The following is a 54,533-nucleotide window of genomic DNA, read 5'->3' on the forward strand; positions in this document are numbered from 1 at the left end:
CCCTTCTATACCAAGCCTGATAATCAGGCGACACTTCTCCTTTGGCTCGATCTCGAACACAAGTATTTGCCGCCAAATATTGACATTCGCTCCAGACTTGGCGGACCATTGCTTCAGGAAACTGGCCATCAGGGCCAATCTCAACCACTTGCAAACTAAGATCATCATCCTTGGGTACTATCTGGCATCTCCCTAGCTGCCTCAACACTCGATACGGGGCGTAAGGCTGAATGCTTCTAAGCCCCATCAGAAGGAAATGTGGTCGGGCTGCCGGCATATATACGATTTCATCAACGGGTAACCATCCCAGTGTCCACTCTATTTGGCTAGCGGTGAGGGACCGAAAATATGTTGTCCAACCTGTGACTCCTTCTGGCAATTTGACCCCTTTAATCCTTGTGTAAAACTCTTCTATGCATGTTTTGTCTGGAGACCCGTAGCTCAAAAACTGAGGACGATGACATAGATGCTCGATCATCCACATTTGTAACAATAGACTGCACCCCTCGAAGAAAGCTTCCCCGACCTTGCAGGCTGTAAGAGCACGGAAGATGTCGGCCAATATCATAGGTGCAAGAGTACTTTTGGCTTGAGTAATTAACGTGCTGACGACCCCAGCTATTTTTATGTCAATGTTCCCATCCTTCCTTGGAAATACTAAAAGCCCCAGGAGAGCTACCATAAAAGCGAAACGTCGATGCTCCTCCCACTTCTGGCGGTTTCCTTTGCTACATATCTTGCTTTCTGGGTTGTTAAACCCCCCGATATGGCCATATCGATGATATATGAAGTTCAGAGTACAAAAGCCATTTGCCAGATCTGTGTTATGGACGGTTCTGACTATCTTCAAAGAGTCTAGAAATCTGTGCACGGCTTCAACTCTGGGGGCAACCAAATATTTGTGCCTCAACGGAACCTCATCTTTCCCAATGTAGCCAGCTATTTCCTCTAATGTCGGGGTAAGCTCAAAGTCCGAAAAATGGAACACGTTATGTGCTGGGTCCCAACATGTAACCAATGCTCTGATAATATCTCCCTGAGGCACAATATCTAGCAAACCGGGAAGCCCTTTCAAATGTTTCTTGACTGCATCTTGCCCTTCTCCGCCTAAATCGTTCCACCACAGACGTAACTCCAAAGGAATTTTACGCATGATTGAAAATAGTTCATTTTGAGTCGTGCTCATCCTGCACATTTATTAAGGTGATTTAATCACTTATTTTGACCCAAAAGAAAAAAATGACACAATTTCTGTTTAAATTTCCAATTTAAACGAACAGCCGTTTTTCCGGATACGGCCTTTCAGCACTTCATAAAGAAGATTTTAAGGCTGTGCCTGCTAACCGTTTAAAAATGACTCAGGGTGGTTGTTCTTGCAAAAACAGCCTTCCGGCGTCCTTTTGAGGGACATTCGGCTTATTTTAAACAAGAATGACATCACCCGACTTATTTATAACAAAAATTAAAATTTGACATTTTTTGGCTATTTTTTGCGAAGGGGAGGTTGGACCCGATGAGGGTTGCCTACATATCTCACATCCGGTGAGAATCAAACCAGCGTAGTTCGGGCAAATAAAACTAACTATTTTCGAAAACAAGGCTCTTTTGTTTTTGTTTTGTTGGCAAATACACTATTTCTGAAAGCAAGACTCTTTTTATATTTCCTTTTTCAGTGGCAAATAGACAAACTAATTTGAAAATAAAACTCATTTTTTTTCTTTTGTTTTTCTCAAAAATCCGGCAGCATTTCAGCACTACTTGGACATTGATTTTTCTAATATAGGTAATTAACTCTCTACACTGCTATTTTCTCTTTTTCTCTTTTTTTTTTCTTGTTTGTTCAATATTGCCCAGATATTCAAAGCCGGTCAGCATGCGAGTCCAAAACAGATAAATGCACAAATAGGATGCATCAGGATGGTCCGTTATTCCGGGTACACCTGTCCTAGACGGACCCAACCCCTGTGTTGAGTCCCCTAAGTCAAAATGCACATGATGCAAATAAGCGTTCCTACTAGGGATCCGGCATGGAGTCAAGTTATTCTAGGTTCAAAACCTGGGTATGTGTTCTAGACTGTGTACCCGAGCGGACAACTCGAGTCGAGGAGGGGGCTACGTACCGGGAACCAAAAGGCCATCCGGCTTAGTAACTTGTCCGGCCTCTTTCTTATCGTAAGGTATGACACTAACAGAATAGGGAGTCTCCACCAGTGAGCACATCCCCGGAGGTGAGAAGAGAAGGGTTTCGGCACAGTTTATATACAGTTCAGATAATATCAAAGCGGTAAAAAGCAACATTTTGCACATTTAGCATGAAACATGTAGGAAAATCATATAAAGCCAACTACAACAATATATCTAAGCTCGAATTCTGAACCCAGAACCAAAGTTTTGGGTTCTTATCCCCAGCAGAGTCGCCAGAGCTGTCACACCTCCTTTTTCCTACACCCCGAAAGGCGTAAAGGAGTTTTTTCACTTAAAGGACAATCGGAACGGGATTTATTATTAAGATTTCAGAGTCGCCACTTGGGAGATTAATGGTATCCCAAGTCACCGATTGAATCCCGAACCGAGGAAATTATGACTCTGTCAACAGTCCGCGAACCAGAAATCCGAGTAAGGAATTCTGTTAATCCGGGAGAAGGTGTTAGGCATTCCCGGATTCCGTGGTTCTAGCACGGTCGCTCAACTGTTGTATTTGCTTTTATCCGATTTTAAAACATGTTCTGACCTATGTGCCCTTTTATTAATAACCCACTTTTATTTTTATTTTTTATAGGAATTGCAACGTCGTGAAAATGCATCTCGAACCACGTCGCACCAGTGCACCCGTGGTTGTCAACACATTTCGACTCCGTTGAGATTTGGATTTGGGTCACATAAATGTGCACCCACATTTCAGAAGGTAATATTATTAAAATACGCGCCTAAAGCAACTACGCGTTTATTATCTTTGGGGAAGACCGTGAAATTCGCTAAACGGTCCACCCGAATTCTAAGTATTTTTTTATAACATTTATTGAGGGCCCCGCAAACTAGAATTTTCTATTTATTTGTCTCTGAAGGCTAATTAATTCACAAATATAAATACGGGCTTCGAATTCGAGTCCGAATTCAAGCAAAAGGGAAGACCCTTCTAGCTTGAACCCACTACCTAATTCGAAATCCAATTTTAGTATTTGAATCAATTACCCATATTCCTAATTGATTAACATTGTTTGGAAACCATTATATTTCAGCCAGTTCAGGCCCATTAAACAAAAGGACAGGCCAATTGTAGATTCGGGCCCAGGTCCAAACGCATTCATGATTGAAATGAGACCTGGACCGTTTGTTAAAGTCCAGACACTCTACTATTGAGATGGCTGTTTAGCCCTACCCGTTAAAATCAAATTCCAACCCGTTCAGCTTAAGAAATTTCACTGAAATTAAAATCAAATTCCTGCCTATTCACGTTAATTAATGAACATTGATCACTGAAAATAAAATTCAGATTATTTCATTTGTTTACTGCATAGAATTCTTAGACACTACTAAGTGAAAGACAATTGAAACAATGACAATACTACACAAATGGACTAATCATATTTGAATTAACTCAGCAGACTATTCACTTGCAAAGATGTGAAATTACTAATATCATCTATTGCAACACAAGATTATTTAAGACGTTTCTTCAGTTTGAACTCATAATTAACATTGGATATCATGTGCTAATCTCGCAATCAATTACGGATTCAAGCTAATTCTGATTTACTTGTCCACAACATGAAACTAGATCTAACATCAAATCATACTAACATTGATCATGTCCACAAACAGATTCAACAGTCCAAAGTCCAAATTATACAATCAAGTATCCAGTCTACAGTCTCATTATTACAGCCGAGATATGGTTCAAATGAATTGATCAAACCAAATTTCTAACTAAGCAATAAAAGCAACACGTCCAGATGTAAACATGCATTGATTCCATCATTTAAACTTCAACATAGTTTTCTACAGATGAATATGATCTTCAGCATCATTGGAGCATGAGAATATACCTGGAAATTGCGATACAATGAGAAAAGTAAGGTCAGCAGCAGCAGACAAACAGGCACAGCTAGTTTAACCCAGAAGCAATCTCAAGTGAACTCAGTAAACAAATGAACACCAAAGCAAGCAGGAAACCAATCCAAACAACTTGACCAACACTAAATTGACTCGGAAATGCACCCAAATATCTTCTGAACTTTCACAGACCAACACTCAACCAAAACCAGCTTATCTAAACCCAAACTCACTCGAAATCAACCAAAAACTCCTCTGAAACTGCAAATTACCAGGAACGGAACTAGGAAATGCAAATCAGCTACTAAAACTAGAGATTAGCTAGGAAATTGAATAAAATAGTATATTTTTTTTGGACTTATCTACTGGATTTGTTTGTTTTTGGTTTTTTTTTTAGGAACTAAGATCTAGAAGAAGGTTTTGAACTTCTATTGACTTGAAATTCAAATTTTAGGTTCAGATCTGCAGAGAAGGTTTTTTGGGGGTAATTTTGGGGGCAGAAAAACTTCTTATGCAAGGCAAATGAATGCCTATTTATAGGTAAACTTAGGGTACAATTTTAGGTTTTCACTTTACTCATTAGTCCCTATCTTAATTCTATTTTCTACCCCTTGTTTCTTAACTTGTTACACAAGTAACTACCACTATTTTTGTGAATTTCAGTTTAAAACCCCTTCTAGAAAGTCCTAGGGGGTTCTATTCTGATTTTTCTACCCTTAGAATCCCTAAACTATCCTTGTATTAATTCTGAAATTACTATTTCTAATAAAACTACCCTTTTCCATACCCAAGCTACCCCTGAAACCCTTTTGGAATTACTGACCAACCCAAACCCAATTCCAACCACACCAAACCCTTCAGCTTGATCAAAGGCTAACTATGAGTAATTTCAAGGATCTGAATTTATTCAGTAACAATCAAAGTTGTCAAATACAACTCGACCCCAAAGATTTATCACAAATCCAAACAATCCTAAATTATGGCTTCAATTAACTACTGAAAAGTAGAAACAACAACTACTATCGGCCATTTTAACAGTCGACAACAAACAGAAATTAATCACCAAACAAATTATGAATTAAAACTGACTTAATACCAACAAACCTAAAGCACCGGCAGATTTAAACAAAAGACATCTAAACTGATGCAAAATTACAGTCTACACACTTTAGGCTAATTTTAAGAACAAGAGATTCAAATAATAAAAGCAAAAGGAATAGGAAAACTTACTTATGTAAGATTGAACGAAGGCCAAACTTCAATTCGAGTCTCGAAATGATGTTAAACGTTTGTTCTTTGTCAAGAACAAACGAAAACATAATTTTGTGGCTCAAATTCAATGCCGGACTCAAGAATTGGAAAAGATTCGAGTGGTTCGACATTCTAGGGTTCTGCCGCGCTTTTGATTTGAGATTCGAGAACTTCACGAAACATTTGAAGGAGACCAGTTAGGGATTTTGGAAGAAGGAGGTGAAGAGGGTTTAGAATGTGAATTTCATTAAGTTTGGGAGGTGGCGCCGCAGTGTGAGGCGGCGGCGGCGCCTAGGGTTTGGCGGATTTGGGATGTTTGGTTGGGTTTTGGAAGAAAATAGTGACGGATTTGGAACGAGGAGGGGACAGGGATTCTGGGGTGAAATTTTGGGGTCGATGGGGTTGCGCCGCCGGCGGCGACGATTTCCGGCCGGCGGAGATAGGAGAAGGACGGTGGGGTAACGCCGGCGTTACAGGGAGTACGAGGAGGGTGAGGGATGTTTTAGGGTTTTGGGCATAATTTCGGACACTTTTATTTGAATTGAAGGATCAATCCAAGCCGTTGAATTTGAGGGGATGGACGGTCATGATTAAACGACGTCAAAACGACGTCGTTTTGAGTATGGGGCAATTGGACCGGGCAGGGCGTTTGGGCCAGTGGTTTGGTCCGGTTTTGAATGACTTTTGGGCTTAAAATTGAATTTTGGCCCAAATTTTGGTCTTTCATCAAGACCATTCTTTTATTTTATTTTTTGCTCTTTTCTTTTGTTAGCCCTTTGTATTTACTTATTATTTTTTTCTGATTTTATAAAATGATAAAACAAAACAAAGACCTAATTAATCTATTTTACTCCTAAAATTATTTAAAATTCTATTTGAAGATAAATGCAACAATTAACAATTAAACGTGCAAAGAACTATTTTTTGCAATTTTCTTTAACTTTGTTCTAAAACTAACTAATACTAAAATTGTGACATTAAATCCCTAAATGCAAATGCATATTTGTATTTTCATATGAATAAAATGCAACCAATTAATACAAAAATGTAGCAAAAAAAAATTCACAAAAATTGTAAAATAATAGAGAAATCAATTATTTGAGACTTTTGGAAATAGTTTGCTTAGGGCAAAAATCACGTGCTCACAACCATCAATTGACTGTGCCTATTTAGTGTGTACTGCTCGAGAGAGAGAGTATATATTTAGGTAGTTGTTGAATAACATCACTCCTAACATATGTGAGAGATCAATACGGAGGGTTTAAAGGCGGGATTAGAGATAACGAAACCTTGGTACGATCATAGTGAGCAGCGAATTAGTGCTAGCTAGTGTAGTTCGAGAGAATACATCTAGTAAATTGTGGTAGTTGCTCGAGAGAGAGCTATGACACTCAGAGTACTCACGATCGGTAGAGAGTACTTAGGCGAAATTATAGAGGACGTAGCGGGAAGGATTCCGATAATTGGGGAAATCATAACTCTAGACCTCCTAATCTTTTCTCCAACCCTTAGTATCCCTAGTTTTTAATTTACTTCTTTAATTTGTTAGTTAATTAGTTAGACATAATAATCTTAATATTATAACTTAGGAATTGTCAAGCTTGTCTTCCAAGTGATATTGAACAGTTATAGTGAAACCTTAGTTCTCTGTGGGATTCGACTCTAGACTTTTAGACCGGATTTTATTTGCAGCGACCGCTTATCCTTTTTAGGACTAGAGTTGGGTGTGATCAGTAAATCAGCCAACATCATCTGATCGAGGGTCGTAGAACAGCTCGGCCTAGAAGATCAAATCGTGCCTGCAGTACGAGTTCCAAACGGATTCAACATGGCATGTGAAATCACTAAGGGAGAGAGAACATTACCAGTGAATGCCGCTGGCACTGCCCAGGAAACCAAGTTTTATGTGATCGAAGGAGACATGAGGTACAATGCTCTATTCAGGAGGGCATGGATCCACAACATGAGGGAAGTGCCCTTGACTTTTCACCAAGTGTTAAAATTCCCAACGCTAGGGGGGGTTAAAACAATCTACGGAGAACAACCAGCCGCAAAGGAAATGTTTGCAGCCAAAGAGGTGATTCCAGCATCAACACTCGCAACATCAAATGAACCAAGTTCGGGTACCAAGCAAGAGGCTAAATAGCAATTACCGACACCGGCCACGACCCAATCGGATAAACAGGGGACTGATATGAAGACGATGATTACGGGGTTCCCAGATCTTTTATAGTCCCCGATGATTCTGACGCCACTAAATCAACGGTCGAGGAGCTGGAATAGGTCACATTGATCGAACATCTACCCAATCGGAAGTTATACCTGGGTACGGGGTTAACTCTCGAGCTCAGGAAAAAACTCATTCAATTTCTTATAGCTAACTTAGATTGTTTCTCTTGGTCCCATCTTGATATGACAGGGATTCCACCGGAGATAACCACTCACAAGCTGAGCCTGGACCCGAAATTCCACCCGGTCAAGCAGAAGAGGAGACCCCAATCTGAGGTCAAACATGTTTTCATCAAGGACAAGGTATCTAAACTTCTTAAAATATGGTCCATTTGGGAGGTTAACTACCCTGAGTGGTTAGCAAACATAGTGGTAGTCCCTATAAAAGGGAATAAATTAAGAATGTGTGTAGACTATAAAAGTTGAATAAGGCGTGTCCCAAGGAATCTTTCCCTTTGCCCAACACTGATCGCATGATTGATGCCACGGCCGGCCACAAGATCCTCAGTTTTCTCGACGCCTATTCGGGGTACAACCAAATAAGGATGAACCCGGATGATCAGGAAAAACCTCCTTCATCACTAAATACGGCACATATTGTTATAACATGATGCCATTCGGACTAAAAAACATTGGCGCCACTTATCAACGCTTAGTAAACCGGATGTTCGAGAAACAAATAGGAAAATCAATGGAGGTTTACATTAACGATATGTTGGTTAAGTCCCTGTGAGCAGAGGACCATTTAAAACATTTGCAGGAAAACTTCAGCATATTGAAGAAATATAATATGAAGTTGTACCCGGAGAAGTGTGCGTTTGGAGTCGGATCAGGTAAATTTCTCAGATTCATGGTATCCAACCGGGGAATCGAGATCAACCCCGACAAGATAAAAGCCATCGAAGATATCACAGTGGTGGACAACGTAAAGGTCGTGCAATGGTTAACTGGGCGCATAGCCACCCTAGGGCGATTCATCTCGAGGTCCTCCGGTAAGAGCCACTGATTCTTCTCACTATTGAAAAAGAAGAATAACTTCTCATGGACCCCGGAGTGCCAACGGGCCTTGGAGGAGCTCAAACAGTATCTATCGAGCCCACTGCTTCACATGCCGAAGACAGGCCAAAAACTATACCTATACTTGGCAGTATTGGAGATAGCGATAAGTGGAGTCCTGGTCCGGGAAGAGCAAGGTACGAATTTCCAATTTACTATGTTAGCAGGACTCTAGGTGAGGCCGAAACTAGGTACCCTCACCTAGAAAAACCGGCACTCGCTTTACTAAGTGCCTCTAGGAAACTGAAACCATATTTTAAGTATCATCCTATATGTGTTGTGACTACTTACCCATTGCGAAATATAATGCATAAACTCGAGCTCTCGGGGTGTTTGTCCAAATGGGCCTTGGAAATCAGCGGGTACGATATTGAATATCGGCCCCGAACAGCCATTAAATCTCATATTTTGGCAGACTTCATGGCCAACTTTACACTGGCCCTAATCCCGAGGTCGAAAAAAAGTTGTTGGTAAAATTAGGGACCTCTTCGGGGATCTGGACCCTATTTACGTACGACGCCTCGAACGCAAAAGGGTCCGGACTTGGCATCGTATTGAAGCCACCAAAAGGCAATATGGTTAGACAATCCATTAAAACTGTGAAATTGACTAACAACGAGGCCGAATATGAGGCTATGATTGCAGGTCTCGAACTAGCAAAACTTTGGGGGCGGAGGTGATCGAAGCTAAGTGCGACTCCCTCCTCGTGGTGAACCAAGTTAATGGAACATTCGAGCTCATAGAAGAATGAATACAAAGGTACTTGAACAAGTTGCAAGTGACATTACATCGGTTCAAGGAATGGACTTTGCAACACGTACTTCGGGATCAAAATAGTGAAGTATGCGCTTGCTAACTTAGGATCGTCGGTTGAGGACGACAAGCTCAACTCGGGGGCAGTCGTACAACTCATGAGATCGGTAGTGGAAGAAGGCCATGCCGAGATAAACTCAACAAGCTTAACTTGGGATTGGAGAAACAAATATATAGAATATTTAAAGGCCGGAAAACTGCCCTCATATCCAAAAGATTCGAGGGCTTTGCGTACTAAGGCAACCCATTTTAGCTTGTCCGAAGACAGAACCCTGCTCAGAAGAACGTTCGATGGCCCACTAGCAATATGTCTAGGACCAAGAGATACCGAGTACATTCTAAGGGAAGTTCACGAGGGCACCTGCAGAAATCATTCAGGCGCCGAATCATTGGTTCAAAAGGTGATCAGAGCCGGCTACTACTGGATTGACATGGAAAAGGACGCGAAGGAGTTCGTACGAAAATGTGATGAATGCCAAAGAAATGCTCCGATGATTCACCAACCCAGGGAGCTGCTGCATTCGGTTTTGTCACCATGGCCGTTCATGAAGTGGGGAATGGACATCGTTGGCCCCCTTTCATGGGCACCCAGTAAGGCTCAATTATATTATTTATGACTGTTTTTTCTAAGTACTGGAAGCCCAGGCATATGAGAAGGTCAGGGAGAAGGAAGTCATTAATTTCATTTGGGACCATATCATATGCCGGTTCGGCATGCCGGCCGAGATCGTGTGCGACAACGGGAAACAGTTCATCGGCAACAAAGTGACCAAGTTTCTCGAAGACCATAAGATCAAACGGATCCTATCAACACCTTATCACCCTAGTGGGAATGGACAAGCTGAATTGACTAACAAACCATACTCCAAAACCTCAAAAAGAGGTTAACCGACGCCAAAAGAAAGTGGAAGGAAATCCTACCCGAAGTCCTATGGGTGTACCGTACAACTTCGAATTCCAGTACCAGGGCCACCCTGTTCTCTTTGGTTTATGGCACCGAAGCTCTAATACTGGTCAAAGTCAGAGAACCAAGTATTAGATTCCGATATGCAACAAAGGAATCGAATGACAAGGCCATGAGTACGAGCCTGGAGCTATTAGATGAAAGGCGCAAAGCCTTTGTCCGGTTGGCCGCCCAAAAATGGCAACTCAAGAGATATTACAATCAAAGGGTCAACCTTCGACACTTCAAGACTGGGAACTTAGTACTAAGGAAGGTCACATTGAGCACCCGGAACCCGAATGAAGGGAAGTTGGGGCCAAACTGGGAAAGGTCATATCAAATTCTCGAGATTACTGGAAAAGAATGGTACAAACTCGGGGCAATGAACGGTGAACGGCTACCGAATAACTAGAACATAGCTTACTGAAAGCGATACTACTGCTAAGGTACGACCCCATTCATTCTTTTTTACTTATTTTTTAACTAACACTTGCAGGTAACCAACAAGGAACGGTGCAATTTTTAGGTCGGAAAGCACGCGTTGCACTCTTTTTCCCTTGAACCGATTTTGTCCCAAATGGATTTTTCGGCAAGGTTTTTAACGAGGCAACAGTGGATCGTGCTAACTTAGAAATGAAGGCTGATCATGAGTCAGTGTCAAAGCTCACATCAACAGTATTCGAGGCTTCTCTACTATCAACCTCGGACACTGGGGCATTACCCTCGGATAATGACTTTAGCAAGGACATAGACTTATTGATTAAATGGTCTCGGCTTGATCGATAGGATTTACTGTAAGGGTCAAACAGTCAAATGAACCGTGCCCGCATAGACTACTCGAGCCTTAGCACAAAACATGTACACATGTATAACCACTATGCACAAGAATAAAAAGAAATCTCTTCCTTGCGGATAAATATCTTGTCCTTTAAAAATTTTCTTGCATTTCTTAAGGAATTTCCTACATTCGATCCCCTAAAGGTATCGAGCCCAAGTGCCATCTTAATCCGAGATCGAACAATCACTCTCACTCGGGGACTTCCGTCCGAAAACAAACTCGAACCATCCGAGCTATCGGTGCTCGGAGGCACAAGACCTATTAGGCAATGCCCGAATTTTAAAAGCTACGGCCATCCCCACTCGGGGACTATTATTTTAGGAAAGCCCGGATAATTTGGGATAATAAGCCCACTGGGAAACACCCGAACTAAACCCATATTAAAATGGCTCGGAGACGTCCGAGACCCGTAATAAAAACAACAAGGCCTTAAAATTTCTTAACCGGTTCTAAAAGGCTACCCTCGGCAAACTATAATCTGAAAAACTATAAGTACTTTGGGGAAAATTTTGGTCACACCAAACCCCCACGATGCCTTAAAACAAAATAATGTTGAAAGTAAGGCTTGTTCGAACCTCCGAACGTAACCTAACTATTTCATGCTAAGGCATTTTAATCTTTGCAAATATAAATGACAAAGCAAAGGGAAAAAAACTCAAAAATTGCTGAAGGGAAGAAAACTTTATATATATATCAAAAGATTTTTACAAGGGCCAAAACGGCCTCGATACAAATTTTTACAAAGGCCAAACGACCTCAATCAAAAAGCAAAAAACAAAAATATCTGAAAAGAGCCTAAGTGGCCTAGTCTTCGCCGGGGGCTGCATCATTACTTTCGGGGTCTCCTACACCCTCGGACTCGCCCAGATCTTCAGAGTCTTCATCGTCTTCGGGATAGGCCAATTTTTGGCCTCGAATTCGAGCTCCTTGGCACTCTCAATCTCAGCTGATAAGCTAAAACCCCGAGCATGAATTTCCAGGGCCTCCCTTCGAGATTGCCGCTTCGCGTACTCGATGATATCTTTTGCCCGAACCTGAGCCACCTCGGCATCATCCTTATAAACAACCACCATCTCATCGGCATCGACATTAATCGCCTTGGCCTCCAACTTGGCCGTCTCAAGTTCCTTGGCCAGATTTTCTCAATCGGAGATGACCGCATTTAGCTGAGACTGGAGCTCCTCGATCTTTTTGGCTTGCACCAAGGCCTTCTTCTTTAGAGCTCGAAGCTAGACCTCAGCCGAAGCCAATTGTGCCCGGGGTCCTTTTCCGAGGCGAAGCGATCCATGTTTCTTTTCCATTCTTCGGCCTCGGCCTTTACCGCATCCACCTCTGCGCTGGAGCTGCACGATCTGATCAAGTTTCTTTTGGACCTGGGGGTTCAGACCGTTAGTCACCGTGTCCAACTCATCATCACTAACCTCAAATACTCTTCTTACCTCCTAAACTAGGTCATCATCCTCCTTCCGAGCCACCTCTAGCTCAGCCCGGAGGCTCTTAGCCTCCCCTTCACTTTGCTCGCTGAGAAGTTTGTAAGCATCCCTCTTCTCAGTGAGCCCTCGAATCTCGGCCTCATATTGGTTTAACTCTTCCCGAAACCAGAGAAAAGTCTCATGGTGAAGCACCGAGGCCTACAAACACAAAGAGAAAGGTTAAGATCATCTATAAATTAATCTAAGTACAAACTAGAAATCAACAAGAGGTATCTGAAGTTACTCGGTTTAGCGCATGTTGAGCTTCATTGAACAGGTAGGGCGCTTCCACCTCGTTCATCTTGTCTTGGTCCTCCTCAGTAACCAAGCACCGAAGGTAACTTGCCACCCCTACAGGGGAAGAAAGGACACGGGCATCCTCCGGAATAGAGATAATAATCGATCGCTTCCGGTCAGGATCCACGCTTGGAGCTGGGAATCGATTTACTAATTTCGGGCTTGATGAAGGCCCGCTTGTTCCCGAAGATGGACTCTTCCTTGGCACCTCTAAGTCACCCAATCTGTTGACTTCCTCCGTGGCGGTAGAATTCACGCCATCAAAAAAGCCGTGAAAGAGGTCGTCCACTCCATGGCGCCCCTCGTTAGGGCGAGGTTTCACTGCCTGAACCTCGTTGATCATAGACTTAGTGAACAAAGGCGACTCTGTGATGTCTATCACACCGAGTACATCCTTTGGGGCACTAACCTCATCCCCGGAAGCCTCGACCATGGCCTCCGCATTGGCCTCGACCACGGTCTCCACACTGGCCCCGACATCGACCTCTTCATCGGCCTCCCTAGATCGAGGCAGATCAGCCTCACCTCTCTCAGATTCGGAGGCCCCTCGTCCCTCGAACTACGACCGCACGCGGGCCGGGCTCAAGCACCGGTACCTTCTTTAGGCTTGCGCACCAGCTTTCTTTTCATTATTTTCTTCTCTGAGCTTGGAGAAGTCGGAGCCCTCTTTCTTTTCTTCTCATCGCCTTGTCTCGGAGCAATGGACTGGGCTGGGCCATCCTCGTCGCCGGATGGAGGCCTCATTACGACATCCTTTTAAAGACCTACAAGAGAAACAAAACGAGTAAGAACTCAGTAGCATGAAAGAAACCAAAGTGTTGTCTACTCAAAGAAAGGAATCTCACAGTGAGAACGGGCCTCCCACCGGCCTTTTGAAAGTTCGCGCCATGTGCGTTCGGAATATGGCTTTTGAGAGACAATGCCCTCAACCCACTCCTTGAGTTGAGGGACTGCGTTCGGGACCCGAGCAACAACTACATCGCCACCAAACACTGATAAGAAAAAAGGAAAAAAGAGTGAAAATAAAATTTTGGGAAAAGCAAAACTTTACTTATGTTTTGTGTTCCACTTCTCGGGAACGGCATGTACTCTACTGGAATTAGGTCCGAGGTCCTCACTCGGACGAATCGGCCTAGCCAACCTCGATCCCGATCTTCATCGATGCTCGCAAACGGGACTTTACTATCCCGTCGTGCAAGTTTAATTAGTCCTCCCCCCCCCCTCCCGAAAGAGTCGAGGACTGTATAGGCGCATAAGGTGGTTGACGGTGAACGAGAATCCGTCGATCTTTCTCACAAAGAACCAGAGAAGGATTACGATTCTCCAGAACGAAGGGTGAACCTGGCCGAGGCACACCTCATACCTTTTGCATAAATGGATAATTATCGGGTCCAACAGGCCCAGCATAAAGAGATAAGTGTAAGCATTTAAGTATCCCTCGACGTGGGTAGTAATATCTTTATCGGGCCTGGGAACCACCACGTCTTTGCCGACCCAGTTGCAATCCGTTTTAACCGTGGGGAGAATTTCTTCAGTGATCGAGCAGATGTACCTCGAACCTTCTCACCCGGCCCGGTGCGGGTGAAGGTTTTTCAACCTTAAAATCGGCGGATACCGAGCACCCGCCTGGAATGAACGTGCTCTGAGGAAGTTCCGCCACTGGTTCCTCGCTGGCCAACCGTGATAAAGAAGTAGTTTCTTTTTTGGGAACTGTTTTCGGAGTTTTCGCCATTTCTTTTAAATGGTTGGAAAGAGATGAAAAAAAGGAATTTAATGGGATACACTTGATGGTTTGAGATGAAGACAAGTGAAAGTTCTTACAAAGATCTCAAGAAATCAGATACAAGTGCTAGAAGATCTGGAGATTTCTAAGGAACAAAGAGTAGAGAAGGTTTGGATGTAAAGTTTGAATGAATGAAGAAGGGATATTTATAGTTTTCAAATGACGGTTCAAATCCAGGAGTGGCTGACCAGCAACTGACAAGCATTTAGTGCCATTAAGACGTGACTGACGAGACGTTTCATCCATTCTATCGTTTCTGATGCGGAGTATCGAGGTGAGAATTAGAAGCTCATATTGTTTCTCGTCGTTTACTCTCCAAAAAACGAGGGGACTATCTGTATACTGTCGAAATCGGGCTCATCCACTACATGACAGATCGGGCTCGGAACGTGAGGGATTGAATATCGACCCTGAGTCCCATCGAACCAGAACACGAGGTCAGAATGTCCGTCCTCGAGAACATCGAGTCCATGATCCCCGAATCGACCTTGACCCCCAACGAGCTCGAGGAAACATTGCCAGTATAACCAACAGAAGACCGAAATAACAGAAGGCCGAAGTATCCGTGACCGGCCGGGTGTGACTGCGGGAATCTCGACACGTATCAAGGAACCGACAAATCAGCAAATCAGGAGATTTTTACCTTTTATAGAATTGTACCTAAAGTAGGACTCCCCTACTATATAAATGGGGTCTAATTACTTGTAAAGACGCATTGTGACACGCATACAGAAGCAATATACTGTTATTTTCTCTTTAAAGTTCTTATTCAATTGTGTCTTGACATTGATCGAAGTGCATTCTGTTCAAGGGTGGATCACCTCCCAAGGCTGTAATTGTTCAATTCGTGTGGTATGAGTTTACTTTATTGTACTTTATTTCAATTGCAATTTAATTTACCACTTTGTATCAATTTAATCCACATTTCCTTAAAATCACTTACAAATTCAATTGTTATCCGATTTTGAGGGTAAACACTACTGTTATGAGTGAGAAGGGATAATTTAAGCAATGTTTTTCAAGGTCCATCTCATCCTTACTATTTAAAGCAGCGTATCTAATGCCTCTAAGACAAAGCTCGTGACACCATACGAGTTTTCTACTCTTTTTGTTTTTTCAACTTGTGTATGTCTGATTGGGATTGCATGCGGTCTTGAGTGCCATGATCAGGCATTTGGAGAAATTAAAACCTATGAATTACAACGTGTTTTTAAATGTTTAGTAAGTACAATTCGATATATACTCACTGCCAATCTTAATGGAAACAGCAAAAGTTTCTTCCTGAGAAAACAAAGGTTCACACAACATAATATCACAATGAGAATGAATTGAAAGCTCAAACACGTGGAGAATGAACAACCAGCTATTTATTGTCGCTAACTACAAACTAGAACAACTTTACAGCAATTTCAACAGGCTACCTGTTCTTTACCCAAGGTTATAATCATCGGTCCAACTTGAAATTGGCTTGCTATTTTGTAATTCAGAATATCTAAAGGGATAATTCGAGTCAGCTTGATGAGTGTGTACACAATTGATGACTTGTATATCTTGTGTTTGATATGGTAAAATCAACCTCAAATTTAAAATTATTGAATCGTGACTCTGTTTATTAACTTGATAGGTTGAATACGGAATGAATCATTATGCCATTGAATTAAAAACCGATCCAAATATTGTGATATTCCGATATTTTGGATGACAGGTTGCTTATAGCAATATTTTTGATAAGTTAGTTTCTTATTTTTAAACAGCATTGGAAATAAACAACTATGAAAAAGAAAAACAAAAGAAGTTTGATAATCTATCTTCAAAATTTCTAGAACATCTGAAAATTGTCCTTTATGGTATTATTTATTGGGTGTTAAGTTCCATGTCTTTCTTATTTCTAAGCAGCATTGAAAATAGACAATTATACAAGAAAAACAACAGAAATTTTATAATCTGGAAACTCTCAAACTTTTAAGGCATAAATAACATTTCCATAACCTAAGGGGCCCAAGTTAATACTCTGTATGCTAGTAGGCCTAAAACCTCCTCTCCCCAACCTTCGTACTTCCCCAGACCCCTTAAACCCATATTTGGGTCGCCGCCGTAATCACCGTCTCCGGCACCCTTACAAAGTCCAAACAATTCTCTAAATAGCTCTTATGCAATATTAACGCTCTGTAATCATGAGGTGCTTCAATGGATTTATCTCTCATTCTCTATCTCGCCGTTCCAGAACCATTTCCACATTTCATCAAACACGTAATGTGCATTCTCTCTATAGACGACTCCCTCAGTCCAAGATTCAAAATTTCTACAAAACCCATTTCTATAGTTCAAATTTCACAACGTCAGCTCAGGAATCAAAGCCGGCCCCACCAGAGAGAGTATCAGCGATAGTTGATGAGATTTCGGGTCTAACTTTGCTGGAAGTATCGGATTTAGGTGAGGTTTTGAGGACGAAAATGGGTATTGAAGAGATGCCTGTAATGGCAATGATGATGCCCGGAATGGGATTTAGTGCTGGAGGGATGAAAGGAAAGGGCGGGGCAGCTGCGGGAAAGGCAGAGGAGAAGGTGGAGAAGACTGTGTTTGAATTGAAACTTGAAGGGGGATTTGATGCCGGATCAAAAATCAAGATTATTAAGGAAGTAAGATCTTTTACTGATCTGGGACTCAAAGAGGCTAAGGATTTGGTGGAAAAGGCTCCGACTGTGTTGAAGAAAGGTGTTACGAAAGAGGAGGCTGAGAAAATCATTGAGAAGATGAAAGGGGTTGGAGCTAAAGTCACTATGGAGTGAGGTAATTGTTCATGTCATTCTAAATTAAAAAGCTGCTTATGAATTTGAATCAGTGGAATGCAATTCTTAATAATAGAGAATGAGCCAAGCTGGATAGATGCACAATATTTCTCACTGTTTTGTGTTGCTGTGATATAAAGACTATGAAATCAAAGATTTTCGGTTATTCTACAATTATAGGAACCCATGATAATTGTTTTGCAGAACGTATGATATTGTTGTATTTCCTGCTTTCATATGCTACATAACTCTGCTTTCTCACTATTTGGTCAGTTGATGCATTTTCTTTTTTTCAACTAACAATTTTGAAGCATGTCTATTCAATATCTTAATATCGGCCCATGAGCAAAATATAGTGAGCAGGTGAGCGCACTGAGTGGATTGCGTGTACTTTTAGCAATCTTTAGAATTTAATGAATTAGTTTAAACTTCTGGCTAAAACCTGTGTGGAAGCATAAGTTGGTAATCTTTGTTTACGATATGATACCTCGGTTTAGGTACAATATTTATTGTTATCAGGGTGGGAGAAAGTTGAGTTTACTAGAGTTGTGATCTTCTTTTCTTTTTAGTACGTTATGCATGAAGTGTGGATCGCCCTTGGCATGATATGCTGCCGGATGGAGGATTGTTGGATTTTCTGTGGTGTCTCTCAAAGTCTAAAAGGCTGATTAGAAAGCTTGGGTGGTCTGAAGCTCTTTTTAAATAAAAGTGCAGTTTGGTGCACTAAACTCCTGCAATGCATCTATTGCATCTGGTGAAGGACAGGAGCACATTGGGTTTATTTTAGGCTTCCTTTAACTTGCATTTCTACAATTTTATGTTTCCGCAGCTTGTACCCTTGACCTCCTTCTCACACGGCAACAACTCTTACCATTGCGCCAGTGCTCCCCTTTGGTCTAAAGCTCTGTTGCATGTCCCGCAAGCCTATTGTGAAGGCTAGGGATTCTTTAAATAGTTTTAGGGGAAAATAGTTGAATGGGACTGGCAGAACAAAAGTGGATGGGGGAAATATTCTCAGAGTTCCAAGTGGAAGAATTTAAGTGGGTAATCACTTCACTGTGCATCTTCCGTTGTTTGATATTTTGGAACCAAAGGAAATTCTACTTCCCATTCGATTAGTTTTACTCAGCTTGTAGCTGATCTTTACTATTGGATCATCAATATCTATCTAATTTGAGTTGGTAAAAAATGGTCATATTTATCTTTTCTTTTGAAGAACACACTGTTAAAAGGTTTTCGTAACAATTACATCATATAATTAGTCATGTAGATATCTACTTGTTGTGAATAACATCTATTAACCTGCATGCATTAGATACTTACTACTAAGATGCAGTCTCTTGGAGGTTTACCCTTCATCTATCAAACTGTTTGAGATGGGATTTGCGTAACCTTCTTCCCTATGTATGGAGATAAGATGTGACAGCCCAGCCCGCTAGTGGTATTGTCCGCTCTGGGCCTAAGTCCTCACAGGTTTAAAACGCGTCACTAGGGTCTAAAGCTTGTTAGCTTATACACCCAACATCCCTCTTATGTTTTGCCGATGTGGGGCTCTGTCTAAAGTCTGGAGTGTTACATAAGATAACACAAATTTTTTCTTTTTTTGCTTTTGTTTTGGGACAGAGGAAGGGATGCCCTTTCTTTGTTGCATTTGTAGATGACTTTTGGTATATTGCAACCTGATTCATTGGCTGGTGACTTTTTCTTGTATCATTAATTTCCTTAATGAGTTTAAAGATGAAATAACTTGGAAGCACTAAAAGCTAGTGCTTACATTTTCTGAATGTTATACAGATTCCTTGATTGTATCTTTGCGACAAGGTTTGGGAGTTTACAAGTCATGATTTTGTAACAGAATCTACATTTGGTGTTGCATCAGGTTGGGAGGTTCATGGTTACTAAGCAAGCAGCCAAGCACTAACCAGCCCAGAGGCTATCTTTTCTATTTCGAATAAAGGAGACCTTGAGGTTCCTAGGACCTTCTAGAGCTATTTGGTTGAACTGACATCTTAAGATTGATGCACAATGTTATATAGATTTGATAGGTTATAAGCTGAAAAAGCTATCGTATATTGTGACCATGGGTTAGTTTTCCATCCAGTAAGACCAGTTTGTACTTTTTTCTTTAAATTATTTAGGCTCCAGTTGGTTTGAGATTATCATGACAAGGTTCACACAGTGACAGAAAGCTTCTATTCACATTTCAAGTCAAAGAATTTAGGAGTGATGATGTTTTCTTGGTTGGACCCTTTGCCATTATGCATGAGGAAATTTTGAGTATGTCATATTTTTGTTTATGATGACTATCTGTTTAACTCAAGTAGATAGCGCTTAAGCGTATATTTGATTGTGGATGAATTTGTAGTTTCTTGCATCCCGCTATCATCTTGTGGTTGAGATTATATAGCTGCCAACGCCATGCTAACAATTCTTTTCATGGTATATTGGTATTCCAACTCAGTGTATCAACAATCTGCAGCTCCCACATTATATCGAAGCAATTAAGAACGATGGGTTGTCTCCGGATTTTCAACTATATTATGAGCACCAAATAGAAATCATTGGTTGTTTAATTTGATTAGATGGTCGAAATGGTTCGCAAGGTTTACTACATAAATGCAAGATGGTGCGGCGTAGCGGAGGGTAGGGGCATGCTACTGAAAATTTTAAGGGAAATCATTACAACAGCACGAACAATATCTTGTTTTTGCCCAATTGTCATAATGGCAAAACTAAAAGATGCCGGAAAAAGAACATCTCACCACACGCAAATTGGAAGTGTGATCGTGAAACTATAAACTTAGCTAGCGTTTGGCCATAGATCCTAAATTTATTTTGAAAAATTTGATTTGGGTGAAGTTTGGTTGAAGATGAAAATGTGTTTGGACATACGTTTTCAAAACATATTTTCCAACTTTATTTTGAAAAAACATATATATAATTTCCAAGTTTTGGGATTTTGGCCCAAAATCAGCTCAATAGCTGATTTGGGATTTGGCCAAAATATGGGCAAAATTTATGGCCAAACATGAGTTTTGAAAATAAATCCAAATTTATTTTGGCAAAACTCATGGCCAAACGGGGCCTTAAATTTGCTCCTGTTTGGCCATACATTTTGGCCTCATATTTTAAAAAAAAAAATTGAAAACACTGTTTGTTTATGAAATATGATCATGTTTTGGGGAAAAAAAATCAAAAATTTTCAAGCTCCCAAATCCTGGTTTAGGGCAGGTTTTGGGTGAAAATTTTTCCTCCACTTATAAAACTTTAACTTTTCTTCAAATAAAATGCATGTCCAAACACAACTTCAACTTTCAAAAATTATTTTTTAACATAATTTCAAAAACTCTTTTTTCAAATTTTAATCAAATCTATGTCCAAACGCTAACTTTGATTTGGAACAAATGAGTCGAGCTTTTGGATGATGTTACTCTCGCCTTCTAATCATACGAGCTTCGGCCAAACATAAACAAAGATAAACTTCTTACTTGTTCTGGTAATATCAGGGTTAAACATGCTAAGGTGATAATTGAAGGGGCAATAAGACATTTAAGAAAAGTTTAGGGACCATATTGTGCCTTTTTCCTACTGGATCATATGGTACAAAAGTCTAGGGCCTCTAGGCTATTAAATTCGTCTTTAGGCGTTCGACCATTTTCTTTGTTGCTGGTTATTGCATTTGGTTAAAGTTTGTATGTTATTTTATGTGACATAAAGTAGGAAGTAGAATATATGCATTAAAATAATTAAATAATAAAAATAATCATCCATACAGTCATAAATATTTTACTTTATTAAAAATAAATATATTTTAAACAGATAATTGCAGAGAGCTTTCACGTTTTGCTTTTCACACTGACCTTCCATGTGATGTGATTCACTATTACGCATACCTCCCTTACTTTGATTTTCTTTTAATTTTATTTTTTAATTACTAATTTTAAAAAGTACAAAAAATACCAAACTCTTTTAATTAATTAATTGTATTAATATCTTATGAAATGGAACTTGTTAAGAATAAAAAAACCCAAATCAAGACTCGTCACTGTATTTCTCTTCCACGTTCAGCGACAAGCCAGCTTCTCTGTAAAGGAAATCAATTTAGGTACTTTCCTACATATTTATGTTTCTTTGTCTCTCGTTAAAGGTTTAATTTAAAGTATGATAATTTATTTAAGGTTTTATGCAGAGATGGAAAAACACCAAACTTAGGACAACTACGACATCTAAATATCTTAATACTTCAAAATTTATCATAATAAAAGTATCAAGTCCTTCAGAATGCGATGTGTTGCCGGAAAATATGGTGTTACAGCGAAGCCCTTGTCATTTTCTGAAATATCTAAATTGTTTTTTTTTTCTACTATGCTTTACTGAAAAAGAAGTTTATTGATAAAAATGAATGGGAAAGGTCTTCAAACACTTGCATCCTAGGTGATATGTACTTATGATTTACATTATAATTGTTTGCCTAATTGTTTTATATTTATATATTGATTTCTAAAAGATTTTGCTTTTTAGCTAATTAACAGTGGAGTATATTAGCAAGGGTAAAGTTTTTTTTTTTTTTTTTAACTTTAATAATTAATAAGTAAAAGAATTATTTGAATAATTAAAATGAGGGGGGGTATGGTGTAATATTATGAACCACATGGGAGGTCAGTATGATGAAGCAAAACCTGAAGGGAGGTGTCTAAAATTATCGTTTTTAAAATATGCATAGTATGATAATCTTTTGTGCAAATCCAATAGTAATACTTAATTCCTACTCCTTCCGGTCCACTTTAATTGATTTTTTTTTTGTATTTTTTTGTGGCTCATAATATTTGATTTTTTTGATTTTTATCAAGAAGGAGTTATTTCTTTTTTTTTAAAAGTTGTCCTTGGAGTAAAGAGTCTAGAAGTATTTATTATATTTTCAATGAACAAATTAAAGGTTAATATGGTCAATTTTATTGTTAATTAGTACTAAAAGATGGATTTTATAATATATGTAAAAATAACCAAAAAATTAATTAAAGTGGACCAGAGAAAGTATATTACAATGCTTGTATTATAAAGTTTGCATTACAATTCATGCATTATTGATCTCTATGCTACAATCCATACTTACGTATTTCTAAATTAAATGAAACCTGGGTGTTTAATATAAAAAAAATGTTGGTAGTTGTAATACATGTTTTGGCTTTTAAATTTCCACAATTACTGAGCAGGCGCAAGCTGCGGACACGTCAGGCGTCACTGGAGCTTAATACGACGCCGCTTAGTTTGCATAGGAAGTTCCATTTAATTTTTGCCAGCTGCAAAAAGTAAAAGGCGAAAAGAAAAAGAGTGTTGGGGGAGAGGGGAAGCCAACGCTAGGCGAAGCCATGAAAAAGATGGCAGGTTTGGCGTCGGCAGACTGGCAGTGGGAAAACGCCACCGCCGGCGCCGTGGCTGGCCTCGCCACCGTCACTTTCTCTCATCCCCTTGACGTTGTTCGTACCAGGTTCCAAGGTAGTTGTCTCTATGATTTTTATGCTATATAGCAAAATGTATGATCTCGTGTTGTAATTTCGACCTTGATTTTGACGTAAATGTTAACATCATAGTTTACGATGGAAGAATCTCGAACGTCCCGGCTTATAGGAACACTCCTCAAGCTTTATTTACCATTGCTCGAACTGAGGTTTGTTTTTCTGTATTTTATAATTTCCCTGCATATATTGAAGCTTAGCTATATATGTATTGCTACTATTCCAAAAGAAACTGCTTTTCAATTCATCAAGTTGGTAGTTTTTCATGAAAGACGAATCGTATAGTAATATGTCAAGGATGCATGTTTCATGAATTTTGAGCTTCTCAAATAGGTAATATCAGCATCGGGAAAATAATTGGTACATGGTTTAGTGTTGGGATTGTTACAAATAGCCAGCTAGATTCAATGTTTACTTTTTCTAGCCGGTATACATAGATTATATATTGATTATACACAGTTATTCATATATTATACATGAATTATATGTATATTATACATTCGATGGCTATTTTTAGTTTAAGAGAATAAGTGGACGGCTATTTGGGTTAATTCTTCTTCTTTTGAGTGAATGCTCTGACCTAGGTGTATCTAAATGGCATGTTTTCAGCAAGTATCCTTCTATGGCGAAATGAGGTCATGTTTGTGTGGACCCTAGTACTACTGACTGATACCTATGGAGTTTTATGTTTGCTTTCCTGAATTCTCCACATTATGATATCAGATCTACGGTAGCAATACTCATTTTATCTCTCAAGAATCTTCTTGGAACCGAGAGGAAGTGTATCCTAATAGAGTTTGTACATTGCTACTCCAACTAGAAAGACAGGTTTTCTAATAAAGATGGTTAATTTCTTTACTTGAATGTCAAGAGGGGAGTGAGATGTCAGTATGCAAATCTTGACTGAATGCTTTCTTGTTACTTAGAGTTGATTCATTCAGCCTCATGACATAATCATAGGGAGAAACTCCATCACACTTTGTCAATCACAATCAAACATCCTGCTGGCGTATGCTTGTGTATATGGAGCTCCTTTCCTTGCTTCCCACTTTTGAGTTTTGTGCTGCAGACTGCCGAATCCTTACCTTATTACCCATATAAGTGCTCATGTTTCCACCAAGATGATTTCATTAAGTTATCATGTTGTCTGTGCTGCAGGGTCTTAGAGGACTTTATGCTGGCTTTTACCCTGCTGTTCTTGGGTCAACTATTTCATGGGGTTTATATTTCTTCTTGTAAGTACAGATCTTCTGTTGATGTCCTTGATAATAGTAGTACTATTTTATAGTATTTCATTGGAGAACGTTAAAGACTGAACTTCATTTCCCAGATCCCAAAAGCATCTTTGGAATCAATTATGTGATAATATAATTTATTTTCATGTTTTAGCTCTCTTCCTATCCGCAAGAAGGCTGCTCTCCGTCAGTTTATCTTTTTTTCCCTTGTGAAGTCTTTGCTCCACGCAAGTTGTATCCATGAGTACATGGAACACTATTTTGTCTCATTCAAGACCTGATCAAGGGATTTTCCCTTTTTACTTTTGGTCTATGTTATTATATTTATTTGGGTTCCCCGTTGTAAAGCCATCAGAAAGAGACAAGAAATCAAAATATAGCAAAAGAACAAATCTATTTGATGGAGCTTCTTACTATACCTATGAATTCCATTGCACGTCGAAATATACATTGGAAGATCCCATTAGGTCATTGATTGTTTCACTTGAATCTTTTATAGTCAATTTTAATGATTGACAAGCTGTAAGTGTTATTTTGTTTACATAATCCATTTATTAAAAGAAAGTTGATTGTCTTAACATACTGTTTACTTTACTGTTTTTGATACTGAATTTACAGCGCTTAATATTAATATCTACATCCATTACATGTCAGTTAATAGGTAACAATCATTATTTCATACATGGGATTGCTTGTAAGAGACACAATGTTCGCCTTGTAAGAAGCAGTCAACATTTAGGTTGCTTTCTCTTTGATTTTTTTTTTAATAAGGTAAAAGTTTATTTATAAGGTACCAAGATGGTACAAAATGATACTGCTTTCTCTTTGATTCTTCTTACATGTCTACGCTTGCCAAAAAATGGAAGAAAAAAACATGTCTAGGCTTGAGAGACATCTTTCTCAAACTCATACATTTGAAATTTCCCTCTCATAGCTATAGCAAGGCTAAGCAAAGGTATCTGAGAAGCAGGGAGGAGCTGAGTCCCGGCCTTCATCTTGCTTCAGCTGCAGAAGCAGGAGCTCTGGTCAGTAGTCAGATTTCTGATGCTTTAATGAATGTGTAGTTCATGTGTTTAGATGTTCAGCATTTAATTAGTCAGTTTTTGGAAGGAGTGTCAAATATAGATAGTTGGAGGATGCGATTCTTTATTTGCTGTAGTAGTCCTTGTAGGAGTGCAATTGTAGTTGTCTTGCTGGTAATGAATCCCTTACTTTTACTGTTGTTAGAAGTGTTACCAATGTAAATTCTTTTTCTCAAATAAAGGCATGGTTGAGTAACAAACCTATTGTTTTGGACTCGAAAAAAAGAAGAAAAAAAAGGAGGTGTTCCCATCAATTGTTGGCAAACCACAAATGTCTGTGCTTAGGTGTTAGTTAAATAATGGAGCTGGAAAATCTTATAGACAAAAAAATTTGATTGTGTTGATCTTTTTGAGGACTATCTTTCCCCCCTTTCAGTTTTGATATCAACAGATTGATGACTTATTAGGTTTACCACTGACATGAAAATCTTTAGGTGGACAAAATCTGTGGCATGCTTATTTAAGTAACTGTAACCTGACCCCCCCCCCCCCCCAAATATGCAGACTATGTCATATTTTAAAAAGTGTATTTGTCTGAATTCAGGTCAGTTTGTGTACCAACCCTCTTTGGCTTGTGAAAACAAGATTGCAACTTCAGACTCCTAATCAGATTCATCCATACACCGGGTTTCATGGTTTGCTTCACTCTTGTATTAACTTGCCACCATCGTGTTTCATTGTGTATTTGTCTAACTTTGAGCACTCTAGGACAACTTCTTTCCATCTTAATTTAATATAAGAGTTGCTTCCTCTATTTCTGCAATTTTGCAGTTCTACAGTTTTGCATCCTGTTTTTAATTTTTTTTTTTATCAGACATCAGCCACGAAATTAACATGTATCTGGAATTCTGTAATAGCTTTTTGCTGTCCACAATAGCAAGATTCTTGTATGTCAAGAATGGACTTACCTATGGAAAGTTGGAAACTTATTCTTGATCACTATGTACAATTCTTTGTTTTTTAGATAGTTTCATTTCTTTTCTGGTAATTTTTTTCTAATAGTTAAAATTGACAAAACTCCTCTTTATAAAAAAAGAAAAAATTTGATAAAGCTCCTTTATCTCAGTACAGTAGTTGCATCTTGTGTCAATATCTCCTTCAAGGGTTTTAAATGTTGATTATGTAACTTCTAGTCATTGACCTGGAAAAATGAAGAAGTGCTTTCTACTGATTGAATTCTAAAATTTAAATATTTCTCGTGACTAGCAACATTCTTTTATAAAGCCTCTGCTCTCTTTTGTATCTGCATGCACATTCAGTCAGCCAACTGGCCTCTTTTGCATCTACTATCCTACTTATTAACTTCATATGAACGTTGTTGTTTATGGATTGATTCAGATGCTGTAAGAACCATAATGAAAGAAGAAGGATGGAGGGCACTTTATAAGGGGCTTATGCCAGGCCTATTTCTGGTTAGAATTACATTTTCTTTTATTCTTGCACATAGTCTCTCTGCAGTTCTGTAAATGAATGTGTTCTTATCTTGACGTAAATTTTCAAAATTATACCTCATAGCTTCTTTTAACTTTTTGGATAGATTACCCAAACAAGATATAACCAATTTAATGTTGAAATGTAACCTTCCATTCATGAAACACGCTGGTTTGCTATTGCTTCAGCAGGTTACACATGGCGCTATTCAGTTCACAGCATATGAAGAATTTCGTAAAGTTCTTGTTAGCTCGAAAGCTCAGGAACATGAAAACACTCTTGCCTCAGCTGCTGACTTGTTGGTGAGGCTCTAAAAGCTATGCTATTGCTTTCTTTGGATGTAATTTACAACTGAATAGTTGTTTTTATCTTTGGATGACCAGCAAACCTGATCCCTGTATCTAAACACTGTCCAACTCTTAGTAGTGCGAGTTTCTATCCTCATTATTTGGTCATGGTACTTGTGCACAAACATTAAGTTGGTGCTCTAGGAAATCCTGTTCGCGCAAAAACTTTCAAACATTTTCTCATTGAGCGACTAAGGTATCATTTCTATTTCATGTCTACGGATTATCCAAAGGCACATTAGATTTATTTTTCAGTCCCTAAATGACTGCATCAGAGTGACACTAGCCTGACCAACCCCTTCCCCTTCCCCGTTAAAAAGATAAATTTACAACAACAACATACCCAGTGTAATCCCACTAGTGAGGTATGGGGAGGGTGATGTGTACATAGATCTTACCCCAACTACTAGAAGAAAGTAAATTTTGTTTGATAAGCAGATCAGAATGAAGAATGATTCAGTTATTTTTTAAACTGACTTTGTGGTTCTTGTTATTATTTATGTGGTGAGAGATGGTTTATTTTAAGCCAGTGAACTGCCACTTGTTGATCAATTTGTAGAAACCAACTGCTCCTAAGTGGTGATATACTGCATTTTTTGTCTGAAAGCAAGGAGACTTCATTAAGGCTCAAAGTAAATGGAGAAAAATTGGTTGCACCATATCTGGAGGCTGATCATTACTCAAGAACACTATCAGATGCCAGTGATATTGTGATCACTGTTATGATTAGTTTTCTTCGTCGGAAAACATGAGGAATAAAATAGGATTCTAACTTCTCTTGATTGTCTTGAAGTAATACTGTAGACTTGCCCCTTAGTATTTGCTCTTCAATTTCTTTCGCAGGATTCAGTTGACTATGCAACACTAGGAGCTTCTTCCAAGCTGGCAGCAATTCTCACAACATACCCATTTCAGGTATGTTAGGGGTGTGATAAGTTTGTTCTTATCTCTGTTGTTGGGGATATGGGTTTGGGAACAGAAGGTTTTGAGAGCATTGTGGAGCACTCACCTAAAGCTGCATATTTGTTCCAACAATCTTTTACCCTGTGTCCCTTACTTTTCTCTTTATCTAATTATGTGTTTAAATGGAACTTTTGCAGGTTGTACGATCTCGATTGCAGGTAACTGCTTTTCATATTACTATTGTGGCACTTGATGCAACTCTTCCGGAGGAGACGAGCATCTACTGGCTCTTGATTTTGATTTTCTGTAAAGTAGTTAAAAGGTCTATCTTCTCTTTGAACAGCAACGACCAAGTACAACTGGAGTTCCGAGATACATGGATAGCTGGCATGTTGTGAAGGAAACTGCAAGGTCAGGATAAATTTCAGCCTTATTTACTGCTGATGCACTTGATTGGCATCAAACATTGAGTTGCTTTATATTGAGCTGTGTTCAGAATTTAAATATCTGTTCATCGAATGCTCTTAATTGTGGCTTTCAGTATCAGGGAATCAAACTGAGAATAAACAAAAGCCAAAGAAATTATCATTCCTTTTATTTATTTTTCTACACTGACACCGTAATTCTTTTTTAAGACCGTTAAGTTTAGTAAAAAGAGATGCATGGGAAGCAAATTACATGTTTCAAGTTTTTGAAGTCCTCTCTCAATCCTTATTTTCTCCATCCTGTTTCTTCCCATCATCTAATAACATGCAATAAAGATCGTCTACATTGTAAAATAAGAGAAGAAAGTAGAACCCCCTTTATTGGCAAAATTCCTTAATTTTTCCCCTCTTGTTCTTTTCTTTCGTATTGTGGAAACAGGTAAACAAATTATATGAAATTTGAGTGAACTTTCATCATTTAGTTATTGAAGAATTTGTAAATTATACATTTGATTGTTTCTTATCACCAACAGAAGAAAAAAAAAAGGGAATTATACAGTTGATTGTTGGAAATTTTGTGATTTCTTGATGTCAACTGCAGGAAGAAAAATTCAGACCTTGAAAGATAAAACACAAACTCAACTTCAAGAAAGAAATCTAAAAGTTTGTCATGATTTAAGGAGGTAGTTACTTCATAAAAGAAACAAAAATAGACTTATGCCACATTAGAGTAAGTTCAACCTTGGAAGAAGGTATAGTTCCTCTCAAAAATATGTATCCCTTATTGAATCTTCTTGGTGTAAATTGGAATGGTAGATGGTAGTGAAACCCTGTTATAGTTCATTAAATCTTATGTATAGATAGTCAGTATTTTTCTCCTTCTTAAAAGCTCCTTTTGCTATCTTTTTGGATGTAATTACAACACTTACTTAGTGTTGGCTTCTGACATCAATAATACTTGCTATTTCAAGTAAAAATTTTATTACCATATTCTTTATTAAAATAAAATAAATAAATTTGCTAATTACCCTTATGTCTTAGTCTTAATCCACGTCACCAAGTTAGCACCCACTTGTGTAAAATGTCTGCACTTAATAGTGTAAAATATAAACTACTTTTTTTCAAAAATCTAGTAAAGCAATGCAGTTTCATGCTAGGGGTTTTGAAGAGTCAATCCTGAATTCTTATGAAGATCTTCACGACTTATAATACTAGAGAAACGACTAAATTTTCTGTCATATCATGTATCAATGGAGTTCTAGTTGTTACCAGATATTGAAATTTTTTTATCTTGCAGGTTTGAGGGCATACAAGGCTTCTACAGAGGTATCACCGCGAACATGCTGAAAAATGTCCCTGCAGCTTCCATTACGTTCATCGTCTATGAGAACGTACTAAACCTGCTAAAATTGTCTAGGAGAGAGTATTAGCTCTTTTACCTCCCGTTCTTGTTGTAGCATTAGGATTCTACACTAGTGAAATATTTTGGGAAAAAGGTATACTCAGATTTGAGAGGAGTACCAATAGATTCATGATACCACTTTACTGGTAGGCGCACTTGTATAATATTTAGAGTCTTTGTAATTTATCAGAAAAGAAATAATCTTCAGTCTTTGTTCAAGTACCCACGAGACTGCTGCTGTAGCAAGAATAATAGCAGATCTATGCTTTGACATTCAATAATACTGATCTTTGTTACTTAAATGCATGTTCGTGGTTGTTTGAAAGGGAGACTTGAAGAGATGTATCAGAGTTTGCTCTCTCCCTTGATTTTTGTTCTTGTTTTCTTTTATTTGCTACTATTTCATTCAGCATTCAGCAATATTGATGCCTTGTAATTTTTAACGAGGAAGAAAGTTCTAGTTGCACTTGCATTGTACATGCTACCAACTACTTGAAGAAAAAAAAGGTGTCGAGGAATGAACAGAAGTGAAATCCAATTCTGAGTGTAATGGGAGTAATTTCCGACCAACATCAAAACTACACTTGCCAGTTCTCTAATTTGATTTTCTTGGATTCTGATTAAATTTTCGTAATTGGTTAAGTGCCAGTTTGAAAAGCTTCATCGATAGAATTAGACAGCCTTCTATTGATTCCTGGAAGATTTTAGATATGTGACTACATTGGCAAAGACAAGTACTTGATGGATGTTTTAGCAACTTGGCAAATTGATGTGAGAGGGTTTAGGAGATGTCTTATCATGTGACATCAACCTAATCATATACTATTAATTTGCTTAGAGATGTGTATTTTTGCGAGTACAATTTACAAATAAGTAGATGATCAAATAATTCAGATTTCAGATGAGTTTCTGCGGCAATAACTCATCGCATGATCGCATATTAGGATATCAAGATGTAGGAGTCGACCTCTATATTTGACAAAAGTGGGTCAGCATACTTGCTACTTCAGGCCCATCTACTAGAATGCTGAAGTTTTGCGTGATTGCCTTTGCTACTTCAGCCCGTATGTTGAAGTTACGCGAAAAAGTGGGTACGCTTGCACTTTTATTTGCAAAGCGGGCACAAGTTAAAACGTGACCCAAAAAGCGGGTATAGATGCAAATGTCCCCAGAAGTGGTATATGTTATAGCTGTCCTTTTTTCTTCTTTTACCAACGATTTATATCTGATCTAGCTTATGCTCACCTCAACTATTTCATTGAGAACTTGCTACCTCCCACTAACACATGTACCGGACTGAGAAGAAATAACCTAATATTTTTTTGTCTCTACTGAGATTTGAAACCTAATCTCCCATGATTTTTACTCGCTTGCATTAATAGGCCATACCGTTGGGTGCATGTCTTATTACAAACTACCTATGAGAAAAGGAGTGGAGGGTCCAAGAAACTAGAAACCTTCCTAGTATTATTTACCAGATATTACTCAGCAGGCTAACAAGGAAAAAAACTCACCAGCCAGACAAAGAAAAAGTGCAAACTTGTTTAAACGCCAGAAGATAATTCTTCATGAGGTATCAATTAGGCTGTAGTGTATTTGATAAGAGTACATAATCTTGCACAAGTAGCTCAAAAGGAAAATCAGTCTCATTTACAAATACTGGACAGTAAAGGCCAATTTCCTGCACATAAGTTTTGTGCTGACACTGACCATGGATATTTAGAAGTGTTTGACATTAGCTTTTGATTTTAAGTAAGCAAATGCAGCAATGTTGCCTCAGGGGTCAGATGGACACCCATCACACCTTATCATCATGGAACCACCACCTGGTTTCCTTGGGAGATCTGCCATTTCTACAGTTCTTCACGTAGCGGTCATTATCTTCAGGGCGTTGCTGCACAAGTGACGGGAACCGATAAGAATTAAAACTAAGATAAAGCACGAAAAGCCCATCGGAACAACGTGGTAGATTACATATTTTCTCAGAGGACAAGACAAGAAATAGGTCCATACATATTTAAAACAGCAGGCCTTATTAGCATGGCGCAATCTCATAATAGCAACTCAAATTAATATTATAAGGAACACAGGAAACGCACCTTCACAGTTGAACTTGACAGCATGGAGAGAATGCTGATGCATATAGAACTGACTGTCATGGCAGGAGACCATGAATCATACAAAATATCTGCAAAGACATGAAGAAGCTGTTGTCAACTGCTGCTTTTACTGATGCATCTCCAATTTCTATCAGGTGTAGAAGAATCTTTCAGGGGATGGAAGCTTAGCGCTAGGCCGCTAGCACACCAATTAGTGAACTGCCCATCGAACTTTAAGTTTTCACCCGCAGAAAAAAAAGAGACTGCTATTTAACAGCATAGCAGGAGAAACTACAGAAACAAAAACTAAAGATGGTATTTCAAAGTTTTCCACCTCTACGCCTTACGAGTCCAAAGGTCACTTAAGTAAGGTGTTATGTGAACGTGATTTCTGCAAACCCACATTAGAGGAAGAAACTAGTAATAAAAAATAAAAAATATATATAAAAAACTGAAGAATATGATTTCTGTGAATACTGACCAGCGCATTCGAAGAACCTTTCAGTTTGAATAGGGTCATAGTCATACAGATAAGACAACGAGCTCACAGGCTATGTACACAAAAGAATTCAGATTCACTCTTATTTGTTACACAAATAGATTTAACTTAAAGGTGAAAAGTGCTAATAGATATTGAAGTTTATTTGGTACAAAATTTAGTTTCAGGAAAGAAAACTTCAGCCTTAACCAAGAAATTTAGTTAACAAATACACAAGGAAGTTCAATTTTAGAAAGAACAGATGAAATATAAGTTATTCTCATGATGATTCAGTTCCAACAAAATGAAACATTCACCAAATGACCAATTCTTTCTGGTCTTAGTTGGAACAAATTTTGGATTAATTGAATTTCACAAAGAATCTGCGAGCAGATTGCCACTAATGACATAGGTGGACTCTTGGTTTCTGCAGATGCACCCAAGTCAAACAAACAGGGCATGGATATGAGCACTTTTCACGCATCTTACAGAACACCGGATACCAGCAAGAGATTGATAGCGGATGCTAGCATATCTGGTACTCGTGCCGATGCCGACATAGTATAGGTTATGAAGGTTAAACCTCCAATGCCAGGTTTTATATACTCTGTAAGCCGAAATTCAATGTGTGTGCATTAATGTTCCAACCCCTCCAAAAAGATTAGCATTTAGTGCTATTTAGTTGAGATAAGAATAGCATCTCCTCTGTTGCGTACATACGACTTTTACAACACATTGTAACGATGTCATTATGGTAAAAAATAATCTTACTATTTTGGAAGATTCTCATAAAATACTTCAAAAATTGATACGGCACCGTAAGTTACTGAAATCACTATTTCAAGCAAGACGATGGCCAAAATATTTTACCAGAAAAGATAACAAAATATAGTAAATAACAAAACATTCATCTCCATCAGTCCAGAAACAGTATGTCATTTTCAATGCCAACCAGTCATCTTTCAGTTACTCAAACTTATCAAAATCATTGTTTAGTCATTATAACCAAGCTGGCAAACCTGGCCATTCATTGCTACACGAATTCAATCTATCATGCCGAACTTTAACAAAGCACTGACACCTCTTAATTTGTCCAACGACCAAACTGCTCACATCCCGATTCAAAAATGCTAATTAGCTAGCTTTATTTCTGATAATTACCGATGCTATAAACAGCTCATTCGCCTAACATGCAACTCCATCTAGGAGGAAGGAAGAGATTTGATGGAAATCATGATATGCTAGTAAGCACAGAGTACGTAACTTGGTTCCGAACGAGAATGAATGATGTGTAATATACCATTACACAAAGAGCCAAAAACAGTGATGTTTCATGGGATATCGTCATGAATAGACCAACTTTAAGTTCACATGGCTCTTCGGCAACTACGCAAGTATGAAAAAGATTTACCACAATTGTGCCATGCAAAAGTAGAAACTGAAGAGGCATATTAATTTCGAAAAACCACTTACTTTTGGCAGATTAAGGGATCGCTTCTGTAGAATGGTGCTACTATGCTTTTATTTATCAGGAGACAAAGGAAAAGTCAAATCTAATTCAGAATAGAAAGTAACGCGTACGGCTTTTGTGTTGTACTTATGTTGAAACAAGACCGTAGCGTGGACCCAAAAACGGACAAAATGCAGATGCAATGCTTATTCTACTCGTGCAAGAGTAGAATGGACCCAAAAACGGACAAAATGCAGATGCAGTGCTTATTCTACTTGTGCAAGAGTAGGGTTTATATGCGGTCGGTTTTATTATGTTTTGGGTTTTTTCCTTTTTTATAACAGTGGTTCCGGACCAGCTTGTGCACCTCGACTAATTTCACCGGACCTGCTACCTCCCACCTAATTCTGTCCACCAAGGCTTAGAAAGATGGGAAGAAATAACCTAGTGTTTCAGTCTGTGGATAGGCAAATCCATCATCGTCCAGTTTTGCTTGGTTTTTCTCTTTCCGGTTTGGGCCTTTTATCGGCTTCTAATTTCCTTTACTTTGGGCTTCTTATCTGCTACCATCTTAATTTTCCCTTGCACACCCTATCTGTAGTGATCGTTCACATCAACCTCCAATTCCACAAGTAGGTTGTTGACTAGGAGCAGTTTAATGCTTCTAGGCTCTATCCATTATAAGGTATATGAATATGAGATGCTTATTCAGATATCAATGTCTCTATCGGGCTTGTGATATTAGGGGACGGTAAAATTAAGGATCAATCTGTCAATTTCCAAATGTTGTGTACCCAACAAGAAACAGAAAAAGGTTCTGATTAGTTACTCAACCTTTTAATTTAAAGCACACAGACCTCCTAATCTCATATGAGAGCCAGTATACTTAACAAATGAAAGCAACTTCAAGCTTTAAACCACATTTTATTGATGATTCAAGCTTCATATAACCAGAATTATTTAATCAGCTAAGTCTCACCTTTTTCAAGTGATCTTAGTAAATTTCCACACGATGTCTCAAATTTTGTTTTAAGTTTTTAAAACTGATAACCAAACCAGAGAACCTCAGTTTCATAAATGTTTCGAAAATAAGAATGTAATGATTGTTATCTTTGGTAGTGATACATCTTTAAAGAAGGGATCTTGTCAACTTTACAAACCCATGATACTTAATAAAATGAAGCCACCTGAAGCTTAGACAACCTCTTGATGGTCATCTAAGTTGCGCAGACTAATCGGTTTTGGTGCAGTCCCCATCCCGATACGAGACGGGGACGGGAGCGGGAGCGGGATACGTCCCGGAAATGGTCAACTGACTTCGGACACTTTGATCGGAGTCCATCGACAAATTTGGGAGAAAAATTGAGATTTTGATTTGTCAAAATCAAAAATAAAATAGATTTAGGAGAATGAAAGAATAATGTCCATCTTGGAGAATGAAAGATTGAATTCTACAATGTTCATGTAAGTTTTTTACAAAATATCTCTCAAAATTTACAATATTTTTATAGCTCTATTTTTTATTAGCCGAATCCCCGCACCGGTATCCATATCCGGATCTGCACCCCCGAATCTTATAATTTAGATTTTGCTAAATCCGATACTCGCATCCGTCCCCGTATCGGATACCTGCACCCGAATCCGAGCAACTTAGATGGTCATTCAAGCCGCAAAGACAATGACCAGAATCTTGTCGGCAGCCAGATTACACCTTCATAAAGCAATCCTAGATGTATTCATACTATATCTCAACAATTTTGATTTTTCGCTTTACTGGGGTTTTTATTTTCTTCCAGAAAATCAAAAATGAACCTAAAAGTTATATTCTCATAAACAACTCTGAAAATAAGAATGTATAGATTGTCGTCTTTCGTAGTGATATTGCTCTTAAAGAAGGATATCTTGTCAAACATACTTTTAGCGCTTGAACAATCGCACGTCCTCAGATTAAATTAAAAAGGGAAAAGGAAAAAGATTTCCTTCCAGAAAGAGCAGCTCGTTCAAAAGCAGTTACACGCTCAATCCAAAGAAAAAGCATACTTATACGTAAGAAAGACGAATCTCTTTCTCTTTGCTTATGCAATTTCAAAATAACAAGCTCACCCTATTTAGATACCAAATTGGATATGTTTAAAGGAAGTGGAAGAGCTCTCCCCATGACCTAGAAAGTGGTTTTTTGACCAAATCTTAATAACTTCTTGTTAGACTGTTGTAACTTTTGCACAAAAGTTAAAACCGCATAATGAACACCCCTAGCGAAGAGTATTTTACATATGAAAAAGACTTCTTTTTTCAATTATTTAACATATCCTTGACTATTGCTCTTAGAGAGTATGGATGAGCAAATAGAATTGGACTTGAATGAAAAACAGTCAATAAAGAGAAAAGACACTGAGAACCATGCAATAATATCATTGACATTGGGCAACAATCGATCATTCGCAACAATTCTTAGATAAAGCTGTTTAAAAGCACTTCAAGTACCAATATACTAGGCATCTAATCTTTAGCAGTGAAACAAGTATGCGCCATGAAATCATTTACCACATGACCATTGCATGGAAATTTAAGTGTTTGAACAGCAATAGCGACCAAATTATTGAACTTCTCGTAGTTGTAAGAAATTGAAGATATGTGGTTACATATATAACTACCTAAACAGATGTGCCCGTTGCTATAGATATGAGGGTGTAACGGAGCTGGTGGCACAAAAATCACCTGCATCAACATGGTAGTCAGCCAAAATAAGCAAGATATGAGTTTCCATCGCAATCTTTAAAAGAAACGACCATCCTTAGACCCCCATAAGAGAATAACGTCAACCAATACGTAGACAAAGGAGTGATAAAGTAGCGGAGATGACCCTACATCTCCAGCTTTGAGGTTGGTCGTTCAAGTCACCAAGAGAGTAAAGTGAAAAACCAATGTTTGGTCGGGGTAGGGGGGATTTCGGGTGGGGGTTAGTTTTACCATATCAAGAAAAGGGTAAAAGTGTAACCACCTGGGGAGCTTCCATAGGATAATGTTCAGGGAAATCAACTTGAAGCTGATAGGTTTCATTAGCATACAGCGTTCCAGGAGCACCATTCACTTCAATTATCCACCTTCTCACCAAAGAACCACATCAATCAAAACTCAAAAGCTATTGTCATCAAATAGCCACTACCTTCTAAGGAAACAAAACTTAACCAAAAAAGGATTCTTTTTTTTTAATTACTATTTATAAAGATTAACAAAAAAGAATCTCTAATGAATTACTGTACCACAGATCATAAATTGCAGTGGGCTAAAAAGGGTAACCAATAAATTGACTGAAAAAACATAAAAAGACTAACAAAAATAGAGAAAAAGGAGAGACCTTTGTAGATTATCAGTGACTTTATGTTTAAAACCAGAAGGGGGATTGACCTGCCACTCCACCAACTCTTTCTGGAGTCGATTGCATGCTATCTTGCTTAATGTCTGATCAACAATTGAATCAAAACAGCAAAACCCACAACGGAATTACCAAAAACAAAGGGTCAAACACAAGTTAAAACATAGAGGGGGAGGAAAATAGAGGGAGTAATAAGAGGAAAGAAAGATCATATATATTAAGGCAAATTAGAAGAAGGAGGAGGAACAACCTTGCGAGCGGAGGCGGAGGAGCTGGTCATAGCTTGCAGCAGCCTTGGGTAGACGACGATGTCGATGAAACAAACTACAAACACAGAAGAATAGCAATTGGCTTGATTGATAATTCATGGATTCGTCCCCCCCCCCCCCCCCAAACACCCCCCGCGCCCTTCCCTTTTGTTTTTCTCTATCGTTTTTTTTTTTTTCCAGATTAGTTTCCACTAAAATATTTAATAAATCAGGTGAATTAGGCAATTTCAATTAATTTTCCTGATAAATTAATTGACTGGGTACGGAGTTTAAGAAACTTTTGAAATTTGTGGTCCTAAACAAATCAAAAAGGGCCCCAGAGTATTTATGTGGTAATAAAAGCTTCTCATTAAGGGTAGAATTGTAAGTTTAAGCTAAATTGTTTCCAAATTTAGAAAGGGTTCATTCTTTTTGGAACGGACCAAAAAGGAAATAGGTTCACAAAAACTGGAACGGATGGAGTAGTAATTAATTTGTTATCGCGTGTTAATTTATTAACAGTATAAGAAATTTACATAGTCGATGTAAAATTATAAAAAAAAAATTCTTCATTTACTTTACTTATTTATTGCTCTCTTACTATTTCAATTTATATAATATTATTTTCAAGTTAAATAATCTTTCTTTAATTGCTTTTATATTTTTTTTAGTTAATATGAGACAATAGTCCATATTATTTTCTTATGTAAAGTAGGTAAATTCTTATCTTAACATAATTAAGAAATTAAAATTTGAAAATGAGACTGGAATTTAAGGCCCCGTTTGGCCATGAGTTTTGTCAAAATAAACTTGGGATTTATTTTCAAAACTCATGTTTGGCCATAAATTGTGCCCATATTTTGGCCAAATTCCAAATCCCAAATCTCAAATTCCAAAAATCCCAAAACTTGGGAATTATATACATGTTTTTCCAAAATAAAGTTGTAAAATATATTTTGAAAATGTATGTCCAAACACATTTTCATCTTCAAACCAAACTTCACCCAAATTAGATTTTTCAAAATAAATTTGAAATCTATGGCCAAACGCTAGCTAAAAGTATGAAGCTCTTTGTGGATTGCAGACCCGTCTAAGTACATTGTATTGCACTGTCTCTTGTTTTTTGGGAGAAAAACATATGTTCTTTCCCCCTTTTTTCCATTTTCTTATTGTTTACTGAAAATAATCTACAATTATAAAGTAGTACAATTTAAGATGAAAAGAAAGAGAATATCAATCGAAATGATATCAAGACATGTGGGGGAGAATCTGTCATTCGTAGAATAAATGAGCATATATATATTTGAAGAAGATAAGTTTATTTTTCATTTTGTTGACTTAAGTTGACTATTTTTACTGAAATGGAGTAACTAAAGTAGAATTGAACATGTTCTGTCCAACTTAAGTCTGGTCCCACTACATCTAGCAAAAGATTATATACTTGTTGATTGGACACCTGTACTTGTCCTACCTACAACTTGTGTTTTAATCAACTAAGTAGGCGTTTTGGACATGAATTCAAAAAAGAAAATTCAAATTTGGAATTTCACTAAAATTTGAATTGAAGATGAAGTTGTGTTTGATTATAATCTTTGTAAAATATTTGGATGGGTATTTTTCAAAATCATAAACACATGATTTATACCCCACAACTTGTAAAAAGTATCAAAACCACCCCAATTTGATTATCCTACTAGAAATAAACAATCAAACATGCTATTGTTTAACTGTTATCATATTCTGTTTGAGAAAATGCATAAAGACCCCATTCAACTTGTCCTGGAAAATCATTTACACACCTAAACTTTACGGGTGTCCTAGTACCACCCTATTCTTATTCAAAGTGAAATTAGTACCTCCTTCAAAGGTGAGGTGACAGAGAAACTAATTTCACCTTACTCAAAGCGCGTGGAAGGCTGAGAAAATATAAAAAGCTACTTAAATTTTATAGATGTGAATTTTTCATTGGTTGTTACATTTAATTACACTTAATTAGCTGTATTTGGTGTAATACTAACCCTGTTTATTTTTATTTTCCTGTTTTCTTTTCTTCTCCTTCCTCTTTCCTTTTCTTCTTTCTCTTTCCTGCATTGTCACAGGAGAGCAGCACCATACAATCATAATCGTAACAGAACAAAAATTAAAGATTGATAGCTCTTTCTACACCTATTTTATCATCTCCTCCACCCTCCAATTGTTCTTCACAACTTGGCCGGAGCAAACAACCAAGGTGAAAATGAAAATCCAACACTTTATTGGATCTTTCTTAGCTTCCTCTTGCTTTGTGGTTGTGCTCTATACATTAACTTTACTTTATATATTTATCTTTTGACCAAGATGGAAGAAGAAAATTGACGAGCAAAACCCAAAAAGAGAGACCATTTTCTTGTCAATATAGTCAGCTAGTTTCTCTTGCAAATATTTCATCAAAAAAAACTTATTCTGAAAAAGTCACTTCTTTAGATGTAATTTGGTTGCCCATGGAGATCCGACAAATGTGACTGAAATTTCTTAGGCAAGCTGGAAAAGTTGATAAAAATGTTTGGAATAATTTTAAGGAGAGAAAGAAAGGTTCGGTTGGGGGAGGGGGACGATTATTCCAGTCAAAGAAAGAAAAAAAAATAAAAAAACCTGCAAAAATGCCACGTGTCAGCGCGTGTAAACACTACTTGGGTAGAATTTGATTGTGGCATTTTAATGGTTAAATAAATTCATCTTGGATAAAGATAGGGTGGTAATAGTACACCCATAAAGTTTAGGTGTGTAAATGATTTTCCAGGACAAGTTGAATGGGGTCTTTATGCATTTTCTCTATTCTGCTTTACTGCAATACACAGAAGATGCAAAATCAATGTCACATTTTGTAACATAGTCAGCTTTCCACTGCTATTACCACTGTTATCAAACATGTAGGTTACTAATTGATGGGGTTATTTTATAAATTTTAAAAATATAGAATAAACTTGTAAAATTAAAAATTAGCAAATTCTCAATTTCAATTGAAAAACTGGTAAGAACCAATTTTTCTAATTTGAAAATTTATTTCCAAGTGAAATTGAAAAAAATTGGGAAGATTTTGATAACCAAAATATTGTTTTCAAAAAAAATTGGAAAAAGGGAAAAATCTAATATGTCCAAACGGGCTCTAAAGGTGTTTAAATAGGAAAAATAAGAGTCGATGTGACGGCTTTAACAACCAAGACAAATACATATGTAGATTTAAGTATGAAGTCTTTTACAAAACTAATAAGTGGGCGTTTATAAGAATTGTAAAATTTCCCAAAAAAAAAAAATCAAATAGTATTTGAAAATTAGAATTGTGTTTGGACATAAATATAATTTTGGGTTGTTTTTGAAGTTTTGTAAGTGATCTGAGTGAAAATTCGAAAAATAGGTTTTTGGAGTTTTTCAAATTTTCGAAAAATTCCAAAATTCATCTTCAAATAAAAATTGAAAATTTTATGGCCAAACACTGATTACGAAAAAAGTGAAGATTTTTCGGAAAAAAGGAAAAAATCCTTATGTCCAAACGGGCTCTAAGTTTTCTAGATTTTCCAAAGAAAATTCTGAAATTTTTGTGTTTGAATTACATTTAAAAATGTAAATGAAAGGCATTTGTGTTACTACTTTTTATTAGTGAAAACCTACTTTATTTGTTCTGATTCTCGGAAAATATTGATTATGAGAACATGGAATAGTATTCTGTAGTCACCATTTCAAGTGTTATCAACCTCTCTCTATATATATATGCATATTAAAATTTAGAATTAAAATATTGTTAAAACACATATAAAATGCAAATTGGTATTGGATGATATCTTGCTGAAGGTTTCTCCGCTACTAGCGAATGACATATTCAATGATAGAGGGGACAGATGATGCCATATTCAAATTCCTTCTCAATTTAACGCACAAAAGCACAATCGTAACCTCAAGGAAAACGCTTTTAGCACTTTATTAGGAAGTAAGGCATCTAATTAGTTCACAATTCGTTAATTCCTACACATTCGAGTTGAAGTCTTCATACGGCAAACTTGGAATCCCATTACTTAATTACTTGTACTGTTAGTGCTAACTTTCGTTTTCCTAACTAATGGATCATGTGTTGAATCGCACAAGAACGTGGAGCCGAACACAAAAGACAGTCAAGCCCAGATGCAATGATCTCGTTTGCTATTAGAGAAAATGTTATTTATAAAGACAAAATAAATATTTACCACCCAGTAGTATTCGATGAAGAATATTTTATAGCATTAAGTGCATGGTCTGTTACAAAAAATATGGCATTCATTGCCCACCGTTACACAATATTCAATGACCCTCATAATCGACATTTAAGAGGGGCTTGATCCTAAGACCTTGTTCCCTAGGTATAGATACAAATAGTGAGCTCTACCATCATTGTAAAGAGACGAATTTTCTAACAAGCATACAATATATTCTATCAAAAGCTCAACAACATTCTACTTTCTTGCTTATTTATATTGTTCTTACTGCCTCCGTTAGCTCTGCGCCCGAGACTAAGATATTTATCATTTTACACTAAGATATTTGCCATTTTATTTCAATTTTAAGGCTAAGTCTTACATTTTTGTCCAATTCATCTATTATTTTTGGATCAAATCCATTCACTTGTCTATAAACCACGTATATATTCAACTGTACCGTTTTAAGGGTAACCAGTTTGGCGCCCACTGTGGCGCATAAACAGTCGTGTAATTGAGTTGATCCCTGCATCTATTACTAACTTGTTTGATTCTTTGTTCTTAGCAAAAATCATTAAAAATAGCATATAACGGTGTCAACACTACACACAGTGTTGAGGCACAAGGAAATTGGACTCGGCACGAAGATTCCATCAGTGATACCTGCAACGAGGGAAACGAGGCCACGCCGGTTCATGGCAGGCCATATCCAGGACATGTTCGAGAGGCAACCCCTGACGATGTTGAAGATGAGCACGTCGTTGAAACAGTAGGGATCCTGAGGGAACAACAAAGGGCCATTATGGGCCATATCTCGCAGCAGGATCAGGTCATGACGGAATTAAAGCAGGCGTTGTCGGGTGCTTCTAACAACGCAAATGGACAAGGTCCAGTTCCTCCCGGTGCTCCTGCAAATCAAATAAAGCAGAGGATCGACAATAATACACCGAGGGGCGAGGTCGGCTTCGATGGGACCGGGGGGAACGGTGGCGGACCCGGTAACAACAATGAGAATGATCCCTTTAAAATAAAACTTATGCGGCTTATGAGGGAAATAAACACCCAAATGGATCAAATTCTGGGCGCACCACCAGTGTTGAAAGGGCCGGACTCAAAGAAGTACACACAATTGCCGTTCAAACAAAGCGCGTTACCAGAATTGATCTCGAAGCGAATTAAAATGCCAAATGTGCCAAAGTATGATGGGACTTCAGATCCTCAGGAGCACATCACCACCTATACAATGGCGGTAAAGGGAAACGATTTAGCTCCCCACGAGATTGAGTTAGTCTTACTGAAAAAGTTCAGGGAGACTCTTATGAAGGGAGCCTTGACATGGTATTTGCTTTTGCCCGAGCAATCTATAGACTCCTTTGAGATGCTCACGAACTCTTTCATCAAGGCCCATGCCGGGGCCCGGAAGGTTCAGGCCCGAAAGGCCGACATATTCAGGATTGTATAAGGAGAATCTGAGTTGTTACAGGAGTTTGTGACCAGATTCCAGAAGGAAAGGGTGTTGCTACCGGCCGTATTGAACGAATGGACAGCTGAAGCATTCACCAAAGGTCCGAATTTAAGAAGTTTTGACACTTCCCGGAAGTTAAAAAAGTTTGCTCGAGTTCCATGCAACAACTTGGGCGGATGTTCACAACTGGTACGAGTTAAAGTAAGGATTGAGGATGATCATCTCGGTTTTTTGGCGTCGGCAGGGGTCGGGACCGGGAAAAGAATAAAGAAAAACCGAAAGATGATTTCGACACAGACCGACAGTCTTCAAGGGGTCGACTTTTGCCCTATTAACGGGCGGAAGGACGCGACAGAGGTTTCCGGTCGGCGGATAGATTCGCTACCAATAGAAGAATTGATCGGGGCCAAAATAACAGGTCGTTGCAGGACAAGGAAACTCAGGTTCTCGAGATTCTTCCTACCCCAGGATTTTCGAATAAAACTTCAACATCAGTGTAGTGGAGCTGGTGTCGACTATGAGAAACATTAAAGAAGCACGATTCCATAAGCTAATGAGATCCGATCTCGGGCAAAGGGATCCTAATTTGTCGTGCCAATACCACGGGACAAACGGTCACCGGACTGGGGACTGCCGGCATCTGCGCGAAGAGGTTGCAACATTGCTGAAAAACGGGCATCTCAGAGAATTTCTGAATGATCGATATAAAAACAATTACGGTCGTAGTCGTGATAACACAGAGCCTTCAAAAGCAGGAGAGGATCCTCCATGTTTGATGATCAATATGATTTTTGGGGGGAACGAGATTAATGTGTGACATTCTCGGCGGTAAAAAAGACAAAGGTGTCGGTAACACACAACAAGAGACTCAGGAAAGTCGCTGAGGATGACATAAATTTCACGGAGGAAGATGCAGACGGACTGTTGCTACCGCATAGCAATGCCTTGGTAATCTCTCTAAATATCTTAGATTTTAAGATTAAACGCGTTCTGGTGGACCTAGGAAGTTCGGATAATATTATCCAGTGGACAGTGTTAGAGCAAGCGAAGCTCACCGGAAGTATCATTCCGGCCACAAAACTTCTCGTCAGGTTCAATCTGGAAAGCGTGACAACCCGAGAAAAGATCCTGTTGCCCACGAATGCCGAGGGGGTGATGAAGATGACACTTTTCGAGGTAGTAGACGGTGATATGGGTTACAATATCATAATGGGTAGACCATGGTTGCACGAGATGAACGCTGTGCCATCAACATATCATCAGTTGATGAAATTCCCAACTCCCAAGGGAATTAAACAAATAAGAGGTAACCAACTGGCAGCAAGGGAGATGAATGCAATCTCAGTCTCCAGTAGCAAAGGGAAAGAGCATGCGGCATAACAATTATAGGACTGGCACCTGCTCCCGAGCCGAGCGAAGTCAACCAGTGGGAATAGTCGTCGGAATCCTATCAGGAGCCAAGGTATTTCCAGGTACCAGAAGAGTCGGACACAACAAAGTCCATAATGGAAGAACTTGAACAAGTCGCATTATTCGAAAATTTCTTGGAGAGGAAGTTCCAGTTGGGGACAAGACTGCACCCCGAGGTCAGAAACAAATTTGTCAAAGAACAGGTAACTCGCTTGCTTGATAATAGTTCAATCCGAGAGGTAAATTATACTGACTGGCTAGCTAACGTAGTAGTAGTTCCAAAGAAGAATAATAAGTTTCGCATGTGCGTAGACTGTAAATATTTAAATAAGGCATGCCCACAAGACTCGTTCCCATTGCCAAATATTGATCAAATGATTGATACAACGGCCGGGCACGAGTTGATTAGTTTTCTCGATGCTTACTCTGGGTAAAATCAAATCAAGATGAACCCGGAGGATCAGGAAAAAACTTTGTTCATAACGAACTTTGGCACATATTGTTACAATGTGGTGCCTTTCGGGCTAAAGAATGCCGGAGCCACTTATCAACGGCTCGTAAACAAAATATTTGAGAAGTAAATAGGGAAAACTATGAAAGTTTACATAGATGATATGATGGTTAAGTCTTTGAACGCAGGTGACCATCTGAAACACATGCAAGAGACTTTTGAAATCTTGAGGAAACACAACATGAAACTTACCCCGAGAAGTGTGCATTCGGGGTCAGCTCCGATAAGTTCTTGGGATTCCTCGTGTCGCAAAAGGGGATCGAGGTTAACCCCAATAAAATCAAAGCCATCGAAAATATCCCGGAACAGCTATCAAGCGTAAAAGAGGTTCAAAGGATATGATAAGTGGAGATTTTGACTATTTATTAGCGCCTTTTAGCTTTTGTTTTAGTCCAAAAGCGTTTAATTGTGTTCCTGAAAACTGATGAAATATGCTTAGTTGCAGGAATATTGAAAAATGAGCCCCAAGATGAAATCCAACTCAAGAAGGAGTGATCTGAACTTAAGGACAAAAACAGGCACAAAATCTCAAAGTGCGGACCGTAGATTATCATCTGCGGCCGCAGATTGTGAAGAAACTTATAGCAGAGACTTGAGCAAAGTGCGGTCCGCACATGACATGTGCGCCCGCAGAAGATGGGCAAGAGCAAAAGTTCAGAGGACCTGCCTCTCAAGTTCAACAGAAGTGCGGACCACACAATTATTGTGCAGCCGCAGTCATATTTGTGCGGTCTAGAGAAAAGCAATGTGTGGCCTCACTCAGAAATTTGCAGACCGCAGAAAGAGAGAAGTGCGGCTGCAGTTCAGAATTATGCGACCGCAAGTTTCCAATCCTATTAGGCTGAAGCAAAGTGCGGATCGCACATGGAATTGTGTGGTCGCGGAACCTCCAAAAGGGCATTTTTGTCCGAAAATTCCAGCCCTGTATAAATAGAAGAGTATCACTTTTTTAGGTCAAGTTTTGACATCAGTAGCTACAGTAGACGATTTTCTTTACCCTCTTTAGTAGTTTTGTTATTTTGAGCTTTTTGAATATTGATTTCATCAATTTAATTATCAATATGGGTTTAATTATCAATTCTTCTTCTATTTCTTCTATCTTAAGCATGAGTAGCTAGATTTTTACTGGGGTTGTGACGCAAACCAAGGGTGTATTTTAATGGGTGTTTGATTTATTGTTTGTTATGGTTGGGTGTTTATTATTTAGCCTTGTTCTTGCTTGTAATTATAAAATTAATGGTTGCAAACATTAGTTCATGCCTATTTGAGTTGGTCTCTACTTGAGAAAGAGAGACGTAGTCTAGGAAAACTTGACTAACAAAAAATTGGGTAAATCAAGCGATTGATAGTCCCAATTAAAGGGTTGAACCTAGAGATAGTAAGACCCGACTTGAGCTTTGTATCAACCATTTTGTTCAATACCCATTTGGACTTGAGAAAGCTAAATTGGGCAAAATCACTCTCTGACGGAGAGGTATTGAGTGGGTACTCGAGTGTTGATAGCTATAATATATCCCGACCAGTAAAACAAGCTTTAAGTTTACAACCCGTTAGGCAAATACCTAGGTGAAGGTCACAGCCCTAGGCCTTTTATATCATTTGAAAAATAACAACAAAAACAATTTCTTAGTTTTATTTCTTAATCTTGCAATCTTAGATTAGATTATACATAGAATAAACACTAATTTGTGGAAGTGTAAATTGAGATAGTTCATATCTACAATCTATACTCCTAAATCCCACGCATAGCTCCTTATGGAATTCGACCCCAACTCCTTGTTGGGTATTACTATTGCATCGACTGTTTCATAATCTTAAATAAAGGTGTGACTTGGACGAGATCAATTCTTGGCGCCGTTGTCGGGGAGCTAAAAATGAATTTAGCTATATATTTGGTTTTGTGTGTGAATTGTCTTTTTTTCCTTCCGTGTTATTGATTTTTGTAAATCAATTGTAGGTGAATCAATGGCCCTCAACAATGATCAACTCGGAAACATGCCTTTGGGGGATGTGGACGCTGAAGATGACCAAGTTGAAGAGGTTCCTCTTGAAAGCAAATAGAAGAGGCCGACCACCTCAAGACAACGTCCCAGTTCCGCCCCATCTCTACCAAGAGTGGCTCCACACCGAGTGTTGCTGAATGAAGGGTATGCAAGCGCCATAGTCCCACTCCGTATTAGGGCAGGCAATTTCCAAATCACGAATGTAATGCTCACATTGCTAGAGAAATGGGGATTCTTCACTGGAACTCCGAGTCAAAATGCATACAAACACTTGAAGGGGTATGTGGACACTTGTTGGGGGAGTAAACAGACAAACGTTTCCGAGGATGCTTTAAGGTTGAGGCTATTTCCTTTCTCTCTATGGGGAAAGCCTTGGATTAGTTAGAGAGATTGCCAAACCATTCCATCCATCCATGGAATGAGTTGGTGGAGAAATTTATTTCCAAGTTCTTTTCTCCAGGGCATATGGATACTCTTAGAGACGAGATTCTAGCATTCAAACAAGAGCCCAATGATCCGTTGCATGAAATATGGGAGAGGTACTGAACAATGATCAAAGAGTGCCCCGGTAATGATAGGGCGGAGGCTATGATTCAACAAACTTTCTATTGGGGGATCAATACTACCAATCAGTGCGTGATCAATCAACTTGCCAGTGTAAATTTCATGACAACACCGTATGTGGAAGCTTGTGAGATTTTAGATGAAATGGCGGATACTTCATCGGCATGGAAAAGTATGGCAAATGTTCCTCAAGGTGATCCAAATGTGATTCACCTACATAAATAATTGCATGATCATGGGCAAGCCATTGCTGAGTTGACCACCACAATTAATCAATTAGCCAAAGCTCAACTTCAACAAGTGCAAAGTGTCAATGCCATGGAGGGAGTTATTATGATGGTGAACAAGAGAAGGCCCAAGGGTCCACAAGTGCGAAACCGTGTAGAGAGTTATGTGCAAGAAGATAGTGGATTTGACCAAGATGAATCTTTCAATGAACAAGAGGAGGAAGTGCAATACGTGAACAACTTTCAAGGGCAAAGAAACAACTCTCAAGGCCCGAATCAACAACAATGGCGACCTCAAGGTAACCAAGGTAATTTTAATTCTAACAACCAAGGTGATTGGAGTGGTTGCAACAATCAAGGGAATTAGAATAACAACAACAATCAAGGAAATTAGAATAATAACAACAATCAAGGAAATTGGAGTGGTAGAAATAACCAAGGCAATTGGAGTAGTAACAACCAAGGATATTGGGGAGGAAACAACCAAGAGGGATGGAACAATAATCAAGGCAATCGGGGGTCGGGCTTTCAAAGGCCCCCGATATATCGACAATCGAGCAACCCGCCTCTTTATCCTTCCCATGGTCCAAGTTCTTCCAACAAATGCAAACAAATAATGGAGAAGAATGCGGACTCTGATGCCCAACTAGACTCACACAACACATCAATTCGCAGCTTGGAAGTTCAAATAGGGCGAATCTCTCAAGCTCTAAACACTTGTCCTAAGGGGCCACTACCAAGTGACACGACGGTGAACCCAAAGGGTGGGAATAACACGGGATATGCCATGGCCGTAACTATAAGGAGTGGAAAAGCTGGAGATGCACCCACCTCAAGTCAAATGAAACTTTTGGATGATGAGCAAGTGGTTCAAGAAGATGAGACCCTGAACAATGTGGTGCAAGCAAATGAAAAAGGTAAGGATGCACCCACCTCAAGTCAAAGGAAACTTGTGGATGATGAGCAAGTGGTTCAAGAAGATGAGACCTCGAACAATATGGTGCAAGAAAATGATGAAGTGCGGATTGATATTGATGAAAATGTGGAAGAAGCTCAAAATGAAGTGAACCCATCTAGGGATCACATTGTTGACATACTGGAAACGCTAGTGCAAAAGGCTAAGACACCAATGCCTAGGCCTCCTCCTCCATATCCTCAAAGGATTTCCAAGCAAAATGGTGAGAATCAATTCAAAAAGTTCGTTGACATGATGAAGAGTATGTCGATCAATGTGCCATTGGTTGAGGCCTTAGATCAAATGCCCGGTTATGCAAAGTTTATGAAGGATTTGGTGACAAAGAAGTGGTGTATGAATTGTGAAACTATAAAATTGACTCATCAAGTGAGTGCAATTGTGCATTCAATGGCTCCTAAATTGGAAGATCCCGGTCTTTCACAATCCTTTGTACAATTGGAAGTGCCGAGTTCGCTAAAGCTCTTTGTGATCTTGGGGCAAGTATCAATTTGATGCCCTATTCGGTTTTCAAGACTTTGGGAATTGGGCAACCAAGACCCACATCTATGAGATTACAAATGGTTGATCGTACCATGAAGAGACCATTGGGAGTGATTGAGGATGTATTGGTTCGTGTTGATAAATTCATTCTTCCGGCGAATTTTGTCATTCTTGATTGTGAGGTTGACTATGAGGTACCGATTATTCTTGGGAGACCTTTCCTTACTGTGGGGGAAGGCTCTAGTTGATGTTGAAGCCAGAGAACTTACCTTCCGGGTTGGTGATGAAAAATTGGTTGTCCATGTGTGTAAGTATATGAGGCAACCCAATAGCAATGAGGTGTGCTCTTTTGTGGACTTGGTGACCGATGTGATTGTGGATGAAACAAGTGCTTTGATGAATGCTGATAATACATTGGAGACCGTCTTGCTAAGCTTTGATAATGAAGAGATGGAGGGCTTCGTGGAATGTATGAACTCTTTGCAATGAATCGGGTCGTACACTTATGAGCCCCGCAAATTGTCCTTGGATCTTAAAAATAGGACAACTCCTCCTACAAAACCTTCAATTGAAGAGCCTCCTATCTTGGAGTTGAAGCTATTGTCTCCACGTATTCGGTATGAATTTCTTGGCCCTTCTTTTACTTTAATAGTTATTCTTTCCTCTTGTTTGACTAACGTGCAGGTAGACTCTACATTGGCGGTGCTACAAAAGAGGAAGAAGGCTATTGGATGGACATTGGTGGATATTCGGGGGATAAGCCCTGCATTTTGCATGAACAAGATTAACTTGGAGGAAGGTGACAAACCATCTATTGAACATCAAAAGAGACTCAATGAAGCCATGCAAGAGGTTGTCATAAGGAGATCATCAATTGGTTGGATGCCCAGGTTGTTTACTCCATTTTCGATAGTTCGTGGACTTCTCCGGTTCAATGTATCCCAAAGAAAGGGGGCATGACGGTGGTCACTAATGATAAGAATGAGTTAATTCCTACTAGAACGGTGACCGGGTGGAGAGTGTGTATAGACTATCGTAAGCTCAATAAAGTCACAAGGAAGGACCATTTTCCACTTCCCTTCCTAGATCAAATGCTTGATAGATTGGCCGGCCGTGCTTTCTATTTTTCCTTGATGGGTATTCCGGCTACAACCAAATTCTTATTGCTCCAGAGGATCAACAGAAAACTACCTTTACATGTCCTTATGGTACTTTCGCCTCTAAGCGGATGACATTTGGGTTGTACAATGCACCAACGACTTTTCAAAGGTGTATGATGGCCATCTTCACGGACATGGTGGAGGATTACCTTGAAGTCTTCATGGATGATTTCTCAGTGGTCGGGAATTCTTTTGATGATTGTCTCGCAAACTTGGATAAAGTGTTGGCAAGATGTGAAGAAACAAACTTGGTGCTCAATTGGGAGAAATGTCATGTCATGGTCGACGAGGGCATTGTCCTTGGCCACAAGATCTCAAAGAATGGCATTGAAGTTGACAAGGCAAAGATTGAGGTGATTTCTAAACTTCCACCTCCAACTTCAGTGAAAGGCGTGCGGAGTTTCTTAGGCCACGCGGGATTTTACCGGTGTTTCATCAAGGATTTCTCTAAAGTGGTGAACCCGTTGTGCAAGATTTTGGAGATAGATGCTAAGTTCCACTTCAATGATGATTGCATGAGAGCCTTTGAATTGCTAAAGTTCAAGTTGGCTACTACTTCCATTATCACTGCTCCAAATTAGAGTGTTCCTTTTGAGCTCATGTGCGATGCGAGTGATGTAGCGGTAAGGGCTGTTTTGGAGCAACGCATTAACAAGATTTTTCATCCGGTCTACTATGCAAGTAAGACCATGAATAGTGCTCAAGTCAAACCGTTACGGATAAAGAGCTCCTTGCCTTTGTGTTTGCTATTGAGAAGTTTTGCCCGTACTTGATGGGTGCAAAAGTGATTGTCCATACGGATCATGCAGCACTTCATTATCTCATGAGCAAGAAAGATTCCAAAGCCCGGTTGATGAGATGGGTGCTTTTGTTGCAAGAGTTTGATATAGACATCCAAGATCAAAGAGGAAGTAAAAACCAAGTGGCGGGACCACTTATCTCGTTTGGAGGAGGAGGGGAGGCCACATGATGGCCTTGAAATCAATAACTCCTTCCCCGATGAGAAACTCTTGGCTATTTCAACGAAAGAGGTTCCATGGTTCACGGATCTAGCAAATTTTCTTGTTAGTGGTATCATCCCAGATGAGTTCTCTTCAAACCAAAGGAAGCATCTCAAACGGGATTGTCAAGACTATTATTGGGATGAACCGTACCTTTCCCGGATCTGTACAGATGGAGTGATTAGAAGATGTGTACCGGAGGAGGAACAATGTGAAATTCTTGGGGCTTGTCATTCTTCGCCGTATGGTGGTCACCATGGTGGAGCAAGAACGACGACCAATGTGCTAAGTTGCGGTTTCTATTAGCCCACTCTTTACAAGGATGCAAGTGATCTAGTCAAGCATTTTGATGAATGTCAAAGGGCCGGTGGAATCTCAAAGAAAAATGAAATGCCCCTCCCCACCATTTTGGAGATTGATATTTTCGTTGTGTGGGGTATTGACTTCATGGGTCCTTTTGTGAGCTCTTGTGGAAACACCTACATCTTAGTCGCGGTTGATTATATGTCTAAATGGGTTGAGGTCGTTGCTCTACCCAACAATGAAGCGATAAGTGTGGTGGCATTTTTGAAGAAGAATATTTTCACAAGGTTTGGTACTCCGCGGGCTATCATAAGTGGTGTGGGGTCGCATTTTTACAATAAAGCTTTCGACACCTTACTCACCAAGTATGGTGTCACTCATAAAGTCACGACTCCCTATCATCCACAAGAAAGCGGTCAAGTGGAAGTCTCCAACCGGGAGATAAAGAGTATTTTGTCTAAAACAGTGAATGCTAACCGGACAGATTGGTCCAAGAAACTTGATGATGCTTTATTGACTTATAGGACGGCTTACAAAACACCTATCGGAATGTCTCCATACCGGTTGGTGTTCAGAAAAGCTTGTCATCTTCCGGTGGAACTTGAGCACAAAGCCATGTGGGCCTTAAAGAAGTTAAATCTTGAGTGGGATGTCGCCGCCAACTTAAGGGTCGCACATTTGAATGAGTTGGATGAGTTTCGGTACCATGCATACACAAGTTCGTCCTTATACAAAGAGAAGATGAAATATCTTCATGACAAGTACATCTGGAATAAGAGTTTTAAGAGGGTGATCTTGTGTTGTTGTTCAATTCACGGTTAAGGATGTTTCCCGAAAAGTTAAAGTCTAAATGGAGTGGCCCGTTTGAGGTTGTAGATGTGACACCCTTTGGTGCATTGGACTTGAAGAATAAAAATGATGAGTTCTTTAGAGTCAATTGTCACCGAGTGAAGCATTATCTGGGAAAAGTTGGTGATGGCCACGTTGTGGCGGTAATTCATTTCAAGTGATGGTACTCGACGTCGTCCACGACGTTAAATTAAGCGCTTCTTGGGAGGCAACCCATGTTTCTTTTTCTTTTTTTCTTTTGTTTTTCTTTAGATAGGTCTTATTTTGTGCTAACTGGATTTGAAATGTGTTGCAGGAATGAGTGTGCTTTACAGGAACTGTGCTCAAAAAAATTGGCTAAGTATGAGGTGCGGATCACACATGTATTGTGAGGACTGCACAATTTTGAATGCTACAGCAGAAGGCAACTGCGGCCGCACAATTGAGATGGAAAAATGTAAACTTTGTGAAGTTTGTTTGTCAGAGAAACAACCAAAGTGCGGCTGCACAATGAATTTTGCGGTTCGCACCAAATTATGTGGCCGCACAGCTAAATTCGCGGACCGCAGATCATCAAAGGAATTGGAACCCCAGGTAATAGGGTGCGGACCACTGAAGGAATTCTCTAGACGCACTTGTCTCTTAATTCCTTAACCAGCCCAATGTGTATAAATATTCACCCTAAGACTAGAGTTGAAGCTTTCCATTCTCTGAGAAATAAAAAAAGGGCTAAAATCTTGCACACATTTGATTCAATCATCTACCACCTAAATACGCATTTGTGATCATTCCTTAGCACTTATTCATCACTGGTATGTTCAAATCATTTCTAGGATTCTTCAATTTTCTTAGTTTAATTTACAATTTGTTAGTTATTTGAGACCATTTCTCAATTTCATATCCATCTGGGGTGTAAATTGTGTTGGGTAAACTCCTACTTTTTATTTGGGGAATGGGTATCTTGTTTATCATGTTTAATTGCTACTACCATGTCCAATTTGTGCATAAAATCGAAAACCTAAAGGACTCTGCCCGATTTAATTTTGAAATGTGCGGCCGCACAAGGAATTTTGTGGTCCGCAGAAGTATCGACTAGGGTAGTTGGTTAGGAAAGATGTTGCGGATCGCACTCAAAAATTATACGGTCCGCAGAAATCCAACCGCGGGCGCAGAAAAGTGTGTGCAACCGCAGATCAGACATATCTCTGTCTTCGGAGAGTTGCTACTTTGAGGTACTCATAGTGCGGCCGCACTAACAATTATGCGGACCGCACTTCAATTCTCCGGTCACACTCAAAATTGTGCGGACTGCATTTTCATCTTTGTGGCCGCACTTTCAAATTGTGCGGTCCACACAACCCAACCTGCGGCCGCACTTGCAATTCTGCGGACCGCACTTTCCCACCCTGCAACATGTTTTATTCTGTGACTTTCTAATTATCGGCACTTGAACTAGAACTGACTCCTATTGCTGCTTGCTACAGAAAATGGTAAGATCTCGTGGTCGTGGTGATACATCAAAGGGGAGGGGTGAACCCTTCCGAGGCCGAGGCAAGAGTACCTTACCCCTCGCCCTTCAAAGAGCTATATCCAAAAAGGTGATAGCCGGCCGAGGTAGAGCTGCAGAGCAGTTGTATCAAGCTCTTATGTCCCATCTAGGGAAGCATCGGAGGGCGACTCAATGCATGAGCAGCCTGCTATTCAATCACAGCCACAACAACTTCAGGGAAGATTTCAACTCCAGGAGGAGCCTTTCACCTTCGAGAGCACTTCTGAGGGTTCGAAAGGTGTTGATACCCAATTTTTCCCTCATACTTCTAAAAGATATATATATATATATATATATATATATATATATATATATATATATATATATATATATAT

The 54,533-nt window shown here is 39.0% G+C and overlaps 3 protein-coding genes across 7 annotated transcripts; 2 read left to right on the forward strand and 1 right to left on the reverse strand.

The window, feature by feature from the left end:
- Window positions 16,607-19,874, forward strand: LOC109210549 (50S ribosomal protein L7/L12). Of its 2 annotated transcripts, none has more exons than XM_019373984.1 (2): window positions 16,607-17,525; window positions 19,319-19,874. In XM_019373984.1, exon 1 carries the CDS (start codon window positions 16,910-16,912, stop codon window positions 17,522-17,524), a length of 615 nt encoding a protein of 204 aa, XP_019229529.1. In that variant the 5' UTR covers window positions 16,607-16,909; the 3' UTR covers window position 17,525; window positions 19,319-19,874. The 2 variants fall into 2 exon arrangements, with proteins under 2 accessions (XP_019229529.1, XP_019229523.1); XM_019373978.1 differs by having other exon boundaries at window positions 19,404-19,874.
- Window positions 21,546-30,194, forward strand: LOC109210562 (folate transporter 1, chloroplastic). Of its 4 annotated transcripts, none has more exons than XM_019373993.1 (12): window positions 21,546-21,629; window positions 22,738-23,020; window positions 23,116-23,192; window positions 24,199-24,275; window positions 25,210-25,300; window positions 25,902-26,007; window positions 26,696-26,769; window positions 26,977-27,090; window positions 27,979-28,050; window positions 28,236-28,256; window positions 28,382-28,449; window positions 29,761-30,194. In XM_019373993.1, exons 2-12 carry the CDS (start codon window positions 22,894-22,896, stop codon window positions 29,891-29,893), a joined length of 960 nt encoding a protein of 319 aa, XP_019229538.1. In that variant the 5' UTR covers window positions 21,546-21,629; window positions 22,738-22,893; the 3' UTR covers window positions 29,894-30,194. The 4 variants fall into 4 exon arrangements, with proteins under 4 accessions (XP_019229538.1, XP_019229546.1, XP_019229552.1 ...); XM_019374001.1 differs by having other exon boundaries at window positions 26,980-27,090; XM_019374007.1 differs by having other exon boundaries at window positions 25,902-25,992.
- LOC109210585 (probable ubiquitin-conjugating enzyme E2 18) lies at window positions 31,390-37,627 on the reverse strand. Its single transcript, XM_019374025.1, has 6 exons — window positions 37,519-37,627; window positions 37,251-37,354; window positions 36,894-36,996; window positions 36,547-36,610; window positions 31,965-32,053; window positions 31,390-31,759 (listed from the first exon to the last, which is right to left on the reverse strand). The coding sequence occupies exons 1-6, from the start codon at window positions 37,546-37,548 to the stop codon at window positions 31,664-31,666; spliced, it is 486 nt and encodes a 161-aa protein (XP_019229570.1). The 5' UTR covers window positions 37,549-37,627; the 3' UTR covers window positions 31,390-31,663.

The sequence above is a fragment of the Nicotiana attenuata genome, chromosome 2 (assembly GCF_001879085.1).
Source record: "Nicotiana attenuata strain UT chromosome 2, NIATTr2, whole genome shotgun sequence".
NCBI classification, from domain to species: Eukaryota; Viridiplantae; Streptophyta; class Magnoliopsida; order Solanales; family Solanaceae; genus Nicotiana; species Nicotiana attenuata.

Bases quoted from the DNA above. Each gene is read 5' to 3' on its own strand.
- LOC109210549 (XM_019373984.1), top strand. From the start codon at position 16,910: ATGAGGTGCTTCAATGGATTTATCTCTCATTCTCTATCTCGCCGTTCC.
- LOC109210562 (XM_019373993.1), top strand. From the start codon at position 22,894: ATGAAAAAGATGGCAGGTTTGGCGTCGGCAGACTGGCAGTGGGAAAAC. The intron at 25,301-25,901 runs GTCAGTAGTCAG...GTCTGAATTCAG, and splicing joins CTGCAGAAGCAGGAGCTCTG to GTCAGTTTGTGTACCAACCC. The intron at 28,051-28,235 runs GTATGTTAGGGG...GAACTTTTGCAG, and splicing joins TCACAACATACCCATTTCAG to GTTGTACGATCTCGATTGCA.
- LOC109210585 (XM_019374025.1), bottom strand. From the start codon at position 37,548: ATGACCAGCTCCTCCGCCTCCGCTCGCAAG. The intron at 37,355-37,518 runs GTTGTTCCTCCT...ATTGTTGATCAG, and splicing joins CCTCCGCCTCCGCTCGCAAG to ACATTAAGCAAGATAGCATG. The intron at 36,611-36,893 runs GTGGTTACACTT...ATGTTGATGCAG, and splicing joins ATCCTATGGAAGCTCCCCAG to GTGATTTTTGTGCCACCAGC.